The sequence below is a fragment of the Sminthopsis crassicaudata genome, chromosome 6 (assembly GCF_048593235.1).
Source record: "Sminthopsis crassicaudata isolate SCR6 chromosome 6, ASM4859323v1, whole genome shotgun sequence".
Taxonomy (NCBI): domain Eukaryota; kingdom Metazoa; phylum Chordata; class Mammalia; order Dasyuromorphia; family Dasyuridae; genus Sminthopsis; species Sminthopsis crassicaudata.
The window spans coordinates 177,129,798-177,201,886 of NC_133622.1; the positions used below are offsets into that span (position 1 = coordinate 177,129,798).

The 72,089-nt window shown below is 36.4% G+C and overlaps 1 protein-coding gene and 1 long non-coding RNA gene across 7 annotated transcripts; one reads left to right on the plus strand and one right to left on the minus strand.

Annotated features, from left to right (window-relative positions):
- The first annotated feature begins 2,309 nt into the window (after positions 1-2,309).
- Positions 2,310-11,747, plus strand: LOC141547774 (uncharacterized). The gene is made up of 2 exons (XR_012483620.1): positions 2,310-2,819; positions 10,701-11,747. It is a non-coding gene; the product is annotated as an uncharacterized LOC141547774 (long non-coding RNA).
- On the minus strand, positions 7,478-27,126 carry LOC141547773 (zinc finger protein 69 homolog). 6 transcript variants are annotated; one of them, XM_074276326.1, is made up of 7 exons: positions 26,864-27,126; positions 25,694-25,956; positions 25,144-25,235; positions 22,853-22,979; positions 20,944-21,042; positions 9,712-9,872; positions 7,478-7,836 (listed from the first exon to the last, which is right to left on the minus strand). In XM_074276326.1, the coding sequence occupies exons 2-6, from the start codon at positions 25,740-25,742 to the stop codon at positions 9,715-9,717; spliced, it is 525 nt and encodes a 174-aa protein (XP_074132427.1). In that variant the 5' UTR covers positions 25,743-25,956; positions 26,864-27,126; the 3' UTR covers positions 7,478-7,836; positions 9,712-9,714. The 6 variants fall into 6 exon arrangements, with proteins under 6 accessions (XP_074132427.1, XP_074132426.1, XP_074132421.1 ...); XM_074276325.1 differs by lacking the exon at positions 7,478-7,836 and having other exon boundaries at positions 8,183-9,872; XM_074276320.1 differs by lacking the exons at positions 7,478-7,836; positions 9,712-9,872 and adding an exon at positions 16,317-17,743 and having other exon boundaries at positions 26,864-27,120.
- Positions 27,127-72,089: the final 44,963 nt, after the last annotated feature.

The window sequence follows — 72,089 nt, forward strand, 5'->3', positions numbered from 1 at the left end:
TGTTGTTTACAGAGAACAAGTTTAAAGCAGTTTTCCAAATTAAATCATACTTTCTCCCCTCTCTTTTCTGCTTAACTCTTCACTTTTCAGAATCTGAAGAGAGTAAGTCATAAGTCAAGAGAGGTTTTTTATTTTTTATTTTTTTTTACTTAATAATTTTTTATTATATATATATTTTTTATAATATTATCCCTTGTATCCATTTTACCAAATTATCCCCCCCCTCCCTCTATTCCCTCCCCCCATGACAGGCAATCCCATACATTTTACATGTGTTACAATATAGTCAGATACAATACATGTGTGTGAATATCATTTTCTTGTTGCACAATAAACATTAGATTCCGAAGGTACATGCAACCTGGGCAGACAGATATTAGTGCTAACAATTTACATTCACTTCCCAGTGTTTCTTCTCTGGGTGTAGCTACCTCTGTCCATCATTGATCAACTGGAAGTGAGTTGGTTTTTCTTTATGTTGAAGATTTCCACTTCCATCAGAATACATTCTCATACAGTATTGTTGTTGAAGTGTACAGTGATCTTCTGGTTCTGTTCATTTCACTCAGCATCAGTTGATTTAAGTCTCTCCAGGCCTTTTTTAAAAAAAAAATTCTTACCAATATTTATATTCAAACAGCTTTCACAATGGTGATAGACATTTTAAATATAAATTGCTAAAATTCTAAAGTGATTGCACTTAAGGCCACTGTAGAAAATCCTTCATCAAATTTGTTTTAAAGAACAAAAACTTGTTTTTGCAATTTTAAACACATTGCCTTGATGTTAGTGGATGAGCAAAGACAGTCCTCCATATTTAAACATAATCTGAACATAATCTACAAACATTAGTTTTGACATCCAATTAAACTTGGAGTAATTATTCACTTTTAAAATTGGTGAGGGGATCCCACTAGGGCAGAAAGTCTGGGGCTGGGATCTTGGGGTCTCATCTTTTTCCAGTTACTGTCCATCTTTTCTTTCTCCTGTTTTAACAGACATTCAAGGCCAATCAAGGTATTCCTTAAAGAAAGTTTTTTTTTTTTTTTTTTTTTTTGTTTTGTTTCATTTAACAAATAGTAGACTAAAGGGTCTATCCTTACATATAGTTTAGCACTTTGCACAGCCTGTTATAAAAATGATTAGGATTTTTGCTTTCTTTCTGCACTGTTTCTGGAAACTTGCTTGTAATCACTTAAAAATCATACTGGCCTGGTTAGCCAAAGGAAAGACGTTTTTAGTAAATCGTTCAGTTTAATTTATCTCAATTAAAATTAAGGTACAGGACACAAGGATAAGGGGAGTCTACATTTAGAAGTCCCCTTAGCAATAAAGTAATAAATCCGAATCTGTTATAATATATATGTAAACACACACTCATATATAGGGAAGGGGAGGGAAGCAGGCATAGAATCTGGGACTCAGAACTTTAAAAAAAAGTTAAAAAATAATTTAACATGCACTTAGAAAAAATTAAAATATTATTAAACTAAGTAGAAGTCATATTTTAACCCAAATTTTCTAAGTTAAAAAAACACATTGATGCAAAAATTATTCCTAAATCGATTTCCACTTTAACTAGCAAAATTCCCATGGAAAAATTTCTAACACTTCCTTACAAGCTAATTTTCTCTTGTCAATTCAGTCATTTCCAAACTCGACCACTTCACGGAAGTAGAGGAAGGAAAGATCGTCTGGAAAGCTCCCAGCTGCCCGGAGTGAGTTAACAAAGGTGGGAACAATTACATCCACACAAGTTCTCAGAGGGAGTAGAAGCTCACAAATAGACCTATAGGTTAGTGGACAAACAGAAAACATCCAAAGGTGGTGTCAGGAAAAAGCTAGTTTAAAAATAGATAACATGACAAAAAGAACACACAAGTGTTTGAGTTGAAATCATCCTGTCAGGGTCTCTCTTGACCATCAACAAACATAAGGTAGGATTTTACTCTCAGTTTGGATTATTAGGGGGGAAATGAACAAAAAGAAGACAAAGGGGTCAAACCTTACGCCTAGCTTAGCACGTTTGCGTAGCCTATTGCAAAAATGATTAAAATTCTCGTCTTCCTCTTGTAGTCTTTCCTTGACACTTCCTTCCTTCTCCATGGGGAAAGAGCAGAAGGCGCCCAAGATTTGTATCGGTTAATTCAAATCACTTTAGCTTGGCCAGACATAGAGAAGTTTTCAGTAAATTAGTTTAATTGACGTTTAGTGGGATTCCCGCCTCCTCCGGATCACGGGGTTTACCACAAAAGGAAGGCTATCAATTTCAATTAAGATTGCCCCTACTCCCACAGGGCTGGGATAAATTGAGGCTGTGCGGAGCTGGGGCGAGGCTTTTTTTCTGTTCTGAACCTGTATCTGACAGGCTTGTGCCCAAGGAGCTTTGGGCAGATTCTGCCTCATCTGCTTCCCTCTCCACCTTGGCACCCCCAATCCTAAAGCGTCCAGGGGCTCCAAAGACTGGTTTGATCCTCCCTGATTGGATACAAATCACGTGAAACCCCTTGCGTCCGTAAGTTTGTATTTTACAAACGTATTTATGCACAGCTCTATAAGTCCCGGACGAAAACGAAGAGAAGACTGGGAAGGTTCTGGAAGAAGACGCCTGACTAGCCTGCGGTCCATCCCCGAACTCCTCGGAACTCTGGACTTCGAGCTTCCCCCCCCCCCCGGGGTCAGCCCCTCTCCCCCATTTCCTCACCGAGTTCCACTCCAAGCCCACCTCAGCCACTACTGCTGCCGGGAACCAATGGGACAAAGGTGCTGCTTTAGAGACTTTAGGAATCAAGAGGTGGAGCCGAAATGGCAGCAGAAAGGTAGGAACTCATGCAACCTTTTGCCAAACTGCTCTAAATTCTTTTAAATAGTGACTCTACACATTTTAGAGAATCAGAACACTCAAAAAGGTAGGACATTTTCCAGCTGAAGACAACTTGGGTCAGCAGAAAAGGTCTGTAGAGCCAGTGTGGGAGCCCACTGCTGGAAGTACCAGTCCAGCCAATAAAATAAGACTGGGTCTAGGACCTCTGAGTCAGTGTGAGTACTGGTGGTTTCTAGACTATTCAGCCAAGACACCAAAGACAACTTGGAAGGCAGTAGAAAAGATCTGTGGAACCAGGAGCCTAGAATGTAATCCTAGACTCAGCCCCAGCTAAGCAGGACAGCTTAAGCACACTCCTCTTAGCCACAGTGGAGCAGGGCCACTTCTAACGGTTCCAGGGCAGAAAAAAGGGCTTGTGATCAAGTTCTTAGAAGATCTTTGAAAACAGTTTTGACAGTGCACCCTTCACCCTGGAAACAGAGCCCCACTTTCACAAAGTTAAAAACCGAGCAATAGGCTCGGAAAATGAGTAGACGGTTATCTTTCTGACCATAGAAAGTTGTTATGGGACAAGGAAGGTCAAAAGATAAAGTCAAAGCTCCTACATCCAAAGCCTCCAAGAAAAAAAAAGAAATGAACTGAGGCCTTAGAAGAGCTTAAAAGGGATTTTAAAAATCAAATAAGAGAGATGGAGGGAAAAACAGGAAAAGAATTGAGTGGTGCAAAAGGAAATACAAAAAGCTAATAAGAAGAATGCCTTTAAAAAGCGGAATTGGCCAATTGGGAAAGGAGGTACGAAAACTCACTGAGGAGAATAATTCCTTAAAAATTAGAATTGAGCATATAGAAGCCAATGACTTTATGAGAAATCAAGATACAATAAAGCAAAAATTTTGAAAGTGGAAAAATTGAAAAAGCTGAACTATTTCATTGGAAAAATATTGACTTGGGGAAATAGATTCAGGAGAGAGAATTTAAAAATTATTGGTCTAAAAGTCATGATTTAAAAAAAAAAAAAAAAAAAAAGAGCCTGGACATCATCTTTTAAGAAATTAGCAAGGGAATGTTAGGCATTTTCCCTTTAGGTGAGATATGGACTCTTTCTCAGTGGACTGAGTCCTCATTTCTCATAGGAAAGCTCCTTCACTCTTTATTGTCTGGCCTATTTATCTTGTGATCACTGTTTCAGAAGCAAAACAGAAACTAGCGATCTTAGCTTGAACCTATCTTTTAGTCTAACAATATTTAAGGCAATTGAATTCAAGTTAAGGGTATCTGCCTACCTTTGGAGAAAGGTAGACAAAGAAAGTAGAGATGCTTATTTTCCTTTGAGATTCTTATCTGTAGCTTGGAGATATTGTTGAGTAACAGCCCCTTTCCACATGTGAGCATGTGGATATTGATATTCAATTTTTAAAATGTATGTCTCATTGCCATGCAAAGATTTTGTTTTTTTTAAAAGTGGTCTTTGCCCTCAAGGAACTCATCTTCTTTAGGAGAAAAAGTAAGACAATTCCAGTGGATGTAGCAAACACCTAGTGAATGGTGCAAGAAGTAAAAAAGATGCTAAAGAGATGTTTGTTGAATCTTTGTGTTCTACTTGAGAAGAGAGAACAAGCAATCTGATTTGTGGGGAAAGGAAGGGATGGGAGAGTAACATCCACAAAGGACAGTTCTGCACTTCAATGTCCTTAAACCTGCTGTGAGAAGATTTAGATCTTCTGTTCTCCCACAGAGCCTGACCTTTGATTTTTGCATTCCACTTTCTTTGGTAGAATCTGGGCTAGATTAGATAATCTCAATAGTACCTCCCAGCTCTAAAGTCATCTATGTATGATAGTTGATTAGTGTGACCAATGACAGGAGCATCTTAAGCTAGGGATATCTTAGCTTTCATCATGATTGCTCACAAGCAGCTTCTCCAGAGGCAGGAGGACACACACTCTTTACAGATGAAAAGCGCAAGAAAGCATCTATCCATTTAGCTCTTCGCAATAATTTGGTGATCCAAGACTGTCAAATCTGGGCTAGTTCCTCTGAAGGGCTCAGAATAAGTCCTTGCCCTACGTTTGGGCGCCAAAATGTAATGTCCTGTTGTCTCTCAATTGTAACCCTTCTCTGGGAGGAGGTTTCTTTTCTGTAAATCCTTTTCTCTGTGAGCAGGTTTCTTGGGAGGCTTCTGGAGCCTCCAGCCAGAGCAAAGGTAGAATCTCAAATCCCCTTCTTCCTGAATCCTGGCTCTGAATCTGCTCAAACTTCCCTGAAGTTCTCCCGGAAAGTTTTGTCCTTATCCCAATCCAGACTGACCCTCTCAGACTCAATGTTCCTCTTTTTATCCTTCCAGAGAATGGGCTTGTGGGTACTCCCAGGGGCTTGTGGGAATTACTTACAACCAATGAACTTGCTGCTTTTTAAAAGCACCTTTAAGGTGTGAATTCTGAGCTAGAGAATTAAGTATCAATTTAGCACCTAGTAAGAACCTAACACAAGACAATTCCAAGAGACTTATAATGGAAAGTACCATTTATACCCAGAGAGAGAACTATGGAGATTAAATATAGATTGGAGCATAGTATTTTCAGCCCCCCCCCCTTTTTTTTTTTGGTTTCTTGTTTCTCCCCCCCTTCCCCCTCCCCTTTCCTTCCCTCTCTCCCTCCCTCTTCCTCAAACTCAAAATCTTACAAAAATAAGTGCTGGGAACTTTATCTGCATGTATTTAGAAAAATAAAATACAGTTAAGGAAAAGATAAGTGTCTACCTAATCTATTTTAGACCAAATAGCTGATTGTGGGAAGCTGGATCAGACTATCTCTAAGAGCAGAGTTTGCTTTGGTGGGCCGACACTTTCAATACTTAACCCACTGCATTTTTAGTTTTGGTGAATTGGCTGGCAAAGGCATACTTAATATTTTTACTATTGTGCAGTAGAAAATGTTTCAAGCTTGAATTCAAGTCCCAATTCCAGCAGTCATCACTTTACCTACTCCCAATGAACTTCAGTTTAAAGTACTTTTAAAATATAAACACAATAGCTGCCTTCTCACTTCACTTATGCAAAATACCTAGACTGAAAGTTATTGTAAAATGATAGTTGTAACAGTTCAGAGTGTGATAGGACCTCAATAATCATCTGATATTTATATAGCATTTACTATGTGCTAAGTGACTTACAGGGATGAAGTAAATCAGGATCACTTAGCTAGTTATGTCTGAAGCTGGATTTGAACTCGCTTCTTTCTGAAGTTCACAGCCAATTCATGGCATAATATGTGAAAGGACCTTGTGGCTTTTAAAACATGAATAGTCTCTGCATGTAACCAAATTCTTGGCTCTCTGACCCCGTATACATTTCCTTGTAAACAAGCAATACCATCAGAGACATCACAGAATTCAAGCTTTCAAAGAAGAGAATTTGCTTGGAATTAAATCTCATGGACAGCAATCCAACCATGCCTTTGTATGGGCTGAACCAAATAATCCTGAAATTCCACAGTTCTTGATAGCTTTTTATATGTGCCAGCAAATGGCATGGGATATAGAGTGAAAAAGTGAAGAAAAACAAGTAGAATAAAGAAAAAACTCAGGTTATGTGAGTCAGGATGCAATACTAGACTTGACTAGTTTATTTAAGCAAGTAAGGTCCTTATCACAGAGAACTTGCTCCTTCACATGGGAAAAGCAGTAGTGCAGGGATAGTTAATACTTCATATTATTATTTTGACTGGTTCCTATACTTTTCTCCAGTATTGGTAATCACCTATTCTTTTGAACCTTGGTTATTATTTGCTATGTATTTGGGAGAATGTCCAAGGACTTATGTCTGTGGGGAAAAGACCTTGCATCTTCCTTGTATCCAAGCTGAGCTCAAGGATTCTCAGACACTGTCTTCCACATCTCCCCCCTTTTTTATTATGTAGTTTTATTTCATGAAGATGAGTAATAATAGGTTTAATTGTGACTGCTAGTACTTGAGAAAGCAGGAGAAAACAAAAACATAAACATAATAATCCCTTTACAAAAGTCAAGAAATGAAAAATCATGGATTATACATTAAAAGAAGACAACTGTCAAAATGTAGACCATATTGTATTCAGCAATTTTATCAGGGTCAAAACCTGGACGTGGATTATTTTCTATAAATTCTGTTAAATCATGAAGGGTTTTTAAGTCAAAAATAACATTTGAATTGTGCCAAACACCAAAAAGCCAAGCATATATTTTTGTCCCAGAAAACATTAGAATCTTAAGCAAAGGAATCATACATACATATATATATGTATATATATATAAGTATATCTATAATCATATCTAAAAAGTCTGCTTTTAAATAGTCCCTAAGATATAACTGACTGTTCCAACAGATTGATTTTATAAGTTATAGATCATTGGGTTTGTAAAGCCAGGATAACTTTTTTTTTTCCAAATTCATTTGCTAATTGAGCAGTTTGTACCTTAGTTTTTTTTTTTTTTAATTTTATTTATAATTTTTTTGGACAGTATACTGTCCAAAAAATATATATATATATATATATATATATATATATATATATATATATATATATATATATATATAAAATATATATATGCATGAGTAATTTTTTTTTTATCCCTTGTATTCATTTTTCCAAATTATCCCCTCCCTCCCTCTACTCCCTCCCCTTGATGACAGGCAATCCCATATATTTTACATGTGTTACAATATAACCTAGATACAATATATGTGTGTAAATACCATTTTCTTGTTGCACATTAAGTATTAGATTCCAAAGGTATAAGTAACCTGGGTAGATAGACAGTAATGCTGTACCTTACTTTCTAAAGAAACAGAAAGATTAATAAGAAGGATGGCAATGAGCTTGTAAATGTAGAGATGTAGACTTCCTGGGTCATCTTGGTGCAAAGGATCTCACTGTCCTCTTTATCTGAATTCTTAGTTTCTGCATCTGGGTGGCAAGTTGTAGAAAACGCTTGGACATGTTTCTTTGGGATCCACACAGATTTGTTGAAACTTTCTAGAAAAACACAAGCAAATCCTTGTCCCCAGATTAGTAACAGATCTAGACCCTCCATTTTCCTGTTATAGGATTTAGTCACATTACTTGGGTTTTTGGTTGTTTATGTTTGGGCAAACCCCTGCTGAAAGACATTTGAACATTCTTATTGAAATTCAAAGAATTTAGAGTATATAATACAATAGCCATTTTCCAGCCAGTTGTCTGAATAGTAGTAGTCAAGGTACCCCTTTTTGTTTAAAAAAAAAAAAGTTTTAGTATATATATATATATATATATATATATATATATATATATATATATATATATATATATATATATATATATATATATATACACACACACACACACACATATATTTGTTCAATAAGAGCCTGACCCGTGGAGTTATAGGGGATTCTTGTAATTAAAGTAATGTTATAGAAGAAACAAATAGATGAGAATGTATTCCTAATATAAGCAGGGATTATCTGTTTAGGAATACTCATAAAGGCAAATGCCAAAAAGGATGATTGGTGTGTTTGATAGCCTCACCTATTTGTAATGAAGCAAAAATAAAGAATGAATAAGTATCTAATGTGACATGAACAAAAGACAGTTTTGTAAATTATTCTTGCATTATTCTGAAAACTTTAAGGAACTTATTTCATAGAGACATATGCATGTAGCAATAAATAGATGACTGAACCAAATATTCACTTACCTACTCATTTAGAATATGATGATTGATGATTGAAAATTATAAGATCTGATATACCTGAATTGTACTTATGACTATTATGTACTATGACTATATTATGTACTATTGACCCCTTGCTCCGATTATAGAAATTTATCATAAGAGAAAAGAGCAAGGGCACGATTATAATAGCATCAAAAGTGGTTCTTCAGGCTTCAGCCTCCTTGCTTGCAGGAGTTTTTTAAAGTGATAGCACACTGCTCTTCCATTTTTATCAAAAGTTCCCAAACTCTCTAATCCATTTCAATCTATGCTCTTCTCATTACTATATGCTTTCTCACTAGTTTGCTATATTAAATATATTTTTCTCCTTCTCTTCCCCCTTTCCTGTAAAGCTGGAGCAGTCTGCCAGAGGCAGAGAGAAAGAGAAAAAGATTTTCAGTGAACTATCCTAATCTCGAGGAGCCCAAAATTAGCTCCCAAGTTACCTTATCATGATCAAAGACCAATACATTTTGAGCCATTCTGGAATAATTATTACTCTAAATTCCAAACAATTCAGCTTGATATTTTTCCAAGTCAGCTCACTAACTTTGAACACTGAACACAAAAAACAGAATGCAAAGCAGATACATCGACACACAGAGAAATCTACTTCCTGCTTTTACCTACAGATTTAAGCTTGACATTCACTTAGTCCTGGGAGAGTGTCCTCCCAATTTTCTTCCTTTTATATTTTGGTGCTTCAATACAAATTTCAAAAAGAGGAAAAGAGAAGGGATGTGTATGTGGGGTGGCTTCTGTTTTACTATTGTGAACTCTCTTCTTCTGGGGTTTTTCTCTTTCAAGGGGAAAGTTCCAGAGCCAAAAACAAAAGCCACCAGAAGTTCTGGTGTGACCCCTGCTTTCAGGTTTGGGGAACCCCAAGAAAGGAGTTAAAAATCCTAGATGAGCCCCATCTGTTTCCTATTATTTCCTATCTTCCTAAATCCAGGGTTCCTTCTTTCAGGAATCAGAGGTAATAATGTTCTATACATGCAAGAAATTGCTCTCTTATGGTACTAAACTCTCTCTCCCCAATTCATCATTTAGGGTCCTATAAATATTGATCGCTGTCTTTAAATGCACTTGTCACATAATCGATAAAAAGTGAAAGAAAATCCCCAAATAAGCCATGAACGACAAAATTCCCTTACCCTTCATAATTCGTGGAGCTCCAGGTGGTAAGGTACTGCTTTGTCTCTTTCTCCTTCAATGTCCCTCAAGTCTCTGTTCAGGTTCCAATTGCCAGCAGCAGGTATGGGGTGCAGGGCGAGGCAATGAGGAAAACCAAGTAGAATAAAGGAAAAAGCTCGGGCTAGGGGAGTCAAGATGCAATATTAGACTTGACTAGTTTATTCAATCAAGTAAGGTCTTTATATAACAGAGAAAACTTGCTCTTTCATATGGGAAAAGCAGTAATGCAAGGATAGCATTATCTTGTTAATATTTCATATCATTATTTTGACTGGTTCCTGTTCTTTTCCCAGTACTGACAGTCCCATTGAATGCACCTGTTCTGAGCTTTGGTTATTTGCTATGTATTTGGGAGTGTCCAAGGACTTCTCTGTGGGAAGAGATCTTGCACCTTCCTTGTAGTAGCCAAGTCTTTTCCTGCCTTATCTCGTAGTGACATCTAGTGGTCAAAAACATAGACCTCAGGCATCTATAAAGGGGCCCATGGAGGGAGGGAGCAAGAACAAATCTAAATGGATACGTTCCCTGTGCTCATGATCAAAGACAATGCCAGTTATCTCTTAATTTGTTTTCAATTGGAGCCAATGATAGATTATTTCATAACTTGGTCTTTTTCCACCTTTCCAATCTGTCTTTTTAGACCTCTCAGAGATCCTGTGAAATTGGTTATGAGCATCATTCTCTTCCCTTCTTTCTTCCATGTACCTTTTAAGCTTTGACAAAGAAATAGCTCTTTCAGAGATATAATCACAAAAACAAAATTTCAGTCCACTAACATGTGAAAGGCATTATCCCCAGCGCCCCATATGTTCAGTTTCTGGGGAAGGGAAAGGAGATAAGGTTCAAAGCTGAGATCAATTCCTATAGCATATACAATCTTAATTAAAAGTTCAAATTAACCTTAGGCTTGATTCCCAGGCATCCTTACTTCTCTATGCTTCCTTTTCAGGCTGGCCTGCTGCAAATTCTGCCTACAGTCTTGTCTCTGTAATTGCTGTAGCTCAGACTCCCAGATTTGATGGGCATTTACTGTCCACAACTGAAACTGAAGAAAAAGACACAGAAAACCAAACTTGTTTCTTGAAGCAATGGAGGAAGTTCTTCCCCTCTCACCAGTTCTGTTCATGGCACCTACATTGTGGATGAATGGAGATCTCCATCCTGGAAGTAGCTGGAGAGAGCATATGGAAAAGAGCTATGGATGTTTTCTTTGGCTCTTTTCATTACTTGGACATTTTCCCTCAACTCTACTTCCTGGCTTCCTTTGGTTTTAAGCTAAAATCCAAGCACTATGCTAAGCATGGAGGCTACATAGTTGGCACATAATAAATGCTAGTTGACTGAATAACAGGAGGCACACAGCATCTGAAATCAATAGATCCTAGCTGTTCTCAGTGAGTTCAAGTCATCTATTTTTGAGAAACTGGATACTTAAAGAACAAACAGATGGGATTCTTCTGCCTCTCCCAGAGATGAGAAGTCTTGGAAAATGGGAGATGTGCTGCTGGACATCAAGATGTTCAAATGCTATCCTGGTTTTAACAATGGAAGCAGTGGAATCCCAGAATGCATTGCTAAAAAGACAATTTGAAAATCTAGAAAAGGAAATGGTGATCAAAAAAAGCCAGTAGTGCTTCATCATGAACAAGTCATTAGTGCCTTTTCACTAGTCACCCCCATATCTGGAAATCTCCCTCCTCACTTTTGCCCCTTGGCTTCTTTCAGGGCTTGGCTTAAATTGTGCCTTTCCTCTGAGATTATCTTCCATTTTCACTGTTGATATATGTGCATAATGGTATACATGTTGTGTTTCTATTAGACAGTGAACTTGAAATCATTGGTTTGTTTCATGTTTTTTTTTCTTTGTTTTCTTACCTTAGCACAGTGCTTAGCACATAATTTCATTATTTTTATCAGAGCTTATCCTGACAATAATTATATCTAACTTTTTGCATCATGGAGGAATAAAAAACAAATAAATGTTCATATATTTGGACAAGGACTAAGCAATTTGTGATGCATGAATGTAATGGCATATCGCTATCCTAGAAGAAATCATGAATGCTATGAATAGGGAAACATGGAAAGATCTACATGAACCAATGCAGAGTAAAGTTAGCAGGATCAAGAAACAATATTCACAATGACTATATCTATATAAATGGAGAAGACATCCCTCCCCTCAATCAAAAGTAAATGTTGCAAAATTATAAGGAATAAGCATGGCTCAAAAGATAAGAAACTCCCAAACCTATCCTTTTAAGTGATGTCCATTGTATTACATGTTCAGTTTTTCATGTATTAATCACTTACGTATTTCCTCTCACTTTTGTCTTTAAAAATACTCCATTATAACATTTTGCATATCTTCACATGTATAGTGGATATCACAGTGCTTGCCTTCTTAATTTTGGGCTTGGGAAAGAATTTGGAACTCAAAAAATGAATGTTATATAATAATCTATGAATAGATGACTCTCTGAAGAAGAGCTAGAAAGAGGAATTTTATTCAAAATAGCCACAGAGCTATAATATACTTAGTAGTATAACAACATGCATCAAGGACAAATATTATATTAATCCAACTATAAAATATTCTTTGCAGAAAAAAATCTAGATTTAAATAATGGGGGGGGAGTTAATTGCTCTAAGGGTATGTTAAGCCAATATAAAAAACGGAGAATGCCATGTGAGTAACTTTTTTTTTTTTTTTTTTTTAAGTTTGGTAAGGTACTGAATATTTTACATACCTAGAAAAATAATGAAATCCATATACGGGGACAAAAGATCAAGGACCTTGAAGGTATTTAAAAAAAAAAAAAAAAAGAGGGAAGGAAGAAGGGCTATAATACCAGATCTCAAAGTGTACTATAGAGCTATGGTGACTTGATACTGTTTAAAACAGATTTAGATAACATAAGTAATAAAGCCTTTAGAAATCTGGCTCCAATCTATCTTTCCAGATTCATCATACATTACTGTTCTCTAAATTCTTCAACTTAGCTGAACTATCATCCTCTCTGATGTACACAGCATCTCCTATTTTCTAAGGTCTTGCACTGGTCATATCCCATTCTTGAAATGTATACCCTCCTTCCCTTTTTCTAGGTTTTGTGATAGAGTTCTGGGTCTAGAGTCAGGAGGATTTGAGTTCATATTAAGCCTCTGATACTAGACATATGATCCTGGGCAAATCATTTAGTCTCTGCCTCAATTTCCTCAACAGTAAAATGGAAACAATAACACCTGCTTCCCAGGGCTGTTGTGAAAATGAAATGAGATCCTTTAAAGTACTTAGTACAGTACCTGGAACATAGTAAATACTTATTTCCTTCATTCTTTCCCTCCATCTGCTAGTGTTCTTTCTACCATGATACTTTGTATGAATTTGTTACTCTGTGCATCATTATATATGTACTTGTGCTTTCCTCTGACAGGTTATAAGTTCTTTTAGAATAAGTATGGGTTCATTTTATTTTTCTCCTTTGAATCCTCAATGTCTAGCACAATGAGTGGCATAGAGTAGGTGTTTAACCATGGTTATCAATCAACACATTCATCTCTAGCACAAAGCCTGTGATGTAGACTTAAACCTTGAGGTCATAACATAATCAATATATTATGGTACTTATTTTCCACATTCAGTAGTGCTTTTCAAGGAGTTGGAGCTAAAAGTTTTCCTACATTAGTTACATTTAAAGGTTTTGTTTTTTTTATTTTACTGAGTATCAGAATTATAGTACTTAGTATCAGAATTATTTAGTATGAGATTCCTTCAGGTTACCAGCTTAACCACATTAACAAAATTTATCCAATTTTTATTTTATTTATTTGGGGTTAAGTGACTTGCCCAGGGTCACACAACTAGGAAGTGTTAAGTGTCTGTGATCAAGGAACAAAATAAAAACATCTTACTTCTACTAGAGGAATACAATTTATATGTTACTTTTAAGAATGTCAATTCTAGCCAATGACTGAGACTCTCCTAATTTTTGGAAAGCATGCAGACACTACTAAACATTTTTACCCCAAAAGATCAAAGGGGAAAAGGACCCATATGTACAAAAATACTGATAGCTTTTTTAGTAGTGGCAAAGTGATGGTCATTTGGGGGAATGGCTGAGCATCTACATGTGTTTGAATTATATTATGCTCTAAGAAATGGTGAAAGGGATGATTTCAGAGAAACCTGGAAAGATTTGCATGAACTGATTCAGAGTGAAATAAATAGGACCAGGTGGAACAACTTATACAATAACAATATTATAAATACAAACTACTTTTGAAAAGAAAAAAAATTCTGATCAACTCCTTTCTAGACAGAGGTGTTGGATTCAGGGAGCAGAATGAGTCATGTTTTGACATGGCCAAGGGAGACGGGGGGATTTATTTTGCTTGACAAACCATTTGTTGTTTCTTTTTCCAAAGTTGGATAGGTAGCTTGCCACATATAGAAGAGGGATTTTACTCAAATTTTTCTAGAGATGCATGTGATACCAGATTCGTGGGACTGACTACAAAATTATGTCCTTAATTTCTAGCTACTATCCCTAAAAACTTTGGGGAACTTTCCCTTTGGCGAGATCTGGGCCTCTTTCCCAATGAAAGCAAATTACTTTTAAGTCAAGAAAGTACATCAATTCTTCATTTTCTGGTATATTCTAGCCTGTATACATTTTTTCAATTTCGATTTGCTCGTGTAAATGTGATTTTTCCATTCCTTTCTTGTAATGTTCTTTCTGTTAATAACATTTTGTGGAAAGGAGTCAAACTGGTCAGATAAGCTTGAAGGATAACCTTTTTTCCTACAAGAGACAGCAACTAATTGGCTTTGCTCTGAATTATACTAGTAAACTCTCAATATTTAAAGAGGCAGATCAAGTCCTTGGCAACTTTTACGACTGGATAAAACTTTTACTGCACTTGGACAAAAGCCTTGTGATGCTCTAGGGCAGTGGTCCTCAAACTTTTAAAATAGGGGGCCAATTCACTGTCCCTCAGACTGTTGGAGGGCCAGACGCTCCGTCTCAGCCGCCTCAGCCCAGGGCCAAAAGTGTGCATTGCTAAAGGGAATTTAGGTTGAAAGTCACTTCGGGTCAGATTTTGCCATAGGTGGGCCCCATAAGTGGGCTGCATATGGCCCGAAGCTGTAGTTTGAGGACCCCTGCAGGCTTACTTGCCCCTATGTTCAGCTATTGTGCTGGACCTCTTCTTGGAGCTATACCAGACATCAGATCATATCTTCACATCTCTGTACATTTAGAGTTCCCATATATATTTTGCTGTTCAGTTGTTTTCAGTTTTGCCTGACTCTTTGTAACTCCATTTGGGATTTTCTTGGCAAAGATAGTGGAATTGTTTGTCAATTCCTTTTCCAGTTTGTTTTACAGGTGAGGAAACTGAGGCAAATAGGGTTAAGCGACTTGCTCAGGGTCACATAGCTAGTGTCTGAAGCCAAATTTGAATCGGAGGCCTCCTGACTCTGGGTCTGATCCATCTGATGTTTAATCCATCTTTGTTTCCCATAAAATTAGCAGAACACTATAAAATACTTAGCTAAAATGTAGGTAAATCCTGTATGATATTCCTTTTGATCTGCCAGTCAAGTAATCCTGTCAAGAATGATAACAGATTGACCTTTAGCATTACCTGTTCTTTTAAAATAGTGTTGCAAATCTCATGTCTCTGGAAAAAGTAGGGAGGCAGGTGTATAATTCTTATTCTCAACTGTAAAGGTGTCACTTCAATTACACAGTTATTTAGGGTTTTTTGCTGTTCTCTCCATTTACAATGTTGTACTAATCGTGAATATTTTTCTAGCTCTGAACATTTTATTCTGCATTTGTTGTTCATTCATTGAGTTACATTCAACTCCTTGTGACCTTGTGGATCATACTGTCCCTGGGGTTTTCATGGCAAGTATACTGGAGAGATTTGCCATTTCCTTCTCCAGTGGATTAAGGCAGAGGTTAAATGACTTGGCCAGGGACACATAGCTAGTAAGTGTCTGAGGCTAGAAAGCTGCCTGATTCCAGCTAAGTATTCTATCCATTTTGTCACCTAATTGCCTCTCATTTTAATAAGTTCATACAAATTTCTCTGAATTATATTGACAAAAAATTGTTAATCGGACGGAAAATTAATATCAAATATAGTAACTGCCACTACCTCTTAATGACCTTAATAGTTCTAGAATTCTAGTAATGTCCTTATATTCCTACCTTTAAGATAATGTCCATTTAAGTTGAGCTGAACCACACTCTAAATCTCTACCCTGGGACTTTGCCTTGTAAACAAGGTATCTTGAGCCAGACTACTCCCAAAGTAGTCCCTACCCCTTCCATGGGAATTCATGGCATGAAGGGCAAAATAACCAGAATGAAGTGGTCTTTCTTGCTGAGATTGCCACGAGGAGCTAGCACATTGCTACCTAATGTGAGCCCCTTCCCCTTTTCTCCTAAAAAATGTAAGATCCTTTTCTTGTGAGTCTGCTAGAGAGAGATATCCCCCTAAAGTAGCAGATTTATCTTTTTCCTCCACTCATGAATTTAAGAACTTGCTATTCTGTATTTAGGTACCAAAATTTATTTACCTCTCCCCCAATCAATAGGCATCAATTCTTGGTGAAAGAATTGGTTTCAATTTCTTATGAGTTCTCTGATGTTTAATTAGGCATCCCCTCCCAAGTCTGAATTTTCTGATGACAAATAAGGTCTGTCCTCTCATCAAAAGTTTTCCCTCCGTCATTGCATTCTAAAGGTTTCACTTCAGTATGTATTCTCTGATGTCTAATAAGGTGTCCCTTCTGGCTGAAATCTCTTCCACATTTGCTACATTCAAAGGGTTTCTCTCCAGTATGAATTCTTTGATGAAAAATGAGGTGTCCCCTCTGACTGAAGGCTTTCCTACATTCGTTACATTCAAAGGGTTTCTCTCCAGTATGAGTTCTCTGATGAGTAACAAGGTCTCTTCTTTCACTGAAGGCTTTCCCACATTCATCACATGCAAAGGGTCTCTCTCCGGTATGAGTTCTCAGATGTGTAATAAGAGCAGCTCTCCTGCTGAAGGCTTTCCCACATTCCCTACATTCAAAGGGCTTCTCACCAGTATGAATTCTTTGATGATAAATGAGATGTCCTCTCTGGCTAAAGGTTTTCTGACAATCATTACATTCAAAGGGTTTGACTCCAGTATGAGTTCTTTGATGTCTAATAAGGTTTGCTCTCCGGTTGAAGGCCTTTCCACATTCAGTACAGTCAAAGGGTTTCTCACCAGTATGAGTTCTCTGATGATAAATGAGTTGTTCCCTCTGATTAAAGGCTTTCCTACATTCATTACACTGAAAAGGTTTCACTCCAACATAAGTATTCCTCTGTTCAGTCAAGCTTCCCCCATGGTTCAAGATTCTCCAATATTTATTGCACTGATTATGTTTATTGCCAATATGAAATGTCTGGTGTCCAACATGATTTGATCTTCTGAAAAAGGCATCACCACATTCATTGTGTTCTTGAAGTTCTTCCCCAGCATGTGATCTATGAAATCTAATTAAGTCTGAGTGGTAACTGAAGGGTTTCTTCCATTTTTCATACTTAGAAAAGTTCGTCCCTAAGGAAACTATATTACTTGGAATTAGGTCTGAAAAATCCCTAAAGCTCTTTTCAAGTGTCATATATTTTTGGATATTTCCCCATACAGTTTCTTTCCATACTGCATCAAAGACTGATCCCAAAAGAAAATGCCTCCCTAATGCATTACACTGAGGTACACCCTCTTTCTTAAAAGATGTTCTGTAAGTGCTTATTAATTGTCTGGATGGTGCCTCCCTGATCATCTTTCCTTCCTCTGAACTGACATCACATCTTCCATCTTCTCTCTTTTTGGATAGCCAGAGACTTCTGTTTGATGTAGGAGTATCATCCAAGAAAAGATTTCCAGTGTCTTCTATTAGACTTGAATCCAGGGTTTCATACCAGATCTCACTAAAGGAATCTGAAAGAAATTTTAAAGTCACTATCTGCTGTTGATTATGATGTGGGGGAAGGGGAAAATCCTGATTTAGGACAAAATTTAGCTTCTGTCTTATTCATCAATAAGAATAATGGTCAACCTAAATCTGATTTAAAAAAAAAAAATTGGGGGTGGGAATTGAAGCTAAGGATAGATAAGGAAATAGTAAAAGAAACTCTTAGGAATAAATGAACTTTGACATTTAATCACATATATAACTGTCATTGAAAATAATATTCAATGAAAGATTGCAGGATGGTTATGTGTGTGTGTGTGTGTGTGTGTGTGTATAGTTATATCTCCTCATTTTGACAAAGAACTGTAAACAAAAAAAGATGTCAATCAGTTAAGGAATACTTTAACAAATTGTGGTTTGTGAATATAATTGGATATTATGTTTCAAGAAATGGTAAAGAGCAGTGGTCCTCAAATTTTTTAAATTGGGGGCCAGTTCACTGTCCCTCAGACTATTGGAGGGCCAGACTATAGTAAAAACAAAAGTTCACACTCTGTCTCTGTCCTTCAACCCATTTGCCATAACCTAGTCGGCTGCATAAACATTCTCAGCCCGCTGTATCTGGCCCGTAGTTTGAGAACCCCTGGTAAAGAGGATGGTTTCATTAAAACATGGGGAAACACATAGAGTGAAATAGGCAGAACTAAGATATAGTAACACTAAATATGAACAATTTTGAAATTCTTAAGAATTATGATCAATACAATGATCATTCATGATATCAAAGGACCGATGAAAGATATATTACCTTTCTGACAGAGGGATGACACATATTTATGAACACTGTCAGTATAAGAATTTATTTGCAAGTTTATGCAGGCATTAACAAAGATTGTTTTCTTTTTCCCCTCAGTAAAGAGAAAACAAATGATTGTTTTTTTAAAAAAGCATTTGAACAGTTATGAAATCTGACAACTTTATAAATTTAAATAGCAAGAGGTTTGCATAAGGGAATTTTTGAGTATCAGAATTTCTGAAAAATCCTCAAAAAAAAAATTAAAGATAGTGTATTTTGGGACAAAGTTCTTAGAGGATGTCCTCATTTTTGTCTACCATATTTATTTCAGTAATTTATGCAAAAAGTTATTGAACCATAATTAATACTTTGCAGTACTTTAAATCTGCTTAAACTTTTCAATTACTAAAACTGAGGTTTGATAGTGATTAGGTTGCACTGCCATTTTTTCCTATGAAATATGTGCCAGTTTTTCTTCTGAGATGCTTTATCATAGTAGCTTAGCTCTTTAACTGTGACAGAAATTGGTCCTAGAAACTGTAATGATGTAAACTGTTTTTATTTTCAGTTCCAAATTCTCTCCCTTCCTTCATTTCCTCCCCCACTCATTGAGAAGGCAAAAAAAAAAAAAAATGCAATATCCATTATATTTATGACATCATATGAAACATGTCCACAAATTATGTTGCCAAAAAAAAATAAAATAAAATCAAGGAAGATAAAGAGAATTTCAATCTGCAATCAGAAACTGTATTTTTAAAAAACCTTCTTGTTTTTAATGTAACTGGTTCTTTCCTAATGCACTGTCTTTCTACAAAGCCAAAGTTTAAATTTTGGATTTTTTGACTACAATAGAATTAGTATAACATTGTGCTTTGTAGCCCTAATACTGCATTTGAATGTGGGTAATAAAACAACTCTTTAAGCATTCCCTAGTTCTCTAAATTGGTTTGTTATGCCACCATCAATGGCACAAGTACATTTTAAGTTGTGAAAAGTTCATTTCAGTTTTAGAAATATAAAAGCAACACACTTAATAATTACTGGGCTTAAAAGATCCTAGCTTTGGGGGTAAGAAATCAGTATACAACAGTAACTTTTGGGAAAATTGGAAAGCAATCTGGCAGAAACTACAGAACATCTTATTCTCTATATTGACAAATTCCAAATATGTATGCGATGTACACATAAAGGGTGTTATTATAACTAAACTGAAGAAGCATGAAAGAAATTGGTCCCAAACTCTTTTCCTACCCATAGATCTTACAAGCGAGGGAGACTGGAAGGGACTAAAATGGACAATTCTGATTAGATCAAGCTAAGTTTCCACTCTTCCCCCTTCCCTCCAAGGGGGAAAAAAAAAAAAAAAGAGAGAGAAAAAAGTAAATAAGAAAAAATATTTGCAACAAGTTTCATTGAAAGGATCTCATTTGTAAAATATATAATTGACTAATAAGCATTTATCAACTGAGGAATTGCTTTTATTCTTATAAATTTCAAAGGTATGAATAGGCAGTTTTCAGATAAAGAAATCAAGCAATTAAGTTATAAATTCCTAAAATTAGGTCTTATATTTTAAATTGTTATTAATTATCATTCACCCATCTTATTAGCAAAGGTTACAAAAAAAAAAAAAAAGGGAAAATGACAAATGCTGGAGGGGCTGTGGGAAAACAAGTAATCAATACACTGCTAGTGGAGTTGTGAACTACTCTAACTATTCTGGAGAATAATTTGTAACTATGCCCAAAGATTTATAAAACACTTCATATCCAGTAATACCATTGCAAGGACTATATCCCAAAGAGGTCAAAGGAAAAAAAAGGACTCACATATACAAAAACGTTTACAGCAGTTCTTTTTGAGGTGTCAAGGAATATGATGAATGAGATAATTTTAGAGAAACCTGGAAAGACTAGTGTGAAATAATGCAGAGTGAAGCAGAACAAGAACAAGTTATATTCTAACAATAACGTAGAGAAAAAAATCTTGAAAGACTGATCAACCCCTGACCAACCACAACCATAAAGAAACACGCTACCCTACTTCAGATACAGATATGATCATCTCTTTGTGTGTCTGAATGTGTTTCTGTTATTTACTCTATATTTAAGAAGTACAGAAAGTGAATATTTTGATGCATGATCTTTATTTTACAGTTGTTTGAATATTTGTTTTTATTGGTGATTATTGAATAATTATGATAACTATTAAATTTCAAATTGTTTAAAAATTCAACCCAAAATAAGAAGCACTTCCTGAGAATCTGAGAAGCATATTTCCTGAAAAGGGGATGCCCTTAAGTACAAGATTAAATTCTTGTGAAAGAGGGAGGCTAAGTCTTTCCCACAGACTTTGAGACTTGTTCAACTGTGCCAAGGTGCAGTCCTGACATGGTCAATCAAGGTATTGGTGCCATGATGAACTCACCTGGACAAGAAGCTTGTAGGTTTCCTTCTCCTGGTTTCCATGAAGAAGACTTTTCTCTCTTCAACAAGGAAAGCATGTCCAGTTTAGAAACAGGAAGCCCTATAAGTAGAAATAGAAATGGGAAAGTGCCAGGGGACAGAAAATTATTTAAGAATTTAACTTTATTCATGGAAAAGAGAGCAGCTAAAAAGTATAAGAAGTCTCTCAAGAACATATTATTGGTAATATGGTTAATTGGTAATATGGGCTAAAAAGCTTTAGATTTTAGATTCAGAAAACAGTTCATTCAGTCTACTGTGTTAAGAAAGTAAGGCTCTTTCTATACATCTCAAATAAGATTTGAGTTATCTCAATTAGACATTTATCAAGAACTAATTATGCCTAGGTACTGTGACTAACCAATGTCCCCAAGAAGCTTCCATTTTATCAAAGGAAACATGTATGCATAGATGTCAATACAAACTTCAGGGGGAAAAAAAAAAAAAAAGAATTTCAGGAAGGAGTCACCAGCAGCTGCAAAGATCAGAGAAGGTCTTATTTAGGAAGTGAGATGAGCTAAGTTACACAAAGGCATGGAGAAAGGAGGCAGAATGAACTAAGTGAGATAAAACAACAAAGCTAGTAAGTTAGACAACCAAGAGGGTACATCAGAATGCTAGGCCTAGAGTCAGGAAGCCAATTCTGGGAAGACATTCTATGTGACCCCAGGTAAGTCACTTAACTTTCTTTCATCTCAACTTTACAGATGAGGAAACTGAAACTAACAATAGCACCTACCTCATCAGGTTTTTATGAGAATCAAATCTGATGACTTGGATAGAGAAAGGCTGTTATGAATCTTAGAGCCATGTAAATGCTAGCTATTACTGTCATTATTATTATCATGGTGCATGATGGTATCATGTACTATTCATGGAAAGGTACATTGGAGCTGGGTTACAAAGGCCAAACAGAGGCTTTTATATTTTAACCTAGAGGCAACAGGGAGCCAATGGAGATTTCTGAGTAAGGAATTATGGTCAAATCTCAAAAATTTTCCCTTAGATTGTGTGTGTGTGTTTCTTAATCATTTTATTTAGTACTCACTATCTGCTGTAAGAATTGCCCAGGGAAATAGCAAGTTTAGCTAAGATAGAGTTCCTGTTTGTCTCATGGGATTCTAGTCTAGGAAGAATGAAATCCATCCCGAAACAAATTGTCTCCCAATTCCCCTGGAACTTTAGCCAGAATTTTTAACTACAGGTTTTAGCGAGCATAGAAACTGGGATTTCTATCATTTGGATTTGGGATTCTCCACATATGCCCTGAACTCTCTCTCTCTCTTTTTTTTTAATTAAAGCTTTTTTATTTTCAAAATATATACATGGATAATTTTTCAACATTGTCCCTTACAAAACCTTGTATTCCAAAATTTCCCCTCCTTTCTCCATGTAATGTTTGGGCTAGCTTTCTGGAGGTCCTTTGGACAGGCCTTGGTCTCAGCAGGATAGACACCATGAGAATGGACAAGAAGAGTCCAAAGTCTTTATTGTCTCTTACACAGTCTGCATCTGTCATAGTCTGACCCAGTCTCCCTCAACAGTCTGCCAGTCTGATTTCGGTCTGATTTCCTGTCCCCAATTCTTCTATATTCTATTACAATTACATCATTGGAGCATACTGAATATGTGTGAACTAGAGAACTATTACATCACCATGCTAAGTACTAAGTATATGTAAACTAGATAACTCGGAAAAATTGGTGAAACAATGGTTAACACCTTGTTTCAAGTATACTTCTCCAGAGTTTTGGCTCTCTACACCCCCACCCTCTTCCCTAGATGTATGCCCATAGCTCTTAAATAGTCTTGCTGAGCCAGCCCAACCTCATTTAAGCTTTTGGCCCTTTCAAAGCCAGAGCTCTGCTTACCCAGTGAGATGAAGTTCTCATAGTTCTCCAGCATCACATCCCAATACAGATGCTTCTGAGGTGGATGAAGATAGCTCCATTCTTCCTGGGTGAAGTATATGGCAACATCCCTGAACGATACCAATTCCTGAAACAAATAAATTCCTGCTTAACCAGGGACCATGTAGCCAACATTTCTTGATGCACTCACTACATGTCTTCCTTTGCATTAAACTACACAGGAAATTGATCATTTCCTCAAATGGACCCTAAGAAAATCACAAATTTTAACCAACATTCATACTGGTACATACCCTCCTGATAGTCAACTATGTTAAAAGAAATCATTCCCTAGTATCAATCCATGTGTCCCGACATGGACATCTGCAGTCATACTCCATTAGGGATTAAGATACTCCTCGAAGATTTAATCAGGAATCAATAATGCACAAAAGGCAAGTCATGCTAAGCGTCCTCCCCATTTTCCAGCTAGTGAAGGTACATGGCTCTTTGCCACAGATCACTCCTTCCTTTGCACAGGTAGGTTGGGACAAATCCTATGAAATGGACCCCACTCTTAAAATTCACAATGCACATTTTCATTAGGCTAGAAACAATCACTATAGTTTATACAATTACAATCTCAAATGGTGTGAATCCAAACCTACTTTATATTATTTATGTTCCAAGGGAGAAATTTCCTTCAGTCCTTTATTTAGAACTGTGACCATTCCAATGAAAGGAGAGTATTCCTTCTAATGCTGAAAATGGTAACTCATCTGAGCTTTTGTGATCCTTGCCTCCATCTTCCCAGAAAACCAAACCAAACAAAACCAAATGAAACTTTTGTGTCCAGGTACTAAGTCCTGCAATTACTGAGCCTACTTTAGGGCTCATCAAACAAGGGAATGAACAATTGGGACTGTGCATCTAATGTCTGACAGAATGTGTCAGAAGTATGATGTGAATTCAAAGCACTGAACCTGGAGCCAGGAGGTCCCATCTACTATTCCACTTAAGTATCTTTTAATTTTCACACATTTCTCCTGGTTCTGTGCTACAAATCTAAGCAAAACAAGTCTGGTCCCTTTCTTAGTAGAGTCCTGCAAGTACTTTGGGATATTACCTTCTTCCTCAATCTTTTCTCTAGCTTAAATGCCCCCTCTCCCTGTATCCCTACTTCCTATCCCCCCCTTTCCCTAATGATTCCTTCGAGGGCAGCACTTAAAGTTCTTCTCTTGTCAGCCTCCTTTGACCACTCTGGTTTATCCATTGCCTTCCCGAAACATAAGGCCACAATTCACCACAAATTTCAGGGTTGCAGTGCCATAACGAGTCACCCAAGGACACCTTTTGTCTTTCTCATTCTTTCTTTCTCTCCTGTTCTTCCAGTTTCTCTTCTGTATCTCAGCATCTGTGGCTTTCTTTGCATCTCTTTTCTTTGATCTCTTGTCAATGTATATGTCCCAAATGAAGGAAAGCCTTGAAATGGAGAAGGGTGCAGGAGGAGAGATTTTTCATTTTCCTCTTTGTTATATTTATAGCATTCCCACTTTAATGATCTATATCAAGGATTCTGAACCTGTGGTTCATCCTGAGGGAAAAGGATGTTTGTGAACAGATTGGAAAAGGAAATTACAGTTTAGTTTTCAATAACTTCTCACTGAAATGTTGCATATCCTTCAATTATTTAAAAAAAGATTATTCTAAGAAGTGACCCCATTGGCCTCAATGGAATGGTTGGATGCCAACAAAAGATTAAGAACCTCTGACTTAAAAATTCTCTATCATTAATTAGGGAGCCATGGCATCGTGGGGAAGGAAGCTGAGTGTCTGGTCCACAGACCAATGATACTGGCCTCCTTGCTGCTCCTCATGTAGGACATGCCATCTTTTGTGTCATAAATTTTCAGTGGCTACCCCTCAAGCCTAGAATGTTCTCCCTCCGCTTTTCTGCTTTATGGTTTCCTCCAGGTCCTAGTGATGGTCCTGCCTCCTACAAGAGGCTTTCTCCAGTCCCTCTTAATGTCAGAGCCTTTCCTCTGTAACATACAGGATTTTCTGAATGCTGTGTCCCTAGTAGAATGTGAGCTCCTTGTGAGCAGGGACTGAGTTGTAACTTTCTTTACATATCCCTGTCTCATAACTCTTTTGCATCCCCACTGCTTAGCATAGTGCCTGGTTCACAGCAAATACACAATAAATAGTAATTAACTAGATGTGTGAACTGTGATAACTGCAAGGGAGAGAGTGAAATGATGAATACACTGAGAAATAATATGGCACAAAGTGACAACCAAATAAGAGCTTACCTGAGCCCTGGCTGTGATGAACCCAGCAATCATTTCCTCCTGATCCTCTATGCTTTTGTTTTGGAAAAAGGAAAAGTCTAGAAGAAGCTTATCTGGAAAAGAAGAAAAGCCCCAGAGGGAGATAAACCTTGACCAAGACCCACCTGGCATCCTGGACCCACTCCCCAGCTCTTCTGTGCTATCAGTCGTGCATGCCAGATTCCCCTTCCTTTAACTCTTCCTTCTGAGCTGCTGCTAAAAAAAGGCCATGAAATGTCATCTTAATAAAGTACACAAAGAACTGTTTCTCCCTTCGACTGGTCCGTCATTACACAATGCCAGTCCTTTTTCTTGGCAACAGCGCTTTATGAATGCTTACTGACTCCCTGGAGGGACCAACGAACCTAAGCCAGACAAAGGGGTATACCAAGTGATCCAGAGAAAAGGACGTTAGGGGAACTGCTCTTTGTATTCTTCCGTTTCAGGACATTCCCTCAAAAATCCTCCCTTTACACGCTTCTTACACACTGGGCCATTTCTCCCTTCACTGTCACCCTTCGGTAAGGCTCACCTTTCTCCTCGGAGGTGAAGGCCGAGTCCCCCATGGTCACTTCCTCCATGCTCGATGACCGTTCTGATTTTACACCAATCCTCCCTACCCTTCGAGATGGTCGAGACTTGCCACATCCCCAGCAGCTCCAGGACTGGCTCCCTTCTATCAGGTGCTGCACTGAGGCTGTGGTCAAAGGACGGCAAAGCTGGCTGGCGCCAAAGCAGGGGTTTAGATCCTTGTCCTCAGCCGGGAATTAGATCTCTGGCATTACAGGCCGGGACCTGTTGGAATCAACCAAGAGCTGGTCATGCCCAAGAATGAATGGGGGCACTAGGAGGGGCCAAGAACTCGCAGTCACACGTTATGACTTAAGGAATACTAAGAGAACTTTAAGTTCTGGCCATCCAAATGGGCACAGAATGAACTTTATCATTTTTTTTTCCTGAGGCTGGGGTTAAGTGACTTGCCCAGGGTCACACAGCTAGGAAGTGTCTGAGATCAGACTTGAACTTGGGTCCTCCTGACTTCAGGGCTGGTGCTCTATCCACTGTGCCACCCAGCTGCCTCATTTATACAGCACTTTAAAGTTGGCAAAGCACTTTAATTCTTCACAATAACCCTTCAAAGTACTAATTATGAGCCCCATTTTATAAATGAAGAGGTTATACGCCTAGTTATTTGAGTGAGGATTTGAACTCGGGTCCTCCTGACTTCAGGGCTGGTGCTCTGTCCACTGTGCCACCCAGCTGCCCCCGAACCGTAACTTTCTATGGTAAGTTGGGGGCATGGTGCCCACAAGGGTGCCAGAATGATGGGCGTGGGCTCTAGGCATGCGCACACTTCCAAGTACAGATCATGCAACCAGGGGACACCGTTCCCTCACAAGTACTAAAGGACACAACTGCACTTGACACATGCGGGCCCTCATCTTGGGTACGCCTCCTTCTGTACGGACTGCAGGAACCTGGCAGAATGGCAAGACCTGGGCGCATGCGCATTCATTTCTTACTATCCACTCCACTTGTTCAGTCTAGAGCTAGGAGGAGGGAGCACAAAGAATAGGGAGCTGAACACATTTCTAGAAGCACAGAGAAGGAAGTGGGAGGGAGGTGGCTGGACTGCGCTGGTACAGTCACACCTAAAGAGAGGGTGAGAAAGGGAGTCGGTAACGCATGCGCATTCACGTACCTCAGCGTTTGGCCGTGGGGAGCGGAAACATGAGAGAAGTGCATGTGCACGTAGTCATTCTCTTTCCCTCCCTCCCTCCCAAGGCCTCAGCAGCTCAGACCTGCCACAGGACTCCAGGCTTAGAAGTCTGATCTTTAAGGAGGGACGGCAGCATGGCTGGCATTCCACTGGCCCGAGGAACAATACCCCCAACCCATCAAGCTCTCCTCTACAGGACTGGATGCGCTGGAGCAACCATAACGGCTCTGATGCGCAGGATCTCCCGAGGCATTTCGGGAAATGGAGTCTTTGCTGGGAAGGGCTCCCGCCCTCTTGGAGCATCCACGTGATATGTGGACTACATCCCCCAGAAGGCACTGAGGTTTTGTCCAGTACCGGAGCGTGTGCTCTTGCGTTTGCGCTCTGGCCCTGCAGATGCATCCTTAGCTTTTTGTAGGGCTCTTCGACTCTCCTTCAGGCTGCCCGCTCTAAACTTTGTTATAATCTCAATACCCCCGGAAACAGTCTTACCCCATCTCTGATAAGAGCCACTGTGTGGAAGCTGACAGAGTGGCAAGGAATAATCACCAAAACGTCTTCAGCCGTGCCCTTTCACCCCTCCCAGGTTTAGAGTCAGCCTCCATACCAAGGTCAATCCCACTACGCGCCCAAGTGGTCCCTTCCGGTCCAGTGCAGATGGTCCCCGTAACATCTCTAATTTCTCACTTCGCTTCACTCTGTCTTCTGGCCACTTCCCTCTGGCCTGCAAATACGCTTTTCCTTCTCTCTGAAATCTGGCTTCTGACGTCATCATCCAACCAAAACAATTGTCACGTTATCTGTAATTTTTTTTTTTTTTTTTTTTAAAGACAATACTTAGTCAAATGTGAACAGGAGGTAATTGATGCTTTATCTGCATGCATTAAATGGCCAGCACAGTCCCAGTCCCAGCCTGGAGTAGGCCTTGAGGGGTTGCTGAATCAGCAGCCACAGTAGCTGCTTCTGGAGCTTTCAGCTCACAGATGGTAAAGGGATCCAACAACTGGCCAGAAGAGATTATAGGGGGCTCTTTGCTAGCACTGGGGCAGGATTTTGTTGCTTTCTCTATAGCTATATCTGGATTGGTCCCAATACAAGATGGAATTCCAGGGCAAGGAGGAGCACTAGCACATTAGGGCTTGTGCCCAAGTGGAGAAGGGACCCCCCTCCCACTTCCAGGGAAGAAAAAAAGTGTTGTGATCACTTACAGATCAGAGCACAGTCTGGGAGAATGGTAATTACCCCTCCTTAGAGCATACTACCTTGAAAGGGTGGAAAACTTACAAGTTCCTAGAAGTATCTCTGATAGCAGCTGAACAAAACCCCTTAAAGCTTCACGTGAACAGAACATTAACCTTGGGACAGGGCACACTCAACACTCAATCTTAGAAACAGAACCATATATATATATATTTTTTTTATTTAAATAGTTTTTTTCTTACTTTTCCAAATACGTGCAAAGATAGTTTTCAACATTCCCTTCTCTTCCCCTCCTTCCCCTAGGCTGCAAGAAATCCAATATAGGTTAAATATATGCAATTCTTCTAAACATATTTCTATATCATGCTGCATAAGAAAAATCAGATCAAAAGGGAAAAACAAGAAATAAAAACAACAACAAAAGGGTGAAAATACAATGCTTTGATCCACATTCAGTCTCCATAGTTCTTTCTCTGGATGTGATGACTCTTAACCTTTTTTTTTCCCTGGGATTTTTCATTTTTTAAAATTATTAATCTTATAACTTTTTTTTTTGACAGTACATATGCATGGGTAATTTTTTACAACATTATACCTTGCACTCACTTCTGTTCCGAATTTTCCCTCCTTCCCTCCACCCCCTCCCCTAGATGGCAGGCAGTCCCATACATGTTAAATGTGTTATAGTATTGGATGGCTCTTTCCATCACAAGTCTATTGGAATTGCTTTGAATCATCTCATTGTTGAAAAGAGCCAAGTCCATCACAGTTGATCCATCATATAATCTTGTTGCTATAGTCTCTTGGTTCTGCTCACTTTAATTAGCATCAGTTCATGTAAGTCCAGGCTTTTATGAAATAAGTCTGCTCATCATTTCTTATTGAGCAATAATATTCCATTTACCTTCTCATATCATACCTTATTCAGCCATTCCCCAACTGATAAGCATACACTCAATTTCTAGTTCCTTGTCACAACAAAAAGAGCTGCTACCAAATTTTTGCATGTGTGGGTCTTTTTTTTTTTTTTTTAATCTCTTTGGCATACAGACTCAGGAGAGACACTGCTAGAATAAAGGCTATGCACATCAGAATCTTTTTTCTGGTTTTTTAATTAAAGTTATTTTCAAAACATATGCATGAATAATTTTTCAACATTTACTCTTGCAAAATCTCGTGTTCCGAATTTCTTCCATCCTCTCCCATAGATGGCAAGTAATCCAATATGTTAAACATGTTAGAAATATATGTTAAATCATATATATTCATATATATATTCATATGCACACATATTTATACAGTTATCTTGCACAAGATAAATCAGATCAAAAAAGAAAAACAATTTTACTTTAATAAAGGATTAAAATCAAGTAATAGGCTGGGAAAATGAGCAAACAATAGAAAAAATTCTAACCATGAGAGGTTACCATGGTGACAAGGAAGATTAAAATATACACTTAGAAGAAGATAAAGTCAAAAGCTCTCACATCCAAAGCCTCCAAGAAAAATATGACTTGGTCTCAAGTCATGGAAAAGGATTTTTTAAATTACATAACAGAGGTAGAGAAAAATTTGGGAAGACAAAATGAGAGTGGTGAAAAAAAAGTGATACAAAAAAATACTGAAGAAAACACCTTAAAAAAGCTCACTGAATAACATAAGTCCTTAAAAATTGTAATTGAGTAAATGGAAATCATAAGAAAAGAAATAGAAATTGTGAAAAATCAAGAAACCAAAAAACTTCTAAAAGAATGAAAAAAATAGAAAACAATGTGAAATATCTCAGTGGAAAACCAACTGACCTGGAAAATAAATCCAGGAGAGATAATTTTGAAATTATTGGACTATCTAAAACCCACAATTAAAAAAAAAAACCTAGGCATCATCTTTCAAGAAATTATCAAGGAAAACTGTCCTGATCTTCTAGAGCTGGAGGGTAAAATAAAAATAGAAAGAATCCACCAATCATCTCCTGGAAGAGATCCCAAAATGAAAACTTCCAAAAATATTATAGCCAAATTCCAGAACTCCAAGGTCAAGAAGAAAATATTGCAAGCTTCCAGAAAGATACAATTCAAGTATGATGGAGCCACGTGAGAATACTACAAAATTTTGCAGTTTCTACATTAAAGAATCAAAGGTTTTGGACTATTACTGAAGACAAAGGAGCTAGGATTATAACCAAGCAAAATCAAGTATAATTACTTAGGAGAAAAAATGGATATTCCATGAAATAAAGGACTTTCAAGCATTTCTGATAAAAGACTTGAAAACATGAAACTCAAGAGGAGCATAAAAAGGTAAACTAGAAAGGGAAATCATAAACTATGTAAAGTTAGATTGTTTACATTCCTTTATGGGAAGACTATACTTGTAACATAATAATTTTCTCATTATTAGGTCTGTTAAAAGGAGTGTGTGTGTGTGTGTGTGTGTGTGTGTGTGTGTGTGTGTGTGTGTGTGTGTATTCAGAGGACATAGGTGTGAGTTGAGATTGTACATATCAAGTTCATCTTCATGCTGAAGTACAAAGACTTTACATTTGTCCCAGTTTAGATACTATTAGTTTCAGCAGAATATTGAATCAAAGTGTTGTGAGATGCTGTTATTCAAGTAATTGGTATTCTCATGTTGCTCCAACCTGGGTGATCTGCTGGTCAAGTTACTCACTTGACTGCCTGTCCTCTTCTTTTCTAATCAAATTCTGATTGTCAGGGCTAATTCTCTTTTGTGCACATAATTGTTTATTTTCTTTGATGCTGGGGAACAAATTTAGGAAAAATAGCAAAGGTGTACAGGAACATCATAAGCATTATCACAATTTGCTAGAGCTGATTGTTAAATTTTTATTGCAAGCATTTATACTTTGGAAACAGCCAATATATAAATTAGGGATTAATTTATCGTTTGGTTTATTGTTTAGACCTATGCAAATGATAGAGAAAATATTAATAATGTGCATTAAATTAAATGCTTTCATTCCAGGGGAATAAGGGAGAAAATTTGGAACTAAAAACTTATTTTGAAAATTTTATATGTAATTGGGAAAATACTAAAAAAAATAACGTAAAAGAAAGTATTTCGTGCATGCTTTTCCATAGAGAGTTTGTTGTTAAACATTTACCAACACACTGCTGAATAAAAATGATATCTTGGTAGAAATATACTACATTTTATCTAAACAGAAGAAGTATATAGAAGATTTGCATGAAAGAAATTACATACAGTCTGGAAACATGATATAATATCTGGAACCTCCTAGTGCCCTCTGCCAAAAGCTGACCAGATGATGAATTCAATCTAATCCATTTATTTAATGGATCTCAATTTGCCAACTCCTGATATAGCCTTGACTTTTTTTTAAACATTTTTGTTCTGCAAAAATTGGAGAAAGTGACTAGATTAGTTGGAGAATGTTTTATGTAACAAATAGAAATTGGTTCTAGAGACAATGTAAATTTAAAGGGAAAAGAGCCTCTCCATCTTGGAGTTCATAATAGAGGAGAGGAAATCATATCCTATATTTTCAGAGAGTATATTGTTAAAGAGGGATGAGAACAGATAGGCAGAACCCAATGTCTTAAGCTTCATAAGAGACTTTAAGAGAATAAGAAGAAGTAAAATCCTGAAAGCCAAAATGATTTTGAAAAAAAGAGAACTTTTTTCTTTTTTTTGCAGAACAATGATTTCCTAAGGAGTTTATTTTCCAACTTAAATTCTTAAAAGATGTATAGAAAGTGGAAGCAAATATGATTAATACACTTGTAATGGTTGATTGGGGTATGTGAGCAAGAAATCGATAAAACTAGACATTCTGTCTGATCCCTATACTTTTTTAAGCTTCTCAAAAAAAAAAGTACCACAAGTTAATGAAGTTTATTTGCATTCTATTGTCTAGGACATCTAGATTCTAAAAGCAGGTCAAAACCTTTTCAGAACCCAAGAAACAATGGTCATTGACTTTGAATTCACTTGTTCCTGCTATCCCAGCTCACATCTTCCCAGCAGTGACCCAATGACATTATGTAAGCTTATTGCAAATTGCATCCCCACACTCTGGTTCCTTTTTACCTCCTTTTCAGTAGTGTGGCTACAGGCTTTAGAAGTTGACTTGGGCCACAACAACCAGCTTTGTCAAAGCCCTGCAGGAATCAAAGCTTGCTGGGGCTGCAAGCCGTAAAGATTTGAACTGCCAGTGCCTGGACAAAGGACCCTGCAAAACTCTGTGAATTGCTCATGTAGGCTAGAGAACTAAGGAACAGAGAAAATAGGACAGGTGACCAGGACAGGAGATTGTACATGTGGGAAGCTATGCTGTACTAAGCTAAGCCTGAAGAAAAAAGCAGGTATCCAGTTAGGGACAAGTCTGACCTCCTAACCTTCATTTGGGGAAGAGATTTAGGGGAACCATGAATTGCCCAACATGGGCTGAGGCTGAGACATTTTATGTTCTATTCTACAAGGAAACTACTAATAGAGAAGGGAATTATAAAGTGACTATTTGGAAATTTTAGTCTTTTTTTTTTTTTTTAACTACAAGACTATTTTCTACTTAAAACTATTAGTCTTAAATTTTCCTAAAATTTCAGTAAGAAGAAAACTTAGACATTGAACATAAATGGATAAGTCCACAGGAAAAAATAATAACAACAAAAGGAAATATGGCTTCCAGATCTAGTAAAATCTAGTAAGAGATTAAATGGTGAAAAACAAAATAAAATTATTTAACACAGGACCCTGTTGAATTTGAGGAGAACATGGAATTATAACACATTATTCTGAGTGGTACAAAAAAATGAAAAGTATGAGAATAGAATTTATGTCTGACATATCAAAAATAATAATTAGAATAGAAAAATCTATAATAGCAAGGCTTACCAAAGAAACAAAAGAGAGGATAAATAAATTGAGAATGCAAATACATGGGAGAAATGATTAATCTAAAAGATAAAGAAAAAAATCCCAATAACATTAAAAGAAAATATGCTTTAACTATGCAAGTAAAATATACTAATCTTGCATATGGGATGCATAGAGATAACCTAAGAGGAAATGGTAGAAGTGACATTTATAACCGCCCCCCCCAAAAAAAAGAAAGATCAACAAGAATAAAGATAGATCAGTGTGAAAAGAAAAGGTACTTTAATATAGGGCAGTATTCTAATCAACACTTTAGATAATTAACACCATAGTAGAAGTGAGCTATAATAAAAAAGGGAACTTATGGGGCAAGGCCTATATGACAAAAACAAAAAAAACCAAATCAAAACAAAAAAACAAAAAAGTGTTATTGGGTTATCAGTCTCTTTAATCTGAGAGGGGAAAGTCTTGAATTGATGCTGTAGAAATTTTAATTGCATGAAGAATGCACATAAAAGAAAAAGTGATCAGATAATAAACAGAAAACATAGATAACAAAAAAAAGGAGAAAAATTGTTTTTGGAAAAGAGGTGGAGTAGAAATAATTTTTTAAAAAAACTGATGAACAAGACTAAAGGGGAGGAGTAAAGGGAGAATATATTTGACTAATTGAAGGGAGGAAAGAAATCAGAAATATATAAACAGATAAATTCAGGAGAGAAAAAGGAACTAGTAAATAAAATCTTAAAGGGAGATGGCTAACAAATGAGAAGAAGAAATCATAAGTGAGAAGAGAGCTGGTGTGAAATAAGGTCACCTAAAAAAAAAAAAAGACTCAAGTACAGTAACTGAAGCAAACCATACTATGTTTACAGCCAAAACAAATAAAAACTCAGTCCCCAAACCAAAAACCCAGTGTTAGAAATAAAGAAAAATGTAAACTTAATTTAAAACTTTAAATGTCTGTAGGTTAAGCAATCCCAAGAAATCAAGACTGATATATCGGATAAGAAACTAAAACCCTACATTATGAATCTTAAAAGAAATATATACATATATTTTATTAATTTTATAATTATAATATTTTTTTGACAGTACGTATGCATAGGTAATTTTTTACAACATTATCCCTTGTACTCCCTTCTGTTCCGAATTTTTTCCCTCCTTCCCTCCACCCCCTCCCCTAGATGGGCAGGCATTCCCATACATATTAAATATGTTATAGTATATCCTAGGTACAATATATATATGTGCTGAACCGAATTTTTTTGTTGTTGTTGCAAAGGAAGAATTGGATTCGGAAGGTAAAAATAATCTGGGGAGAAAAACAAAAAATGCTAACAGTTGACACTCATTTCCCATTGTTCCTTTTCTGGGTGTAGCTGATTCTGTCCATCATTGAGCAATTGGAATTGGATTAGCTCTTCTCTATGTTGAAGATATCCACTTCCATCAGAATACATCCTCATACAGTATCATTGTTGAAGTGTATAATGATCTCCTATTTCTGCTTGTTTCACTCAGCATCAGTCTCTCCAATCCTCTCTGTATTCATCCTGTTCATCATTTCTTACAGAACAATAATATTCCACAACATTCATATGCCATAATTTACCCAACCATTCTCCAATTGATGGGCATCGTTCATTTTCCAGTTTAAAAAATATATTTTAAAAAATAAATACACAAAATTGAGAAGATGGAAGAAATTTTTATGTATCAAGTGAATCCAAAGTAGCAGGAGTTGCCATTAAGTTATCTAAGAAAACAAAAATAAACATTAAAATAAAAGGATTAATCAGGAAACAATAATTATCTTGAAAGAAGCCAAAGACACCAAATCAATATTAGAAATATATTTATTTTCTTTTTAATTTTTTTAATTATTATTTTTTATTTATAATTTTTTTCACAGTATATATGCATGAGTAATTTTTTTAATATTATCCCTTGTATTCATTTTTCCAAATTATCCCCTCCCTCCCTCTACTCCCTCCCCTTGATGACAGGCAATCCCATACATTTTACATATGTTACAATATAACCTAGATACAATATATGTGTGTAAATACCATTTTCTTGTTGCACATTAAGTATTAGATTCCGAAGGTATAAGTAACCTGGGTAGAGAGACAGTAGTGCTAACAGTTTACATTCACTTCCCAGTGTTCCTTCTCTGGGTGTAGTTGTTTCTGTCCATCATTGATCAACTGGAAGTGAGTTGGATCTTCTTTATGTTGAAGATGATCCACTTCCATCAGAATACATCTTCATACAACAATGAAGTGTACAGCGATCTTCTGGTTCTATTCAAGAAATATATTTATTTTCTTCAAATGCTTTAGCATTCAAAATTATGAACTAATTTTTTTTATTGGTTATAATTCCAGCTTCTTTGCCTTCTAGTATATCATATTTCAAGGTCTCTGTTCCTTTAACATGATAGCTTTTAAATCTTATTTGATTTTCACTATTACTTCACATGATTGGAATTATTTCTTTCTGACTGCAATATTTTCTCCTTCACATGGCAGTTGCAGAATTTGGTTCCAATATTCCTGGGAGTTTTTCATTCTGGAATCTCAAGAGATGATCAGTGAATGATTTCATTTTCTTCTTTCCCTTCTGGTTCTAAAATATCTAGATAGTATTTTCTTGAAATATAATGTACATATTTTTTTCCATGGTTTTCAGGTAGTCCAATAATAGTTAAATGATTTCTTCTTCTTCTTTTAAAATGATTTCTTCTCAATCTATTTTCTAAATCAGTTCTAAATCCCTATAAGATAGCTCACATTTTTTTTTATTCTTTTGAATTTGTTTTATTGTTTCTTGATATCTCATGGAGTCATTAGTTTACACTTGCCAAATTCTAATTTTTAAGAAGTCATTTTCATCAGTGAGCTTTTGTACTTCTTTTTATCATTTGATCAAATCTGGTTTTTAAGAAGTTATTTTCTTCAGTTTTTTTTTGTCTTTTTAAAAACCAAGCTTTTAATTAAAACCTTTCCCCCCTATAATTTTCTTATAGTACTCTATTTTTTAATTCAATCTCTCCTCTACTACTCATAATTGATTTTTAAAATGATTTTTTTGCTTTTAAAAATAACTTTAACTCTCCTAAGAATTCTTGTTGGCTTATGTTTAGTGTGCATTTTTATTTGAGGCTTTGCTTATAGATGATTCCAAATCATTGTGCTTTTAGCTTCTTGTTTCTTTTCTTTTTAAAAATATTTTTCAATAGTATTTTATTTTTCCAATTACATGTTGTGTGGAGTAAGGTATGGTGAAGAACTTACAGATTAAGCACATATTGATCAGAGACTGCTAGCTAACGTAAAATCAGGACTATAGGCCCCAGTCACGTGAAGGCCTAGGCTGTATTCCTTTGCCCAAATAGGGATTAACCTATACGTGGCCGAAGAAGCTATAAATCACATTGCCAGCTGCATTCCACTGACCAAATATGACCAATCACAACCTATGGAGAGTGGGATTTTGGAGGTTCTTTGTCTGAAATGTATAAAAGTCGTGAGCATCTTCAAGGGAGTAGCTCTCTCCTTCTGTGAATCTGGCTCACAGACCAGGATGGGGTCTGCTTCTCGAGATTCTAATAAATAATTCTGCTTTTCTATGAGTAATCTCTGAGTAGTCATTTTTGGATAGGATTTTCTATCCCTCACAATGTAAAGATAGTTTTCAACATTCATTTTTGTAAGATTTTGAGTTCCATACTTTTTCTTCATCCCTCCCTTACCTCCTCCTTCCCCAAGACAGCAAGCATTTTGATATAGGTAATAGATGTACAATCATTTAAAGCAGATTTCCACATTTGACATGTTGTAACAGAAAAGCCAGAACAAAAGGGAAAAACCACAAGAAAAAAAAAGCAAGCAAATAAAAAAAGGTGAAAATGTGTGCTTTGAGTCTCATTCAGTTTCCATAGTTCTCTCTCTAGATGTGAATGGTATTTTTTATGCCAAATCTATTAGAATTGTCTTAGATCACTGTATGGCTGAAAAGTTCACCACATAATCTTGCTATCACTGTGTATAATGTTTTCCTGGTTCTGCTCATTTCACTCAGCATAAATTCATGTAAGACTTTCCAGGCATAAAATATCTGTGGTACAACATTTCAAAGTACACAGAAGATCCAAATATATTCAATTACAAATTCTTCCTAAAAGAAATGAAGAACAGCTTAAATAGCTGGGTAAATATTCAGCATAAGGGTAGCTAAGTGATGCAGTAGATAAAGTGCCTGGTCTGGATTTAATAAGACTCATTTCCTGAATTTGAATATGCCCTCAAGATATTATTACCTCTGTGACCCTGGGTAGGTCATTTAACCTTATTTGCCTGTGTTTCTTCATCTTTAAAATGAACTGAAGAAGGAAATGACAAAGTGTAAGGGTCCTTTAAATGGGCAGCCACAGTGCAATAGGAGATTTGAGTGGCCTAGAAGTAATCTCTGTGGATATAGGACTGCCCTGTGGGTGGGATCCTGGCCATATTTAAATAGCTTTGTAATGGGTGATGGCTCTCTTGCTGGTTGGCTGTGTGTGTGACCTTACAGGCCCTTTATAAGCCCACTGCTTGCAGCCAGTCACTCTCTTTAACCTGCTCCCTAGCCTGGGGTAGCTGAGCCAAGCTGATGGATAGCCCAGGGAGGTAAGGAGTTTGGTAGTGAACACGTGGATCTTCAGACCAGGTGTTCGATAGGGAGCTAACAAGTCAGGGCATTATGTGAGTAGATATAATAAAGGCTTTTAAGATTACACGTGGCTGTACTTGAGTGCGCTACCGGTTATTAAACTATAGATTCAAGAGATTGTGGCCAGAGACCTTTGAAGGCCTCAGAAGAGGCAAGCCAGGTAGAGTTGACACTGCAAATATCAGTGGTCAAAGGTACTGTGTTGGGCCTAGGACAGACTAGTAATTGTAACTGCCAGGAAGGCATGTTACAACATGGGGTAACAAAGAATCAGATGTGATTGAAACAACTCAACCACCACTGTCACTATCATCACTATCATCACCAGGTCTGGGACTTGGTCTGCCATATACATTCCATCTGACTCCTGACCCCTCCTCCCTCTTGGTTTTGCACCTTTACTTGTCTGGTCTCCCCCATGGCTATATTTCCTCTATAAAATACCCACTTATGATGAAGATCTTTACTAAATTCTCTTCAGGACTAAGCCCACTGTGAGGTACTCTCCCTCATAGGACCTTCCCTTTAATGGTGTTTTTCTCCTTAGTCTAGCTAATTCTGATTAGTCTAAGCTGCCAGTTAATAGCTTTCCTCCACCTCACAGAGAACTTCCTTTCTCCTGGTTAATTTCTCAAGTTCTCCAGGGGAACATGATTTTTTCCTTGCTAATTATATGCTCTCCCTTCTATTTTACCATTTACTATTCCTAGTGTTTATCTTACCTCTTATTTTTGTTTGTTAACTCTTCTCCTCAGTAAACTTTCCTTTTGGCAAGTTCAATGGCTATTGTAAACTTGTCACATGCTTATTTCAAACCAGGCCTCATCATCTGTTTGTGTGTAATGGCAACCATCTTTAGGGTGAGGGGGGAGAGGAGAAAATGAAGGGGAAAATTTTACATGATAATTTTGTTATATATTGAAAAGAAATAGCAAGTTGTACATAGTAGAGTTGCAGTTTAATATACAATAATCTTTTTTATTGTGCTATATTATAGAAATGCCTATTTATTCCATAAATTAAAAAAAAAGAAATGATGAAAAAGAAGTAAGAATGAATGGTCAATAGAAATTCAGACCTCAAACTATATTATACAGCATCATTCATCAATGTCATTTAGCATCAGTTAAAAAATAGATCAGTGATAAAGTTGAAAACATAAATTACCTAGGGAAAAATCCTTAATAGAAGAAAACTGCTGGGAAAATTTCAATTTGAAATTAGGCTTGTATTATGGATATGAGTAGGATATATATTCTTAACCAAACAAGAGATAAAGGTGTTTATAAAAGATGAAATAGATTGATTTTATATATTTGAAACTAAAAAAAATTCTGCACATTCTGCACAGACCACACTAATATATTTAGGATAAGAAGAGAAATGGTAGAATAAGGACATTTTTAAAAATTAAACTTCTCTGACAAAGCTTTGGTATCCAAGACACACACACACACACACACACTTAATACCCATTGCCCAATAGATAAATGGTCAAAGGATTGGACAAATAGTTCTCAAGAGAAAAACCGCTAAGTATTCATAACCACATGCAAGAATGCTCCAAGTCACTAATAAGAGAAATGGAAATCAAAACAACTTTGAGGCTTCACCTCACACCCTGAAGATTGGCAACAATTGCAAACAATGGCAACTATCAGTATTGGAGAGATTGTGGAAAGATAGACTTACTAATACATTGTTGATGGAACATTGAAATGATATAGCCATTTTATAAAGATGGCTTTCTTAGCTTAGAAAGCAAGTTGGAATTATGCAAATAAAGTAACTACAATGTCTCTATCCTTTGAATCAGATAATCTACTGTGGAGCATGTACCCCAAGGAAATCATTGATAAAGGAAAAAGTCTCCAAATACTCCAAATTATTTATAGCAATAACACTTTTTTTTGTGAGAGCTATGAATTGGAAATAAAGTAGATACCTATCAATTAAACAAACTGTGGTATATGAATGACATGAAATATTACAGCATGTAATGTGATATTTGTAATGAGTACAGAGAAGTCTAGACCTATATGAAGTGATGTAGAGGGAAATAAGCAAAATCAAGAAAATGATATACACAATTAGTTACAACATTTTAATTAAAAGTATAATTAAATACCAAAAAATCAAAAGCAAATGTATAAAAATGGTAAAACTCTATATAGGGCCCAGATGAAGAAACATGAAAAGATAATCTCCTACCTACTCCTGCGTGGAAATGGGAGGTCTATAAGTATTATATATTGAATATATTTAAAGACTTTTTCAATGTATTGATCAGTAGTGTTCATTATTTTTTCTTTCTAAAAAATTTTTGTTTTAAAGGATGGCTCACTCTCTGGGAGGGGTGGGATATGAGGAATAATTATGGTGATATAAGAACCAAAAAATATTTTAAAAAGCTTCAAAAATGAGAATGACTAAAATTGTGGTACAGACTGAGAGTTAAATCGAAGAACATGTTACTTAACTTAGTTTAGTGTTTTTTTCCTACTAAGAATGATCTTTAGACTGGGCAGAGCAGAACAAAAATAATTAACATGGCTACCATAATTTGAGCAGATAGTTAGAGAGTAACTATCTGTATTTGTTAAATTTAATTCACCTGACACAAATGAACTACCATCCATCCAAAGAACTGGTTCATATGATTATTGAGTAATTATTAGTGATCACTGTGAAATCAAGGAGAATTGTAGACATTCTGGATTAGAGCAAATAATCTGAATTTTTTTTTTTTTTGGTAAATAGTATCTTATTTTTTGAATTAAATATAAAGATAGTTTTCAGCATTTATTTTTTTAAAAATAAGGTTGAGTTTCATTTTTCCCCCTCCTTTTCTTCTTCTCTGTCTTCCTGAAGATGGCAAGCAACCTAATATAGGTTACATATGTATGTATGTATATGCAATCATATAAATATATGTCTGTATTAGTCATTTTGTAAAAGAAGGAAAAAAACAAAAGAGAAAAGCAAAAAAAATAATAGTATGCTTCAATCTGCATTCATATTCCATTGTTATTTATTTGTATGTGGATTTAACATTTTCCATCATCAGTCTTTTGGAATTGTCTTGGATCATTGAATTTCTGAGAAGAGCTAAGTTGATTATAGTTCCATCATAGTAGTACAATATTGCTATTATTTTGAACAATATTATTATACTGGTCCTGCTCACTTCACTCAATATCAGTTCATGTAAGTCTTAGCAGGTTTTTCTGAAATCTGTCTGCTCATAATGATATTCTATTCCATTTATATACTACAAATTGTTCAACTGTTCCCCAATTAATGGGCATTCCCTCAATTTCCAATTCTTTGTCTCCACAGAAAGAGTTGCTAGAAATATTTTTGTCCATATAGATGATCTTCTCTTTTTTATTATCTCTTTGGGATACAGACCTTGTAGTGATATTGTTGGATCAAAGGGTATGCAAAGTTTGATTGTTCTTTAGGCATTGTTCTAAATTGCTCTCCATAATGGTTGGTTCAGTTCACCATTCTACCAACAATGCATTAGTGGCCCAATATTCCCATATCTTCCTCAACATTTTAATTTTTCTCTTCTTTTAGATTAGTCAGTCTGATAGGTATGAAGTGATACCTCAGAGTTGTTTTAATTTGCATTTCTCCAATCAATAGTGACTTAGAGCATTTTTTCTTCTTGTTTATTTATTTTATTAAAGCTTTTTACTTATAAAATATATGCATGGATAATTTTTCAACATTGACCCTTGCAAAATCTTGTGTTCCAAATTTTTCTCGCCTTCTCCCCACTCTCTTCCCTAGATGGCAGGTAATCTAATATATATATTAAATATGTTAAAATATGTGTTAAATATAATATATGTATACATATTTATAGTTATCTTGCTGCACAAGAAAAATCAGATAAAAGAGGAAAAAAACTGAGAAAGAAAACAAGATGCAAGCAAACAACAACAGAGAGTGAAAAGAGCATTTTTATATGACTAAAAATAACTTTTATTTTTTCATCTGAAAATTACCTGTTCATATCCTTTGACCATTAGATCCTTTGATTTAAAAAAAAATTAATGAGCAAGCTAGTGGCCAATGAGATTGACTTGAATTTCTTGCAATTCTATTCTATTATTATTATTAAGAGGATGATTTTCTTAGTATTTAGAAAGAAAAGTGTTTATCACCAAAGTGATTCTAGTAGACTACATCTTCACTTATCATTTAATCAATGTGACACAGTAGAAATCAAATATCCTGTGATCCTTGATTTTTTTATTTTGTTTTGTTTTTGAGGAATAGCAAACATGCTGGAGATGCTGACCTGATTTCACTGTGGTCCAAATGTATTCATACAATGTTTAAACCCATAATTTACACTACACACACACACACACACACACACACACACACATACACACACACACACACACACACACTAAATATTAAAAGTGCAACAAAGAAATAAATGTGGCATCTGTTCACTACAATGCTAAAATTGTAATATATTTTAACAAGGAAAATCATAGAATATTTTACATGAATTAGCAGACACAATTGTTTCTCACAATATTCTTCTTAAAAACTCATTCTGAGTACTGAGTACTTTTTATATGTTCCCTATATATGTCCCTGTCTCATCTGATAGAATCCTGTACCATCAACTTCTTCATTAGGTTAGTATGCCTAAGATTAATCTTTAATTTATTTTAAAAATTTGTTCTTCATTTTGAACATAAGTACAAAAAGACAAAAAAAGAAGTTCCACTTACATAGCACAACACAAAGATTCAATATAAAACCACTAATCTCCATTTCACAGGGTTTACTTTTTTAAAAATTAGTAATAAATACTACACTTTGTTTTCAAAGCTACCCTGTTATTTTGAGTTTTGTTTTCTTCTGTGCACTCTTATTAATTTTTTCTCCTTTCTTCCTCACCCTGCACTAAAGAAGGCCACACACACACATATGCGCGCGCACGCACGATATTTATAACACTTAAAATAACTTAGTCATTCTCAGTTATTCTTTGAACAATATTGCTTATTCTATACAATGTTCTTTTGCTTTTCATTTCACTCTTAATTATTTCTTGCACATTTTTTCATGCTTTTTTTCTTTCTTTTTTTTTTTTTTTCCCTAACTGATCTTTAGATAACAAAATGTCATTAGCTGGATCCCATCCTACTAGGCTACACTGTTAGTGTGTTGCAGTACACCTTGTAGGTTTCCTTATCCAGTTGCTGATAGATCATCTGATATTTCTCATTCTCATAAGCCCTAGGTGATTAGAAGACAATGAATATTTTCAAAGGGTATGGTGATGGCCATAATAGTGGTGTTATAATTCCTTTTTTTTTTTTTTTTCTTTTTTTCCTGCTGAGGCAGTTGGAATTAAATGACTTACCCAGGGTCATACAACTAGGAAGTGTTAAGTGTCTGAGATCATATTTGAACTCAAGTCCTCCTCACTTCAGGGCTGGTACTCTATCCACTGCACCACCTAGATGCCTCATGGTGGTATAATTGTTATTGTCTAAGATGACTAAGTCTGGTCTTAAAGCCTCTCTTAATCCTGAAACTGTTGAATTTACCTGAATCTATTTTTTTTTTCTGGCACTTTGATAGTATTAACAAGTCTATTTAAAAGATCATCATGTTGTCAGATAATAACCCCCCTCAGCTGAGGATCACAATGGCAAAGGACACGTAGGAGCATTTCATTTGCTGCCTCTCATAGATGATAGCATTTGTCTCCAGAGCCAAATCCCTTGGCTCCTTTCAATAGTTAGCAATGCAGTCTGGCTCGGTGAATAAATTGCTAGTCTGGGAATTCGGTAAAAGATCCTTCCCTTGTAAAGAAATTTGAGGCTGTAGCCATTGAAATAATGGAATATATTATACCCTGATTGAATTTGCAGACCAGCTGCAATTTAAAGTGATATCTAAGAACATATTTCAAGTTCTTCTCCACTCTTTGTAAGACCATCCAACTGTCATTCAGTTACAGTGCCAAGACACCAATATTTACTCTCCTCTTAGTTGAGATATTAGCTGACAATTGTTAGCCATAGCTGGGGCCAGATGTGAGCTATTACTACACCTTTATTTTCAAGATCTCCTCCCTTAAAGCCATATAAATAAATAGCTAGATCTTCTGATTAAGAGTCATGTTTGATTCTGTTCCTCAATGTATCACTAAGAGGGACAAATAGTTGGCTCAAATTTGTTGTTGCCAGAAACCTCATTCCACGAGTGATCTAGTATCTTCTGCCATAACTAGTGGTAGCAGATTCATGCCCTCTTTTTTAGGGGAGATAGAGAGGCTCAATATTGGTTATTTGAGGAGATGTGTAACCATCTTTTGTCATCTCCTAAAATTGTTCTAAGAGTGTGAAGACACTACTGGAGATCAAACCATTCTTAATTATGGAATGAGATAGGTAGGTTGAAAACATTTACTGCCTATGTTTTCTTACAAGGAGCTAGACTTATCTATAAGGTCTCAATCTGTAGTCAGGTTAATTATTATGTTCTTACAGGAATTTGTGGCATGGAACCTCATGTGACTTCCAAGGTGAGAACAGATATTTTCCTCAGAATTCCATAGATCCTCTAATTTTGTATTGAAATTGGCATGAAGAGTATCTTCTTCTGGTCATCAATCAACAAAATTGCACATTTAGTCCTCTCCATATGGCAAATTCATTTATATTATCTAGCATTTTGGTCAGATGAGAACCAGGAATACCAGCCACTATAGTCAAATAGTCTACTTAATTTGTTGCTGTTCATTTATTTCAGTCATATCTTATTCCCTATGACTCTATTTAGATTTTTGGAGTGTTTTGCCATTTCCTTCTCATTTTACAGATGAGGAATGGAGGCAAACAGCATTAAGTGGTTTGGCTAGAGTCACATAGATAGTGTCTGAGGCCAGATTTGAACTCAGGGAATATGAATCTTTCTGATTCCCAGTCCAGTGCTCTATCTCCTGTACCACATAATTGCCTGAGTCAGGTTATACTAGGATAGTAATTTTCCTGTTGTACAAATCATGCCCTAGTCCTGTCCTTACCAAGATGCATATTATTACTTTGTGTTATTAAAAATTATGGGGCTAAGAGGGCAGCTTCACTTCATTTCTGCCTGGAAGTTAATACTAGAAGATCATATTTCGTATGGATAGATCTTGGTAGATTTTGCCTATAATTTTAATTGCATCTCCATGCAAACTGGTCCAATTTAGTGCTAGTCATATTGTTTCATGTTATATTGAGCTAAATGTATTGGTTACCTTAAGCTAGGTCAATCCAAACATTTTCCTTTTCTATTTAGCTTCATCCAAGATGGACTGCTATAAGAAATTATGCTCACTGCAGTTGTCAGTAGACAAAAAGCCCTTTTGATTCTTTTTTATGTGTCCATTTCTTATACTCCAATCAATGATTCTTTTAGACAGGGCAGAGGCATAAATCTTGCTTGCGGGAAACAGGTTACCCAGGAGAATAGGTTTCCAGTTCAAGGGCAGATTCCTATGATTATTATTTTTTAATTAAAATAGTTATATATGCTTTCTGCTCCTTCAGGACATAATTGCATTTCTGTAATATACTTGAAAACAAGTGGTTTAAAAAATAACTCTGGATTGATCTTCTTCTAGATTTAATGTCATCTGGTCCCAGAGCTGTATTCTTATGACACTTTAATTGACCCATATCTCAGTGGGAGTAAATGGATTACCAAATGGGTTCCTGAGTTAGCAGGACTGTCATGAGTAGGAATTAAAGTTTTCAGAATTGTAGAAGGCACTGAATCAGAGTATTTAAAAAAGCATTTATGCAATACTTGAGCTTGGAGACAGAGGGCTGGAGAAAGTGGTGGACTAGATCTAGCTTTTAGAAGGTTCTTGTTCTCTGACTTGTAAAATATCTGCAGGGCTTGGAGAAGGAGAATTTTTTCTTTCTCTTTCTGTATTGTATTGTTTAAAAGAAACTTTAAAAAAGTCATAAAAGTGGAAAATTTAATACCTTAAGCATAGGGGGTGAGATAGAAAATTAATCTAGAATAGTATAAAGTCTTCTATAATAGTCTATTATAGGAATGAGATGTAAGAGATTAGAGGTAATAGTAGCTAATATAATCTGATAAAAATTCCTAAGAGCAAATGAAAGCCAAATTTCTTCAAGATTCAAACCAAAAGACTGTTAAACCCAGGGTTCTATGATGTAGTACAAGCTTCTATATAATCAATGCTCTTTCCCCAAACCTGAATCCCCTGAATTCATTTACAGCCACAAGATCCTAGATGTTGAAAATTGGAGATGTAGTTTGTTAGAAGCTTCCTGAATGTCCCAGTCAGTGCCTTATCAGAACCCTGAGCAATAGAAAAGATGGGGGGGGGGAGAAGAAATGCTTTTTCAATGTATTGCAATACCTTTTAATCTTAGCCAAAAGGCTGAGAAGTGATTTGTGAGAAACTGAATGATACAATGTGAGAAGCAGCATGGTAGAGTCAAAGAATTCTGGATCTGGAATCAGGTAACATCCAGGATCCGATCTCACTTTTGACATTTGATAGTTTTGTGACCATAGCTAGCCCCTAAATCATCCTGACCTTCGATTGCCTTATTTGTAAAATGGGGATAATGATCACACTCATTTCCCTGGGTGGTTAGGAAAATCAGATGAGACAGTATATGGAAAGCATTTTGGAAAATTTAAAGGGTTGTGAAAATTACATTTTTTTTTGAAGGATGTTGATGGACTGTAACCTATAATCTACCTAAAAGAAAGCTGCTAGACTGGAAAGAGTTAGCCATGTGATCCAATGATTGTTAGAAGGAACTGAGGATATTTATTTTGGAAATTTGTGAAACTAAAGAAATATATAATAATGTGTCTTTATATGTTTGAAAAGTTGTATGAGATTTTTTTTTTTTGTCCTGAAAACAAATGAAGAAGCAATGGGAGTCAATGGAAGATAGAATAGCAGATTTAGGATCAATGTAAGAAGAAAGAAGGGAAAACAAAACAAAAAAAACCAAATATAAGTATTAGATAAATTTGGAAAAAAATGGAACGAACTTTTCTAAATGGATATTTTAGGATTTCTCATCACTGGAGATTCTCAGACAAAGCCTGGCTGACTACTTACTGACACCGTTGAAGAATAGGATCTCAGTCAAGCTTGGTTTGGGCTAACTGTTGTTAGAGGACTTTTCCATTCCTCAGATTATTATATTGCGGTTCTTTGGGTCCACAGGGCATAATTAGGAGAAATAAATGGATGTTATCATAAAGCAAGGCAGATTTAGCATCATGTCAAGAAAATCTTGTGAATAGTTTTTTTTCTTGGTTAATAATGAATCAGGTATTGAATAGAATGTTGTGCTTTGAGTTAGGGAAACATAAGTTTCAATCTTGCCTTACATATTTACTAGCTGTGTGGTTTTAGGCCAGGAACTTAGCTTCTCTTTGTTTTAGTAAAACAAGGATAATAACAGCATCTACTTCCTAGAGCTGTTGTGAAAATTAAATGTGCTTTTAACATTTAAAATGTGCTTTGCAAACTTTAAAGCACTGTATAAATTCTCACTCTTATTTCTCCTTCAGGGAGGTATCCAGACAGTTAGTTACTGGAGTGAGTTTATCATTATGTTATTTGCTATTAAGGAGTTGTTTTTCAGATACTCATTAAACTGCATGATCTCTGATGCTCATTTAAACTCCTCATTCTCTGTCAACTTATTGTTCAACATGCAGATAAAACAGAAAAATAATCTACACCTATGAATTCTTTCTATTGTATGGCTGTTTGACATCACACATACATCATCTTCTTTTCTCTTATGTTCATTTAGACTCTGCAAATATGAATGTAAGTAAATAGAATTAAAGTGATAGAACAATTGTGAGGAACATCTTAACTCCCACCCCAAACAGATAGCTGTAACTTATTAGAAAGCATTTTTAAAAATCAAACTCAACAATTTTACAACATTGTGTAGTGAAAAGAATGCTAGACTTTGTCAGGAAGAGGTCTGCTATTTGCTAGCTGTATGATCTTCGACAACTCAAGGAACTTGAATTTCATAATCTGCAAAATGGGCTCAAATTTTCTGAGGATTGACCTCATAGGCATGTTGTGAGATTCACATGAAAGTACAGATTTTAAAGTAAATGTGTTATGTCCTTAAAGAATGTGAGGGTAATTAAAAGCTTTGTTTAATGGAAAAACACAGATGGTTCCACATAGCAAATATGTCGTTATCAGCTAAGATTCAAATACACTTGTGGACCTATGTATGACATAAGTCGGTTTGGAAATGAATAGAGATGGAGGACCTATAGTCAAACCACTGGGAATTAACTACATTGGGGAGAATGTGGGAGAGAGGAGAATATTTCACTCTTGCTCCCCCTTTTCCCCCTAAGAGATTATGGAAGTTCAGAAGGTCCCTTCAAAAGTACCTTCAGAAGTGACAAGATTCTGTGGCAAAGTCTGTTTATCTGTTGTTTCCTATGGTTCCTGCTAGTAATAATGGTGATTATCAACTTTGAGGTGGAAAAACCCAAATACCAGTCCTAAAAATCCAGCAGAGGGTCACACTTAAGAACTAATTCATGACCACTCTATAAAGGGGAAAAAAAGATGATCAGTAATGAGTGCTTGTGAATTTACCTTTTAGCAACAGTTATTCTCTACACATGTGCCTCACTACCATCCTTCACTAAGTTTGAGCTTATTATCATTATGGATCTTATGTATACAGAGGGAGAATATATTCTCTCCTTAAGGGGATTTTTTTTGGTAACACCTTCTTGCAGTAAATACCTTTTGTAAATGTGGAATGAGGCTGCTAGCTCATAATCAATGGGGAGGATATTAGTGAAGACTCATAATAGTATTAGAATTCTGATTGCTCTAGGTGACCACTAGAACACTGACTAAAATAAGCAGCAACTATCCAACTGGAAATCCATACCTTGTGCTTGTGAGAGTCCAGTTAAGAGAGTATCCTAATAGTGAGTTCTTCATCATTTTAGAATATCATTCAGAAGTTTAAATATTGTCTTTTAATGGACAACCAAACTGTAAAATCCAGTTTCCCAACTTTCCCCTTTCCTCACTTTTTGTACTTCTTACTTAGGAAATCCAATAGAGAAATTCATCTCAGACTTCCCAAGGTGACTTTCAACTTTATATGTGACACATTTCCTTTAGGCACTGCTCACTATGGTACTTGATTAATTTGAGTTAATTGGTAATTGCTAAACAATTGTGGCATGGGATCATGGAGTGGCCCAATGGCAAACTTAATTTGACAACAGTCAGGGGTGAGAGATGGAACAGACTTTCTTTTTTTTCTACCACCAACTTCAAACATTCAAACTGAGCTTTTAAATTACTTCTTCATGGAAGAATGAAATCACATGTGGCTTTAGATAATGGGTGGTCCATTTGTCCATTTGGAGACATTTATTGATAAATCTTAAAGATTTTTTTTCAGTCTTCTATGTTGATTTCTCTACAGCATTTGACACTATTGATTGTCATCTTAATTATTTTTTCTTCTCTGGGTTTTAGTTACTGAATTTGTTTTTTAAGTTTTCACACCTGTCTACTTCTCAGGTATCTTTTCTGAACTATCATCCATGTCCCCTTGAAATTGAGTGTACCTAAAGACTAACTGCCCCCTATAATTTCTCTTGATCATTTTATCAACTTACATGAGTTTTATTATTATTTCTATGTGGATCTCGCCTAGTTTTATTTGTCCATCCCTGACTCTATCATGAACTCTAGTCCTTTATTACTAATTGGCTTTTGACTATATTCCAAAGGATGTTGCATAATAAATTTCATATATACAAAAATTAAACTCATTGTTTTCCCACCAACCTGCCTCTTCCCCCAAACTTCTTCATTTCTATTAGAGCTCCCATTATCCTTCTAGTCATCCAGGTAATCAACTTTGGTGTCATATTCAATACCCCACATTTCCAAGGAGTCACTAAATTTTGTTGTATTGAATTCTATAGCATTTTATGAATCTGTCCCCTTTTCTCCATTCACATAACCTCTGGTGCAAATGAGATTTATGTTACCATATGGATTGTTTTTAAAAAATTAATATTTTATTTTTCCTCAATTGCATGTAAAAACAATTTTGAACTTTTTTTAGATTTTTGGGTTTCATATTTTTGAGGCTTTTGATGTAGCAATTTTGACTTTGTTGTCTTCTTTTGAGTTTGTTTTGATCTTTCCTGTGACCTTAGTAACTTTCTATAGTCAGGATCTTTTTCTGCAGTTTGCTAGTTGTTCCAATCAATTTTGCAACTTCTAATTCTATACTAAAAGATAGGTCTACTTCCAGTGGGGAGGGGCACTAACCTAAGCTTCAGGCTTTTTTTTTTTTTTTTTTTTTTTTTTTTTTTTTTTTTGTGAAGCTCTTTTCAGAGATAATTCTGGGAATCTATAAGTTTTCAGTTCTTGCAAAGTGGTGTGATCTAAAGAGAGGTATATTTATTATTCTCTTGGCCTGGATGGTCTGTGACTAACTATAAGGATCCTTTTCCATTCTGGAAAAGTTCTAGTTACCCTGTAATTGCAAGTTTTGGTGCGCTAGTACCTCTTCTTGCCTTTGGGCTGACACCTAGGACTGACCTAGATCCAAGTATGAACAATGCAACAGAATCCTCCTAGCCAAGGAAAGGGACCCTTGTAATTTTCTTTTGACAAGTTGCCACACCCCCTTATCATCTATGAGCTGAAAGGTCCAGCAACCCCTGCCAATAGTAATAGATGTCTTCAAGTTTTACTGCTAATTTACTTGGGCATGGCCTACACAGACTTGCCCTCCATTCTCATCCTGGTACAACAGACCTCTCCTGCCAACCTAAAGTTGTCTTGGGCTATAGTTGATTCTGCCACTATAGAATTTGAGGCATTTTAAAAAGTTCATCAGAATGGTTTTGGGGAGAATTCTTGTCTTTTCTCCAGCTTCTTAGCTACCTTCTAACCCCCAAATCCTACTTGGACTATGGCAACAGGCTCCTAATTGATATCCCTGGCTTAAATCTTCCTTCCCTTTCCCCTACAATAATCATTCCTCCACACAATTGCCAAAATGATTTTCCTAAAATAGAATTCTAATCATGTCAATAAACTCTTGCTATTACCTCTAGAAGCCAATATAAATGTCACTGCTAAGGCATTTAAAATCCTTAACAATTTGACTCCAATCTATATTTCCAACATTATCACATATTACTCTCCTTATTGAATCCTATAGCCAAGTCAAATTGTCCTCCTTGCAGTTCCTTATATATTCTACTCCATCTTTTGCCTCTATGTCTTTATACCAAGTTGTCTTTCATACCTAAAATGCACAGCCTCCTCACATCCACCTTTTAAAATACCTCATTTTATTCAAGGCTTAAGTGCTACCTTGCACATTAAGTCGTTATTGATTCCCCAGTTGTTAGTGTCTTTCCCCACAAATAATCTTAAATGTTATTTGGATACATATTTATGTATTTTCTCCTTCAGATTGTAAAACCACAAATAATCTTGAATGTATTTTGAATACATTTTTACAAACCTATGTTTTTTATATGTTGTCTCCTTCTGATAGTTGTAAACTCCTTAAAGATAGGGGCTATTTGCCTTTTTATTTTGTATCTGCAATGTATAAATTGGTTCTGGTGTACCATGAACCCACACTTAAGTGTAATGTAGCCTGTGAGTATGGTGTCTTCACTCTTCCCTCATTCACTTTTTCTAGATTGATTTATTCATACTAATCCATACTCTGGGGCATTATTCAGATGTGTGGCTGCCATGAACATGGATGGCCATGAGGACATGGCTACAACTCACTTTTCTCTTGGGACTCTAGGAGCAGTGTGTGTGTGTGTGTGTGTGTGTGTGTGTGTGTGTGTGTGTGTATGCACGTGCGCATATTATACCCCTACTCTTCACCACTCTAGATTTTGACAGCCCTCTTCTCCCCCTATTTACATGAAACCAAACATCAGGAGACTCTTAACCATAAAATATTTAGTAAAATGAAAGGCAAAAGCGATAATTATCATGACATTTAATCATGATGGGAGGAATATTCAAATATTCAAATAATCAAAGGGAGGAATATTCATAAATTTTTATTCAATAAAAGACAAAAACAGGAATAATTGAAAAAACAAGCATCCATATACTCCCATCAATACTCATAGTCTCCCACTAATGTATACAGTGTCTGTGTGGGATAGTGTGGACACATAACTATAGGAACCTAGCTGGGAGGCACATGATCTATTTGCCAATTTCACACAAAATCTAGCTTGCAAACTTGATGTCCTTGGTTCCTAGAAATAATTGAACCATGTGAAGTCACTTTTCTACTAGTTGTCCTCTTTTGGTATTCACAATTCCCCTTGGAAAAGTTGATCATCTTTTGCTTTCAAGCCCTTGAAGTAGTGATAAGCTTTTTTTTTTTTTTTTTTACAAATAGCCATCCTAGGGGACTAAACTTTTCTGTGTTCTTTTTGAAAAAAACAAAAAACAAAAAACAAAAAATAAAAAACAGAAAACTAAAAAAGCACTTGGTGACAAATATTTTCTTTAAATTAAAGAACTGCAAAACTTCTCAGGTTGATTCTTGGGACAATGCTGACAAGCCTCAGTCTCCTCTTAGAATCTTAGACTCTTAGGATTCTGCTTTCTTTAGTAAACTTCTAGCAAAATAAAGCCTCACCTAAAATGAACACAGCTCCCAGTAAAAGTAGACACAAATCCCATCCTCACCCTCCATTGCTCTTTAACACCATCTACAGCCTGAAAGAGGGGACATCTCTTGGGCATACCTGGCTGTCCTTTCTCCCCTCTGGTGTGAAAAAGAGAAAGGGGGAGAGAAAGAACAGTTAGGTATTCCCCAAGAGATGTTCCTTCTTCCAGTGCTAAAGAGCAATATGCTCAGACAACTCTGTTCACAGTAGGATTCAGATATCCTCCAATCAGATTTACCCCTCATCATAGCTTTTCTTCTCTGGCTTTTAAATCCTCACATCAATGATACTTTTTTTTTCCCCTAAGCAATTACTCAAGTACATTGAGGACGTGAGAATCAGCAATTCCAATTTTTTGTCTTGCTGTCTGGTGGTTGATGGAGAGCATATAGGATGGAGATTCATGAGCAAGAATAATGGAGAAATGCCAACTGTTTAAGGTTATCCCTAAGACCCTAAGAAGGACAACAATTGGTTGACCTCTGGGGATCCAAAATAGACTAGAAGGAGTGCTAGACATGATTTCACAGATCACAATTAAAAACTGATAAGTATAGGTCATTGGTTTGTCAAGGGAAAATGGTGCACCTCTGATTATTCCTTAGAATAGCTGATATTCAAGAGTAGAATCAAAAGACCTTCTATGAATGTATTCTAATGAACTCAAAAAATAGTAATGTTGACAAAAATGTTATATATAAATGGGTGTCATGCAAATATGTTTATAGAAATGTAGTTTATGATATAAGCCATTCTTTGTCAAAAGTAATTGTGGAAAGAGCTTGGATTTATAGAGTGTGGGCTTAATGCGGTTCATGCAAAGAAAGAATAGAAACTATAGAACATGGTAACAAAGGGTACAAAATTTTAGTATCTACAAGTCAATTGATCAATCAACAAGCGCTTACTATATGGTAGGCACTGTACTCAATGCTGAGGAGATAAGAACAAAACAGAATTGGTTTCTAACCTCAAGCAGCTTACTAATATAAGAAACAAAGCCAGGATTTGAACATGGCTTGAAGCTTTTTAAAGCACTTCAAGGCCTTGGACTAAATGTGCCTATTCTGCCAAAAGAAGTTTTTAATGTGTTTTGTATAGACATCCTCCTACCTCACTTATGGGGTTGAGGCCTGGTGGTGTTGTATTTTTAAAAAATTGAGAGACAATTTCTGAGTAATTAGTCATTTTGTTAACAATGCCAACATTTTAAATAAAAGGTCAGAGACACTCTTGAATGTGGTGGGTTCATGGCTTATATGTCCTTGGAAGAGGGATATTTCTGAGGATGGCAATCAACTCTGATTGGTTAACAATTAATGAGAGACAGACTTTACAAAGAGAAGTGGACTCACTCCAATAAGGGATCACTCTGACAGAAAGACTATCCCTATAGCTAGACCATCCCTAGTCTTGGACAATCTAGACACAGAATCTATGTCTCCCACCCAAGCCTGAGCGAGTTGGTTGGAGTAGCAATACCTAGAATGAGGAGAATGTTAATCCTATTTTCCAACAGACCGGTCCTTGAGAGATTGGACAAGGAAATAGGATAGGGAAAAAATTTGGGCCTCCCCAATTTTAATCATTAGCTATTAATATGAGCAAGAAATAATAATTTATTTTATTGATTATTCTCCGTGTGGTTTAGCCTGTTTGCCAAGATGGTTTATTGAAGTATGGCTGCTGCATATGCTACAGATTCTTGGAGCAACAGATGAGACTGGGTGGCAAGTGGATACTAAAAGTGAATGAGCAGCCCTCAAAAGGTCTTGGCAAGCCCTTATGACATAGGTGTCTCCACCCCAAACACCCCATGTAACTTTGGATTGTTACAATCAGTATAAAACTGAATTTCATCTCAATATATATCCCATATACACACATGGGCAGCTAGTAAATGTCTGGTTTGGAATTTAGGACTTCCTAATTTCAAGGCTGGCATCCTACCTACTATGCCATGTAGTTAGATACCTCTATTTTTTGTTTGTTTGTTTGTTTTGGTGTGGAATTGCTTTTTCACAATGCACAATGAAGAGAAGGCCGGATTGGAACTTATGTCTTCCTCTCACAGGGTTGAATCAAATGAAATAAAACATATGATACTCTTCCCAAGCTTTAAAGTACTTTTTGGATTATATATAATTATGAATATATAAATATATATACTGTCAACTCTGGTGAGAAATGACTAAAATATCATAGAGGATTTGCAACCATTGTTAACTTCAAAAATATCAAAGAGTTCATACAAATTGAAAACAAAAAACTTTAATTCACTGGGGAAGAGAAATTAGCACATATCAGGGCATCCTCTAGTAAAAGACTGGAGGCAAGATTTAAACCTTGATTATATGTTTGTGGTTAGATAAAGAATTGAACAGTGCAGTGTACCAACTGTGGTGAGGCACAGTAGCAATGGTAAGGCCCAATAGCAATAATGAGGCAGGGTTATCTAGTGACAAAAAGTCCATTCATAACAGGGCTTCATGCCTGGCCCTGTTGTTGTTTTGAAAAGGATCATGACATCAGGGAGATGATACCATGACATGCAAGTGAGTAGAATTTAAGTGAGGAAGGGCTAATCAAAGTCATCATCCTCACTTTCTCCTTCAGAACCATCTGAGTCCAGTGGCCAAATATAAATTAGGATGATTGAAGTTGGCCCTAGATGTAGTGGGAGAGCTTAGTCTTTTTAAACTAAGATCTTTCCCAGGTTTCAGTTTGAGACCTCAGAGTTGAGGCAATACCTAATTAGTGATTGATTAGGTAATATTTGAGGCAAAGAATGGTTATCCCCCCAAAATAAAACAAAAAAACCCCACTACACTCTAATCTGGATGGGGAAGATCCTCAAGGTTTCTGGCCAAAACAGAAACAACTGCTATTTACATTTACTTTGAATCAATCAGGGTCTAAACAATGACCAACTAGGGTCAAGCCTAGGACCAACAGTTGGCCAATCACTGAATGGTCATTGCCTCAGCCACACTGAGACTTGTAGAAGACCTTTACTTCCTTTCTTGGGTATTTACTTATGAGTGCTATGCCCAAAGAAATATAATTTTTTTTTTTTAAATCACTGAAACCTTCCAAGATATCTTGAGCTTTTCAGTTAGATTTCTTTCTTAAGGAACATGTCTTGAACCCAAATCTGGGCCTATTGGTGTTTGCCTGATCCCAGGGACCATTAATTCTGTGATTTAGTTGCAGCAGAATTCATCTAGAAGGTGAGCAATAGGTTGTTATGCCAAGTTCTGGACATAGTTTGTTTTATGGGCCTGGAAAACAGGGTGTCTCCTAATAGTAAAGACGGAAGGGTGATTTTAGATCCTAACAATACCATACACACAAATATTCATAAACACATACATATTTATGAAGGAGATAGGACTTTTAAAGAGACAATAAAGGATTTGGACTTTAACACCTGGCTGCACTTGTGGTGATTAGTGAACTGAAACAAAGGCTGCCTCCAGAGACCCCAAGAAAATCCAACAAGAGAACATTACACTTTAATCTGAACATTACATTTTGGTGCCAGAACATGGGACCAAGCACCTTCATCTATGACCCAGAAATTAGGGTGAGTACAAAAATAGACAAGGAAACTTTGTTAAAAGCTAAAGTAGTACTTCAGCTAAAATGGGACAGATGTTTAAAAAACAGCCTTCTTTTCCTCTTCAAGGAAAATGTGTCAAAAGCTTGGTCAGACTGATAAAAAAAAATCAAGATTTAATTGTAACTTGGGAGCAGATCATTGAACTTTTAGAAACAGAAATACACATCTCCTTGGTTCTCTAAGGAAAAAGAATTGGATCTAGAGGAGTGGAAATTAGTAGGAGAGCAGCTATGTCAATACTACGATGATTATGGACCCAACTCAATTTCCAAAGAAACACTTTATACATATAATTTAATATAACTGGCTTTGAGAAATTATAAAAGTATTAGAATAAGAAAAAAGAAGAATGAGCAGGAGGGGGAGGATCCAGATAAACTAGGTGAAAAGGATGAAAAATCAGATAAGAATGCAGTTATAAGTACTGAGTGTTGTGCTTCACGGCAGAAGAAATTAGGCCATTCCCCATCTCCTGACCTACTTCCCTCAATTAACCCTTCTTAGGTGGAGGGAGGAGGAGGAAGGGGAGAGGCAGTAACACAATCAGCACCACCTATGAAGCAGCCTATGACAAGATTACAAAAGGCACTGGTTAAGGCAAAAAAAGGATAGGATATATCTGATTTAATAAATGTATACCCTGTGATTGAAGAGCTTGACTCTTCAGGTCAACAATGGAGAAGATACACTCCTTTTGATCTGGAAAAAAATAAGGATTTGAAAAAAGGTTGCACTCTTTATGGGGCTACATCGCCTTATGTTAAGATGTTACTAGAGAATTTGGGTTATGAAATCTTAACCCCTAGTGATTGGAGGCAATGGTTAAATCTAGTTTAGTATTGACTTAATCCTATAACAAATAATGGTTTCCTAATGAAATGATTGGTGTATACTCAGTGTGGGGCATATAAGCTAGAAGTTCTCAGGGCCAGAAGAGACAAGCACACTAGAAACTCTCAGAGGCTGAGACAGATTCATGCCATCATCTACCTTTGTGGTAGCTGAAGACTGAAACACAAACCTTTGGATATTTAGAGAGATTCAGAGACAAGCAGACAGAAGACTGGAGCACAAGCCCTTAGACTCAGACAGATTCATCCCATCTCACACCACCTTGGTGGCAGGCTCTCCTCCTTCACTTCCAAGACTCTGGAAGGCCTTCAGAAAACTAGCTGAGACCCAAGTGAAGGAGATAGGACTTTGAAAAGAGATAATAAGGGATTTGGACTTTAACACTTGGCTGCACTTGTGGTGATTACTGAACTGAAACAAAGGCTGCCTCCCAAGACCCCAAGAAAACCCAAGAGAACATTACATTTTAGAGAGAACATTACATGTTTACTTATTATTATGACAGCTTTTCAAATATTGAAAAAAAGCTACCAGGTCCTCTGAATCAGTTAAAAATTCCCAGGTCTTTCAACTAATCTCTACATCTGGTTATAGATAAAGCATTTCTTAAGCGTTTACTTTTTTTTTTCCCCAGATATTGTACTAAATCTAGAAAATATAAATGCAAACAAAGAAAGTTGGCCCTATCTTTTGAGGAGCTTATATATTCTAGGGCCTAGAGCTAGACACAATACAACTAAGCTGAAAAGCAAAGGGGTAGATGGTACCCTGACAGCAAGATAAAGAATTAACATCTTACTGGACTGGTCAGAGTTTGAAAAAGGCATGGCTTCCATGGGTGATACCTCAAATTCATAGAATGGTGGATCTAGAGTCAGGAACACCTTAGTTCAAATCCAGCCTCAAGTACTTTCTAGACAAGTCAGCCTCTGCCTGATTTAGTTCTATCATCTGTAAAATGAGAATGATAAAATCATCTACTGGTTTGTCATTTCTTTCTCCAGTTCATTTTATAGATGAGGCAAACACAATTAAGTAATTGTCTGAGGTTGGATTTTTTTTTTTTCTCCTGAGGCTGGGGTTAAGTGACTTGCCCAGGGTCACACAGCTAGGAAGCTGAGGTTGGATTTTAACTCTGGAAGATGCCTCTTTCTGACTTAAAGCCTTGCACTTTGTCTCCTGTGCCACTTACCTGCCCATACATACATGTTAGCTATTCTTAAATGGAACTTTGGGGAAAAAACTTAGTAATCAGAGGAAAAGGTTATAGTATTGCCAGTCAATTTGACATTTAAGTGCTTAATGTGTTTCAGACACTGTGCTAAGTACTCAGCATAAGAAAAAAAGGGCAAAAGAACAATCTAGTGGGAGACACAAGCAAAAATACCATACAAGCTATATTCAAATTAAATAGAAAACAATTCTAATATCCTCCATCTTTTAACTAAGAGGGATTAGGAAAGGCTTTTTACAGAATATGAGATTTTAGTTGGGAGTTTAAGGAAGTCAGGGAAAGTAATAGGTGGGGATGTAGGATCACGTATAGGGAACAAGCAGAGAAAATGCTTGGAATTGAGAGAAAGTATATTATTTGGTAGTAAGGAGGCCAATATCATTGGATCAAAGAATATATGTTGGGGAATAAGATGTGAGAAGATTGGGCAGAGTCAAGATAGTAGAGAGTAAACAGGACTTTGCCTGAGCTCTTCCTGCCTTTCTTCAGAACCAACACTAGATTAAGCCTCTGAATGGATTTTGGAGTGACAGAACCCGCAAATATTTGGAGTGTAACAAATTTCCAGCAGAAGATATCTTTGAAGGACTTCAGGAAAGGTCTATCTCAATTGGGCAGGGGTGGGGGGGGGGGGGATGCAGCCTAATACAAGTGCAGTATAGAAAGCCCAGGGCAGAAAGGGCCTGCATGGGGAATCTAGTGGAAGGTTCTTAGCCAAAATTCAGAAAGCCAGTGGATTAGCATACAATCTGGGAAACCTCCAATGCAACTATAGAAGATAAATAGTGAGTCCTTGAACTCCAGCATAACGGGTGGGGTTTTGCCAGACCTACTCAGCGGGAGTAGGCTGCACTGGCCCTAGTACAGTGTGAAGCCCCTATTGCCTTGTAGAAAAAATTTGAGACCATCTCCCATGTGCCTCAGGAGCAGATCTCAACCTTTAAAAATGAGCAAAAAAGCAAAAAGAGCTCTGACCATAGATAGCTGTTATGAAGTCAGGGAACAGAACAAAAACCCTGAGGGCACACTAAAAACAAAATGCCTCTAGAGGAAATTTTAAGGTAGGATATGAACTGGTGTCCAACTCAAAAGGTGCTTTTGGAAGAATTCAAAAAGGATCTTAAAACAAAGAAGAAAATTGGGGAAAGAAAATTAATTTTACATGAGAGTTTGGAAAAACAAACAGAAATTGCCTGAAGAAAACAATTCCTGCGGCAGCTAGGTGGCGTAGTGGATAGAGCACCAGCCTTGAATTTAGGAGGACCTGAGTTCAAATCTGGTCTCAGACACTTAACACTTCCTAGCTGTGTGACCCTGGGCAAGTCATTTAACCCCAGCCTCAAAAAAAAAGGAAAAAAAAAAAAAAGAAAACAATTCCTTAAAAAATATATTTGGTGAAATGGAAAAAAACATATATTGAAGAAAACCACTTCTTACAAAATAGAATTGGGGAAATGGAAAAAGAAAACAACTCTTTAAAAATAGAATCGGTGAGATGAAAAAAAAAATCCAATGAACAAGACAACTCCTTTAAAAGTATAATTGGCCAAAAGTAAAAGGAGGTAAAAAATTAACTGAAGAAAATAATTCACTAAAATTTGTCACTGGACAAATGGAAGTGAGTGACTCAATGAGAATCAGTCAAACAAAACCAAAAAGGAAGAAAGAAAAAAGAAAGAAAGAGAAAAAAAAATAAATGTAAAATACCTCATTGGAAAAACAAATGACCAGAAAATAGTTCCAAGAAACATAATCTAAGAATTGTTGGACTACCTGAAAAACATGATGAAAAAGAGTCTGGACAACATCTTTCAAGAAACTATAAAGTAAAACTACTTTGATAGCCTAGAACCTGAATAGCCATTGAAAGAAACCACCAATTACCCCCTGAAAATTATCCCAAAATGAAAACTCCAAGAAATATTGTAGCTAAATTCTAGACATATCAGTTCAAGGAGAAAATGCTGCAAGCAGGCAGAAAAAAAATCAAATAAGAAGGAGCCACAATCAAGACCTAACAGCTTCCACATTAAAAAATCAAAGAGCCTGGAATATAATATTCTGGAGGGCAAAGCCAAGAATTAATTATCCAGTAAAACTAAGCATTATCTTTTAGGGGGAAAATGGACATTCAGTGAAATAGGGGATTTTCAATTATTTTTAATGAAAGGACCAGAGTTGAACAGAAAATTTGATCTTCAAATATAGACCTCAAGAGAAACATAAGAAGGTAAAAAGGGAAGGAAAAAATTCCTCCCCATTTTTTTTAAAGGTTAACATATTTACATCCCCACATGGGAAGATGATATATGTAACTCTTGAGAACTGTACCTTTGTTAGGGATATACTTAGAGGATGTAAGTATAACTTTATGTAAGTATGACTTTATGTAAGGATATAAAAAAAAAGAAACCAGGGTAGAAAAGAGATCATATTGGAAGATGAGATGAAATGGAATAAATTACATTACCTGAAGGAGCAAAAAAGAGAAGATTGGAAAAGTAAGAGGAAGCTAGGTTTTGAAGGGCTTTGAATTTCATTCAGAGGATTTTGTATTTGATCCTGGAGGCAATAGGGAGCCAGTGGAATTTATAGAGGCAGATGGGAGAAGATGACGTGGTTAGACCTGTGCTTTAGGAAAATAACTGGTGTCCCAATGGAAGATGAACTGTAATAAAAAGAGACTTGAGTCAGATTGATCCACCTTTAAGTGAAACAGACCAATAGTCTATTGCAGTAGTATAGATGTGAGGTGATAAAAAACCTTTTCGAGAGTTCAGGCTGTATCAGAGGAGAGAAAGGGGCATATTTGTCAGATGTTGCAAAAGTAGAATTGATAGGCTGTGACTTAATTGGCTATGGAGGGTGAGAGTGAGGAAATAGGTTGCTGGCCAGAGTGACTAGGAAAATGGTATTGCCATTTACAGTAATATGATAGGTAGGAAGGGCTATAGTTTGGTAAAAATATGAGTTGTATTTTGAATATGTTGAGTTTAAAATGTCTATTGGATATCTAATTCAAGTGGGAGAAGAAGGCTGTTGGGAAGGAAGTGGAGAGGTCATCTAAGGATTAGTCCCATTCACATGTATATCAAATGTTTAATACTAGTTAGTTTCAATACTATGGGTGCATACGATATGCAAAAATACCTTTGACCTTTATTTTGGCCACTAGATGTCATTGTGGGATAAATCATTAAAGTGCAAACCTTTTAAAATTTTCCCACTCTAAGATGAAATGAATATGATACAACTTGTCTATGACTTCTTTTCTTTTGTTTATTTCTTTCTCTCTCTTTCTCCCTTTTTTCTTTCCCTTTCCCCTCCTTCCCTCCCTCCCTTCCTTACTTTTATTATGTTATAACCAGAACTGACCGTAATACTCTCAATGCCCTGACAGTGGAAAAGTACATTAGAATTTTCATCTCCTTATACTAAAAGACAGCCACAAATGACGTAAGCTCTTTGGTTGCTGTGTCATTGACCTTGTAGTCCTCTAGAACCCCATGTCTTCTCCTCTTCTTTTTCTTTTTTTCTTCGTCTTTCTTTTTAGATTTTATTTTATTTTATTTTTGCTAAGGCAATTGGGGTTAAGAGACTTGCCAGAAGCTACACAGCCAGGATGTATTAAGTGACTAAGGCCAGATTTGAATTCAAATCCTTCTGACATCAGGGCTGGTACTCTATCCATTACACCAACTAGCTGCCCCCTTCCTCTTTCTTTTTAAAGAGAAAGAGTCATATAACTCCATCCTCTGGATTTGTGGAAGTTTTTTCTTTTGCTGGGAATTACTTTTGGCTTTATTCATATCAGATTTCATCTTATTTGACTCATCTCATTTTTTTAGTCTGTTGAGATCTTTTTGTATCTGCTTATGCCCTTATTTAAGGTACTAAGAACATTAAGGAAGTCCTAGTCCCAGGACACTCTCCTATATGCTTCCCTCCATTAATATTGACCCATTCCATTTGACTGTAACCCATTAATGACTTTAGTCATTCAACCAATACCCCATCAGTTCAAATGTACAATAATCTAGCTTGCATTTATTTTGCCCACAAGCTTAGCCTAGAAGGTTACAGAAAAAGCATTTGATAAAATTCAGGGATGCCATTTTTTATGTTTGAAATTGTTCGTAAAAGGGGGTTCTTTTTATTAAAGCTTTTTAAAAATCATTTAAAAATATTTTTAAAAATTAATTTTATAATTATAACTTTTTTTGACAGTACATATGCCTGGGTAATTTTTTTTTTACAACATTATCCCTTGCACTCCCTTCTGTTCTGAATTTTCCCCTCCTTCCCTCCACCCCCTCCCCTAGATGGCAGGCAATCCCATACATGTTAAATATGTTATAGCATATCCTAGATACAATATATGTATGCAGAACTGAATTTTTTGTTGCACAGGAAGAATTGGATTCAGAAGGTAAAACTAACCTGGGAAGAAAAACTAAAGTGCAAACAGTTTACACTCATTTCCCAGTGTTCCTTCTCTGGGTGTAGCTGATTCTGTCCATCATTGATCAATTGGAACTGAATTAGATCTTCTCTTTGTTGAAAATATCCACTTCCATCAGAATACATCCTCTTACAGTATTGTTGTTGAAGTGTATAATGATCTCCTAGTTCTGCTCATTTCACTCAGCATCAGTTGATGTAAGTCTCTCCAAGCTTCTCTGTATTCATCCTGCTGGTCATTTTTTACAGAACAATAATATTCCATAACATTCACATAGCACAACTTACCCAGCCATTCTCCAATTGGTGGGCATCAGGGATGCCATTTTGATAGCATTATCCTGATCTAAAAATCTAATAATCCTGTTGAAAAAAGTAAATTCAATAAATCTGGTATAATATCATTAACTAATATATATTACCACATGATAGGCATGATAGGTGTACGGAATATAAAGAAGAGCAAAACATGTTCCTTGATGTGAAGTGCTCTCAGTTCAATGAGAAAACTCACAAACAACTATCAACTATATAAATATAGGTATCTCTAAATGGAAGACACTCTCTGAGTAAAGACTTTGAGGTTGGGAAGGGTATAGAATGGGGAAGGCTTCATGGAGAAGTTAGAATTTAAGCTGAGTCCTGGAGATGAAATAGTGGTAAGGAGAACCAATATTCCAGGGTCAGTCAATGAAAAAGCACTGATGTTGTTTGTGATGAGGCAAGGACAACTTTTTGTGATCACTACTACTTTTTCTACATTAAATAAACAAAAGTAACAATATCTCTAATATAATCTAGGATCACCCATCTCAGGAATTGAAGGTCATTTGTCTGGGGGTTTTGTAGCCTTTTACCTTTTTCTTGTTTGGAAATCTAGGACCAATGTTTGTTTATGTTGAGTCTTGTAGCATACCTTCCATTCTCCAAGACTGAAGAGTAGTAGGAATAGCATCTGATTGTACTTTCAGAACTCAGGGATACAGTTGATCAGAGCTGGGTGTCAAACTCACTACTAGGATCACTAATCACAATTTGGGGGCTAGATGTTGTTTCCTATCAGTCATTTATAGCATTTATTAAGCACTTACTATGTGCCAAACACTGTGCTAAATGCATGAGATACAAAGAAAACCAAAACAAACAAATAAAAAACCCAGTCCTTGGTTTCAAAGAACCCACTTTCTAATGGGAAGAAAAAACCCTAAATAACTATATATATACAAGATTTTTTTTCCCAGAGGGAAAGCACTAAGATCAAGGAAGAGAATGAAAAACTTATTACAGTAGGTTGTACTTTAGATGAGACAGGAAGGAAGCAAAGAAGTGGAGATGAAAAGGAAGAGAATAGTCAGTGAAAATGCCTGGAGTTGGAAGATGGATTATGCAGTAAAAGCCCAGTGTCACTAGGTTTCTGAGTCCTGGGAAGGGGTTAAAAAGATTGACAGAGGAAGCAAGTTATAAAGAGCTTTAACTCGCTGTTCTATGCTGCTCATCTGAATGGCAGGAAATCTGGTATTACTTCTGAAATATAGCCTATAATATTGTAACTGATTTCAAGGTCAATCATCTTTCAGATCTCAAAGAGCCCTTTACATTATTTCAATTAGGTTACATAGTATTTTATTATTATTACATTAACATGTTAGCCATCTTTTGCCTCTGAACTCCATGAACACAAGGGATGTGTCTTATTAATCTTTACATCTTATTCAGTGCCTGCCCATCACTGTCCATAGTTGGTTTAAGTAGTCTTCAAATGCTGAATGATGAAACCTAATGTTCAGACACTAGATGTCACTATGGGATAAGCCATAAAACAGGAAGCTCCAATGCTTTCACACTTTCCTTAAAGTAAGAAATCACAGTCGTTTTGAGGACTGCAAAGAACCCAGTATATGTAACTAGTCAAATTCATACATTGGTATGGTTGAGTTGCTGCCCATTAGTTTCATTTCTAACCATAATCCAAGTTAACTCATTTGGTTGTGAGACCTTTGTAAGAAGGTGGCCCTGAAACATTTAGAGGGTTAAAAGAAAACCAAGAAGCTGGTTGTTTGCAAAGGCCATTCGTGTTTTAAAATTCACAAAGTCTTATATCTTTTGATATGAACTTGTTTTGAACTAAAGAAAGTCTCTGTCTGGGCCTGTTCCTTTTTATCAGACTGGGTGTTTCTTATACCTCCATGGCAACTACTATGCCCACACTTTAGAAACAAGGAAACCGAGTCTCAGAGTAGATAGATGAATTGCTCAAGATTACGGAATTGGTGAATGATAGGATTGGGACTCAAATTCAAGCTCAGTACTTTAAAAACCTATACAATATTGCCAAAATAAGTGGTCTCCTTGCTGTTTGATTGTGAAATTAAAAATTCAACGGGTTAAGCTCTGATACTGTTTGGTTACAGGTTTTAGATTTGCCACAACTGAACTTTACAAAGGACTACAGAGACCTTTGGCCCACAGGAAGTAGATAATTTGATCCCTAAAGCCCATTGGCATGAAACTTTCTCTAGTTTCCAGCTTTGAGAAAGAAGATGGACAATGCTAACTCTTCTTCAGGTTCTGAAGTGAGAAAAAAAGAAACTCTGAGATGAAGACAACATGTAGAATTTTTATCATGTCCTTTTCAGTTTGCTATGAGACTGATGACCTTCCCCTTGGGATAAGTGTGCTCTCTCTCTCTCTCTCTTTTCTTTCTTTCTTTCTCTTTTTTCTCTTCCTTCCTTCCTTTCCTTCCTCCCTCCCTCCCTCCCTTCCTTCCTTCCTTCCTTCCTTCCCTTCCTTCCCTTCCTTCCCTTCCTTCCCTCCTTCCCTCCCTCCCTCCCTCCCCTCCCTCCCCTCCCTCCCTCCCTCCTCCCTTCCTTCCTTCCTTCCTTTCCTTCCTTCCTTCCTTCCTTCCTTCCTTCCTTCCTTCCTTCCTTCCTTCCTTCCTTCCTTCCTTCCTTCCTTCCTTCCTTCCTCTTCCTTCCTTCCTTCTTTCCTTCCTTCCTTCCTTCCTTCCTTCCTTCCTTCCTTCCTTCCTTCCTTCCTTCCTTCCTTCCTTCCTTCCTTCCTTCCTTCCTTCCTTCCTTCCTTCCTTCCTTCCTTCTTTCCTTCCTCCCTCCCTCCCTTCCTTCCTTCCTTCCTTCTTCCTTCCTTCCTTCCTTCCTTCCTTCCTTCCTTCCTTCCTTCCTTCCTTCCTTCCTTCCTTCCTTCCTTCCTTCCTTCTTTCCTTCCTTCCTCCCTCCCTCCCTCCCTCCCTTCCTCCTCCCTCCCTCCCTCCCTCCCTCCCTCCTCCCTTCCTTCCTTCCTTCCTTCTTCCTTCCTTCCTTCCTCCCTCCCTCCCTCCCTCCCTCCCTCCCTCCCTCCCTCCCTCTCTCTCTCTCTCTCTCTCTCTCTCTCTCTCTCTCTCTCTCTCTCTCTCTCTCTCTCTCTCTCTCTCTCTCTCTCTTTCTTTCTTTCTTTCTTTCTTTCTTTCTTTCTTTCTTTCTTTCTTTCTTTTCTTTCTTTCTTTCTTTCTTTCTTTCTTTCTTTCTTTCTTTCTTTCTTTCTTTCTTTCTTTCTTTCTTTCTTTCTTTCTTTTTCTCTCTTCTCCTCACCTTCTCCTTTTCCCTCTCCTCCCTTCCCCATTTATTTTTTCCCCTCTCTCTTTTATTCAGAGCAAGGTAGCTCATCTCAACAAATTGTATCTTTTGGTGTGTATTTTCATTTGTGTATCTTCTCATGTTTCTGTTTTGTTATTAATTTAGTTAAATAGGATTCTTTGCTTTCAAAAAAGTATTCTAGACCTGGAGGACAAATGTGAGGCCCATCAGAGTAAATTCTATGGAAAGTAAGAGCAGACCACTTCTGAGGGCAATCGGACATGGCTAGGACATGTTGGGTAAATTTTTCTTGTGTTTTTCTTCTGTGGAAAGAAGGCTGTGTATTCCTGTCTAAGGAGTTCTTACCTGATAATTGTGTAAATTTGAATAGCCATTGTGAAGGTCATGTAGAAGCCAGGTAAGATATTCCAGGGCTTCAACAACTCTTTTCATTCATAGGTCAACGATAACACATAAGTCACAAAGCTAGTGTCTCAGTTACATATAGGTCATAGAGCTAGTGTTTAGAGTTGGAAAATACTGTTGAGATCATCTAATCTGGTCCTTTATAACTAGTGAGGAACATGAGGACTAAAGGCATGCCAAAGTCACAGAAGTTGTCAGTGGTAGAACAAAACCAAATTTAGAGCTCTCTCATTCCTAAGTGGATCTGTAGATTCCACAATGTAGAGCTATCCTTTGTATATATGCCACAAATGCCAGTGAATCTATGGCTATTTTTCCTTTTCCACCAAACATCAAATTGCTTGTCCTATCTCTAAAGACCAAATAGGTAGAAGAGGCAAGCACAGTGGAACAATCAGCTTTTCAGTGTTCTCTAGAGAGAGAAGATTCTTGTTCATGTTTGTGCTGGAGTAGCCAACATATGTGGTATCTTTCAATTGAGAGAATGAATTATTCCACGAGCTTTTGAGAAAGAGACAGTGGTCAGCTCAGCACTCTGAAATGTTGTTGAGAACTGAAGGATGATAAAGAATCAATATTATCAACCATTTCTTTAGCACCTTCTTTGTATTAAGCATGGTTTTCTGTTTATATGAAAAATGAAAAAAATACCATAGTTCCCAGCCTTAAGAAATTCATTATCTCCTAAAGAAAAAATTTTTTTTATTAATTTTATAATTATAACATTTTCTTGTCAGTACATATGCATAGGTAATTTTTACAACATTATCCCTTGTACTCCTTTTTGTTCCATATTTTTCCCCTCCTTCCCTCCACCCTCTCCCCTAGATGGCAGGCATTCCCATACATATTAAATATGTTATAGTATATCCTAGGTACAATATATATGTGCAGAACTGAATTTTGTTGTTGTTGTTGCAAAGGAAGAATTGGATTAGGAAGGTAAAAATAACCTGGGGAGAAAAACAAAGAATACTAACAGTAAAGAAAAAATTAAGAAAATTCTAGTGTATTCAGCAGTGAATGAGGTCATGTATGATAGATGTATTCTATAATTTTGAAATTCTATATTCAAGCAACAATTTACTTCTGTATTTCAGAGGATCTACATGGATAACATCCACATTAGTTCAACATGTTGACAAAAAAAAATTGAACAAATGACTGAGTTAAATGAGTTTATTTGGTCACAGAGGGGATTTAGTCACAGAGGGGAATTTAGGCCCAGGTCATTGCCATCAGAAATTATACCAAAGGACTATCTTTAATGATCTCAGATTTAGAGATGAATAGAGATTACATAGGCAGACATCACTGGCTTTATTGAATGCAATTTAAAGCAGTTTATCTCTAGATGTAGCTTGTGAAAAAGCTTAGAATTTAGGAATGGAACCAAAGGGCCCTTCATTGACCATACCAGCATGCATACAACCAACAATGTTGACAAAGTATATTAGAACAAATGGCTGAGTGACAGGGATTTGCTTATGGAAATGCGGAAGTTGCTTCTGACAATTCATCACCCACAGAAATGACCCATGGGTGATTTTTAAGGAAATTGGACTTAGTGATCAAGGAAATTTATACAAGGAAATAATAGATATTGTGCAATTTATTTCTGTAGGATGAAAAAACTAACACCTGTTAGCTACCTACCAAGAAACTCCTGGGGGCTAATGTGAGACTTTGGAAGCTTTCTTTCACAGACTGAAAACTAACATATCCCTATCCTAGAAATAGATAGAAAATATCCTGAACAATTTAACTAATAAGCTGCATTAGAATCAGAAGCTGCACAGAAGTATCATGGACCAAAGTGTTGTCCACAATCACTTGGACATAATATCAATTAATTAAAAAAACCTTAAGAACATTTTAAAAAGATGTTATTATATCAAACATATACAATAAGCTGCACAACATAAAATAATCATTTGTACTATCATGGTATTCAAATTGGTATTATCAAAATTATCATATTAAGTTATTAAGCTCTTAGAGAAGAAATTAGAAGCATATGGGAGCAAGAGGAGGTATATATCATTTTTATTATCTCTTCTGCTACTGAAGTTGCATTGAATATGCTTTCAATTAATCTACAGAAGATTGATCTGACAATCCAATACTTTTATTCAATAAGAGAAAAGAACTAATTTGGTCCAACTGTCTAATAGCCTGCAGAATATTAAATACAAAAGAATAATAGCAAGAGGACACTCATCTCAAGGCTGCTTCTACCTCATCAATATTAAACAAGATGAGAAGAATGATTTTTCAACAATGATAATGATGATAAAGATGATATGTATTTCATTTTGGTCCCACATAATTTTGATGTCTTCTGATAAGTCTTTGTATTTTGAAAGCCTTTTGTTTCACACATCTTCATGATTAGAAATCCTTGGCAAAATGGTATCTATTAAAAGCATTCTTTCATGTTTTTAAGGATCACTTATAATCTGAAATCCATTTAAGAAGATAAGAATAAAATAATGATAATAATTGTAGCATGTACAGGCTCAGGATTCCTGGAACTCAGATGATCTGTGACTCACTCTGGTTAATCTACAATAGCTGAGGGAACTTAAGTATCCAAAATAAGCCCAATTTTCTCATTATGATTCTAGAACTAAAGGACAGTTGGGAAGTCTTTCCCTTATGTGATTATATATCTGGTGTTTCCAATATCATGTATGACTCTGGAGGAGAGAATGAGACTGACAACTTTGTACAGGTCTGCCTCACTTAAATCCAATCCACACACAAGTTAAGACATCATCCTTATGATGTCATTGGCCCAAATCAAGAAGAAAGGACAAATAACAATAAGGATTTTGCATGAGGTCTCTACCCAGAGAGACCTTCTCTTCCAAAAAAGATGATGTGAGTTAAACCTTGTCACAAACATTTCATATATATACATTAATAGTATTATAGTAAAAACCAGGTTTTTAGGAGAATGTTTTATATTAACTGTCTTTACAAAATTATCTGAGAATAGTAATAACTGTCCATGATCTCATGATTCTAAGGGGCAGAACTAGGGTTGAACTGAGATTTTCTGACTCTATCATTTTTTTCTGTTGTACCAGCATTCCCCAAACTCTTCTGGAGAACTGGGATGTTGTGCATAAGGTGAATGGGGGGGGTCTCTATTCATTCCCACCCAACCTGTCCAAGATACCATCCTCTCCTTTTGTATGCCATTTTAGACATTTTCTGGAAAAGTTTTACACAAGGCATAGAGGTCTTCCTCCATGTACTAAAAGATTTCATGGATTCTACTGCAATGATCAGATTGCCTCCAACCCCACTCAGGCTACATGAGCAGCCCACTGATTTTATTTGAGGAGGCCTATTTTGGCTACAGGCTCCTCAGCTCCAAACCTGAATTTTCTATTGCCCTTTAAGTGTCTTATAATTTTGATTGTACAGAGACTGTTTTACTCTATGATTTACAAGTACCCTTGAGAAAATATTGGCATTAATAATATTGGTGAGTGAGATCAGCTTGGTCTAAAGATGTCAAGTTCTAAGTTGCTGGCAGGCAAAACTCCTGTGTGTCCCCCAAACAGATTATTAGCATAAGTGATGTAAATTTGTGTTTTTCTAAGTTAATACTTGATTGGCAGGGATATGATTCAATTTGAGTTTGATGCATTTAATCAGTGTTCTCATTAAATATGTGCTTCTTCACAATATGATACAGATACCATCTTAGAGATGTAAAGACTTATTCTAATTATCTACATAGCAGAAAAAATTCCAAAGAGTTCAGTTGGTTGGGTAGTCCACTGATTGAATCTATATACCTTGGACAGGAATGTACTATGGATGAGTAAAGAGTGGTACCTAAAGTATCCAGAACAAAAGAATTTGGGAAATAGAAATTAGATGGCACAGTGGATAGAGGACCTGAGTTCAAATCCAGCCTCAGACACTTAACACTTGTTAGTTGAGTGACCCTGGGCAAATCACTTAACCCCAATTGCCCCACAAAAAAGAAAAAAAAGAATTTTACAGAGTGCTGAGCAATGTGATATTACTACTTTTGATTCCAATATGATACAGGAAATTCTCTCTTGTTTTCACAGAGGTAGAAGGTTGGCAGGATTACAGCACCTGTGTCTCCACTAGGGCTATTTGCCTAAGTTTGAGATTCACTTTCATCTCATTCTCCTTCAGAGTGACACCAGTCTCTGCTATTGCTTTCACCATTAAGCCAGTAGAATCAATCTTGTATTGCCAGTCTTCATGTTAAGAATAAACTTTAGAGGGAATTCTGAATTTCTCTTATGGGCAGGAAGATCCAACATAGAGCAGTCACCATAATAAGAAGGTCAAATCTCAGAATTTCTGCCACCAGTAACAGCACTGTTGGGGGGAAAAGCAAGACGAGTTATTTTATGCACAGGTTGCCAAAGAAGAGAACAGAAATAGTGGTAGAGTTGGGGCAGGTATTGGGCCCTGTAGCCATCTACTGTAGTCTGCTTCATGAAACCAGGAGACAGGGATACTGTTTCTCTTATTCTAATCACTGAATGCATGGGAGGCACTGAAGAGCAGGAGATGAATGGAAGGACTTAAGAGTTAATCTTGTCTTAACTCCACATTTTATTAATGAGAATTCAAGGAAGGCCATAAAGGAGAAGAATTTGGCCCAATGAGGTACTTTGCTCTTCTGAAGGCCCCTCCACCTAAGGAGGATGGGGAAGTCCTAAAGATTTATGTGGACAAACAACAGATATCTGATTTTATAAATATTTTGTAAATTTAAATTGTAACAATTTATAGACAACACACATATAAAACAATATAACAATTTATAGACAATACTTTTTAATATCTTTAGTATCTTTTCCTCAAGTATGAAAACTGAATCCTTGACCTCAAGAAGTTTATTTTTTTTAAATTAAAAGAACAGGAATGGAATGTTACATAAAATCTATGCTAAGGTCATTGTAGCCACTTTTGTTTTTCTTTGTTATAGGGAGGGTTCCCTTGTCAAGGTGAGATTGACAATACAGAAACTGGCATAACACTATGTGGCATCTAGAAGTGGTTAAGAACACAAGAAAATTATTCCTGTTTAGCTACGTCTCTTCTCCTCCCATCTCTGCAGAGTCTGAGTGGCGTTTCTCTTTCCCAGCCCCTGCCTTAGCTGGCTACAGGGCAGGTGACTGACTTTATTCACCATATTCCTTCCATCCACCAGTCATTAAAGAGCACATGGAATCCTTTGAACTAGTTGAGACAGGAAAATGGAGGTGATGTGGGTACTAAAATTCCCTAATGTTAATTGTTGACTGATTTCTCTTTTGTTAATTGTATCCTATTTATGAAGCTTCTTTTCTCCACTTAAATATGCTCACTAATGTCTCAGTCCTTATCTAGTTTTAATTCTCTAATATTAGAAAGCTTATAAAATCATTCTTAAACCAAAGTTCATTGAGATTCATTCCCTTTTGGCTCAAGTCCTGAACC

Coding starts and splice junctions, on each gene's coding strand:
- LOC141547773 (XM_074276320.1), bottom strand. CDS start 25,742: ATGGAGGAAGTGACCATGGGGGACTCGGCCTTCACCTCCGAGGAGAAA. Junction 25,236..25,693: donor CTTCACCTCCGAGGAGAAAG/GTGAGCCTTACC, acceptor CTTCTTTTCCAG/ATAAGCTTCTTCTAGACTTT. Junction 21,043..22,852: donor TGAGAACTTCATCTCACTGG/GTAAGCAGAGCT, acceptor TTCTACTTATAG/GGCTTCCTGTTTCTAAACTG.